We start from the raw sequence: 62470 nt of genomic DNA on the forward strand, positions 1-62470 counted from the left end.
AAATAAACAAATAAACTTAAAAAAAAAACTGATGCTGTTGCCATAGGGCAGTTGTTCTTAACTGGGGGGAGATTTTGCACAGGGTGGGGGGCATTTAGCAATGTCTGGACACAGTTCTGACTGTCACCACCGGATGGGATGTGCTACTGGCATCTAGTGTGCACAGGTCAGGATCCCGCTAAACAGCCTACAGCACATAGGCTGGCCCCCTATATTCCTTGGACTGAGGAATGATCCAGTCCAAGAAAACAATCATGCTGGGCACCTGGGTGGCTCAGTAGTGAAGCATCTGATTTCGGCTCAGGTCACGATCTCTTGGTTTGAGAGTTCGAGTCCCACTTCGGGTGAACTCGTGCCCCGCTTTGGGTAAACATGAGCCCTTCAAAGGGTGAGCATGAGCCCTGCTTCAGGTGAGCCCTGCTTCTCTCTCTCTTCTCTGCCCCTCGTGGGATTCTCTCCCTCTCTTCTCTCCATCACTTGCACCCTTCCTCTCCTCAAAAATAAAAAATAAAAAAACAACAAAAAACAACAAAACAAAAAAACCATGCTGAGGTTGAGAAATCCTTCTACAGCAGGGCCAAGACATTTAAACATGCTATTGCACTACAATGCGAAAAATAGGTGAGACAGAAAGCACAGGGTGTGACTCAAGAAGACTCCCTGGAGGAAGTGACACCCAAGCCGGATGTGAAGGATGAATAGAAATTAGGAAAGTGATGAGGAAGAAAGTTGTTCTGATTAAGAGGAATAGCAAAGGTAAAGGTCTGGAGGGTAGAAAGAGCCTGACATTTTTAAGGAAGTAAACTTTATTTTTCCTTCCGGTTTTATTGAGATACCATCAATGGACAAATGTGAGAAATAAGCCCGCTGACCCAATCAAAGGAGGGACGCGGAGACTCGGAGCACAGTGAAGCGAAGCTTTAATCAGCGTTCTCACAAGAGCTGGTGTCTGATGGACAGACACTCCAGAAGGCAACAGCAGACAATTTATCTCCTAGCATGAAGTCCCTCCCCTGGTTCCTCATTGGCTGAGTACTACAGAGGCAAGTCCCTCCCCTGGTTCCTCATTGGCTGAGTACTGCAGAGGTCACAGCCTTACCTGGGTGTCGTCTATGCCCGTGTAAGGCAAAAAGCAGTCTGACTGGAACAAATGTACATTCCTTGAGGTGACACAGGAAGAACTGAAGTCCTTTGGCGCACACTTATTGCAAAGCCCATGAAACATAAGCCCCCAAAGTGGAAAGGGGAAGAACCAGGAAGTAAAGCATCTAAGGGTTTGGGATTCCATTGTGCAGCAGGGAGGGGTTCGTACATATTTCCAATATGTTGTAATCCTATTGTTAACCAGACAGCACAGCTTTTCTTTGGTATTTCTAACAATGAATCGCTTACTTCTCACAATAAGGAAGTAAACTTTCACGGTGGCTGGAATGAAGTACAAGATGGGAGGCAGCATCAGACCATGAAAGGCCCCTGTAGGTCACATGCAGGAGCTTATACTTCAGCCTGAGAGTTAAGGGAAGTCCTTGAAAGAATAGAACAGGGAGTGGCCTGGTTTGATTTGCTTCTGAAGACTCTGGAAGGGTGTGGAAGCAGGGAGGCTGCTGTGGGTAACTCAGGTGAGAGAGAGACAGGTGGATAGACTTGAGGGTTAGAAGCAGCCTTAACCACTGGAGGATGTGAGGGGCAAGGCCACGGGAGGAAACAAGGATGTCACCTGGGCTTCTAGCTCGGGCAGCTGGGGAGTAAGGGTGCCATTCTCAGAGCTGGGCTAAAGCCAGGAACAAAGTGGACAAGGCTGCTGAAACCGAGTGGCTCCCAGTGAGGGGACTGTTGGAAAACAAGAGAGTCCATGTGGACTAGAGTTAGGGAGAATGGTGTGGGGAGCCATGGGGGTGCACAGCAGTGGGGGAGCCTACCCAGGAAGTGATATCCAGGCTGAGCCCCAAGGGCCACCCAGGAGTTGGCCAAGGAAGAGGTGGGGCACAGAAGGTTGATGGCCCAGATTTGACAGAGAACCAACACATTCCAGCCATGCCAACTTCAGCTCATCTTCTATTTATTTATTTATTCATTCATTCAGACAGACAGAGAGGTGGGGGGAGAGGCAGAGAGAGAAGGGGACAGAGGATGCAAAGCGGGCTCTGTGCTGACAGCAGAGAGCCGGATACGGGGCTCAAACCCAGAGCCGTGAGATATGAACGGAAGTCAGGTGCCTAACCGACTGAGCCACCCAGGCTCCCCTCATCTTCTCTAATTAAAAGAGTGGGTTTGTCTCTGCCTGTTCCTCTCCGTAAGCACCTTGCCACTCTCTCCAGCCCTGACCAATTGTCTGGAATTTCCCCAGGGGTCAGGAAGTCTTTTTCAGGGAGATCTCCGAGCAGGTCTGCACAGATAGGCCCCTTTCTAATGTGCAAAGACTTCCACAGTAGAAGGAGCCAAAGTACACCCTCCCCACCCCCGCCCCGCCGCACTGCCACCTGCCAAGGGTTTTTGCTTCTAATCTCTTGGCTCAAAGCTACAGGAAATTGAAAATAGGTTCAATAGGGTGTCTTTCAAAATCTGGGGAGCTCTCTTCCCTCCTGACTGGTAGAATGCTGGAATGTGGAGGAGAGGCTGTCTTTCCTGGGTCAGGAGTCCTGACCCCCATTTGTAATAAAAGCAGCAAGTTAGCTTGATTCCAGAGATGGCCTCCATCCGTTCCTCCCCTCCCCGTCTGCGAGAGCCACAGCTCCATCAAGAGGCGGAGTCTCTTCCTTCATCCCCTTGAATCTGGGCTACCAGGTGACTGCACGACCAAGAGAAAAAGTGAAGTGTTGCTGTGCCAGATGGAAACCTAATCTTTCAGAGGACAGGCAGCTTCCGGTTCTCGTTTTTGGAACCCCAGCCACCATGCTGTGAGGGAGCCCAAGCAGCCACGTGGAGAAGCCCATGGAGAGGATGGAGTTCCCAGCCCACGTCCATCATTAACTTGTGAGACATGTGCGTGAGCTCTCTTGGAAGTGGAGGGTGCCCCAGCAGACACTGAGAGAGACAAGCTGTTCCCTCTGAGCCCTGCTCATACTGCAAAATCACAAACAAATAAATGCTTGTTGTTTTACGCTCAAACCACTTTTGACAAAGCTCCCATTGTGATCTCAAGACTCACTAGCTACCCCTTTGGAGTATCAAGTCACTGCAATAATGATGACAGCAGCCAGTATTTATTGAGCACACGTCACGTCCTAGGCACACGCTAAGTGTTATGTACCTGATCTCATGAGATGGGTTAATACTTACAGTGCTTAGGACAGTGTCTGCACATGGTAAGTGCTCAATAAACAGTAGCTATTTGGGGCACCTGGTGGCTCAGTCGGTTAAGTGTCCAACTCTTGATTTCAGTTCAGGTCATGATCTCACGGTGCTGACAGCGGGGAGCCTGCTTGGGATTCTGTGTCCCCCTCTCTCTCTGCCCTTCCCCCGCTTATGCTAGCTCTCTCAAAAATAAGTAAATAAAGAAATAAACTTAAAAATTTCAACAGAAAATAAATAGTAGCCATTTCCATTGAATAACACTGCATAATAGCCCCAGCACGTGGGGACTGTAATTCATCATCCCCGCTTTAGAACTGAGAAAACTGAGGTCCGGCAAAGTTAAGAGACACAGTGAGTAAATAGTGGAACCCAGCTCAAGCCCAAACCTGCCTGAGCCCAGGGGCTTTTTTCTGGCCCCTTGGTCCTGCTGGGCAAACTACAGTTCACAAAGGACACCTTTCTGAAAGACTGCCATCAAAATGGTTTAAAACGCAAAAGGTCTCCACCCCTTGAACCAGTAAGTTTCAGTGGGTTGGATGATCTCCCACATTTCAGGAAGGACTCCAAAACAGTCACCCCCAATGTAAGTGACAGTTCTCCAGTAGCAGCATCAAGGTGAGGTGGGTTTAATTCTGTTAAACCACCCCTTTCCCTCTTAATATGAACGTCCAAAGCCTGCAGAGAATTAGAGAGGTCACTGTGTTTCTCTTTGAAGTGCCAAGAACAATTTAGCACATCGTGCCTCCTAGGCCTCCTCATTTGACCTAGAGACTTCTCAAGGTTAGGCTCAAATGGTCTCTAGGTGATTTCACATCTGACTGGCAGCAAGATTAGCATGGTTAAGAACAAGAGTTAAGAGCATAGGCCACCCCAGAGAATCAGGTAGCTGTGTGATTTTAAGCAAATGGCTTAACCTCTCTGATCTTCAGTGTCCTCATCTGCGAACTGAGAACAGTATTATTACCTAATTCGTGGGGCTATTGCAAGGAGCCAATGAGGTAATGCCTAGACAGAGCAGGGGCTTGGTTAATTCTGTTTTTATTATTACTAACTACGGGAGAGAGTGATAACTACATCCAAGAAGGCTGGGCTCCCTCCAGAATTAAGGCCACTCTTAAGTGAGAATATGTGCTAGGCAGGACTTCTCAACTGTCAGCAGCAACTCCTGAGAACCACCCTCACTGAAGCGTGCTCCATGATTCCATGATCTGTGATTCCAGCTGAGATTAAGTCTTCTAGCAAAGTTCATCTGTAACCTTCAGGAAATACCAGAATCACCCAGAGAGCTTGTTTACAAAGCAGATTCTTAGAGCTCTCCTTCCAGGAGTCTCTTTTAGGTTTTACGTGGGGTCAGGTTTGGGATATGTTTACCCAAGTAATTCTCATCCAGAGTCTGAAACATTGACCTAAACCAAGGATAGGCAGACTTTTCCATAAAGGAGAGTAAATACTTTTGGCTTTGTGGGCCAGATGTCTCTGTCACAACTGCTCGGCTCTGCTATTGTAGCACAAAACCTGCCACAGACATTAAGTAAATGAAGAGTTGTGGCTGTGTCCAATAAAACTTTATTTACAAAGACAGGTGGTGGGCCAGATATGACCTCTGGGCCATACTGTGCCAGCCCCTGCTCTCTGCCAGCCCATATCTCTTCCACCTATAACCAATAAAGACACGGATATGTGTAAAAAAAAAAAGTGATACATATATATTTTTTTTTAATTTAAAATTATGACCTGAAAAGAAGCAGTCAGTTTAAGTGATCCAGGATTCCTCCTTATACCCAATTGGAACAGATCCAATACTGGCTCAGGTTGCCAACCCCAGAGAAAAACCAAACCAAGTGGCAAGTCCTCAGGAAGTCTCCACAGCTTCCCGGCCAGGGCTGTCGGGCTCCACGGAGGGAGCGTGCCCGGGCTGCCAGGGGCTGCTGCTTTCCAGCCCGCGGAGCTTTCTTTCCGCCATTCACCCCCTCACCAGCCTGATTCCTCTCCATTGCTCTGTAGCCGACGCTGCACCCGTGCTCCACAGGGGGGGTGGACCGTACTGTACTGCGGTCACCTCCCGACCATCTCTGGGAGCATCTTCCGGTGATTGCAACTGCAGAGCAAGCAATTCCAAACGTACATGCCCAGAAGCGCAGCACCTCCATGGTTTAGCTGAGATCCGGAGCCTCGAGTTGCAACCGTTGGTCACGCGTGGCCAAGGCACCGGCAGCAAAATGGCAATCCCGGGGAATGATCTGGGGAGATGCGAGCGTCTCGGTGATCGATGGCGATTCTGAAAATGAAACAGACAAATGCCATCTGGGTAAACTCCCTACAGAAGGTGACAGAGCGTCAAGACGGAACAGGGAACACACTACCTCCTTCCGCACTCCGAGGTCGGTCTGCTCTTCCCCGAGCACAGAAGTCAAAGGTCCCGCGTCTTAGGTCAGCTCTTGCTCTCCCCCTCAGACACTCGGGGCCAATCAGGCCTTCAGATTCGCCCAGCCAGGCAGTGGGAGTCCCGCAGGAACACGAGGCGCTGAATAATGGGACAGGGAGTCCGGGGCGTGATGCTGAGGAGGCTTTTTCCCACAATGAGTTTCGGAATCGTGGAGTCAGTAGAGAGGAAAGGATGAAGGGTGTGGCCAGAAGGGGGGTGTGCCCCCCGCCCTTTCCCAGAAGGGGTCCGTGGTACAGAATAAAGACAGCTGGCTTGAAGCAAGCCTTCTGGAAGAAGCCAACCGGTCACCTCAGATTCACTGCAGGGGCGGGGCGGGTGGGGGGAGGGGGGGAACAATACGATTCCAAGCGGGTCTGTTTTCTCTCGAATTTACAGCACCTAAAGCCTGATGCCCAACCTGAGTCAAGAGCTGTCAGGACAAACCACTAAAGGGCTGCCCAGGGATGCAGTGGAGGACAAGACGGTGGCCAAGCTGTCCCCACCGCACCCAGCATCCCTGAGCCCAGCGGGCCCCATCCTGGGTGTAATGCAGAGGCAGCTCAGGGTATATACCAAGGGGGCCCCTGTCAGGCCCGGGCTGGGGTGGGGTTGGGGAGAGCACAGATTGACTAGAATCCCCTGAGAACTGAGGCACAGTGCAAAGGAGAAAAGGGTGGAGTTTCCTCTTCAGGCCTAGTCACTTTGCCTCCCTAGGGAGGAAGAAGGTATTGTGTCACTGCCAGCACCACTGACATCTTATTCCAAACGATGACACTGGGTTGGGTTGGGAGGGGTGGGGGGAAGGGGGAGAATTTCAGCACAGACCCCGGCTGGGAGACGGCCCCCAGTGAGAACCTCCCTTACAGTTGTCCTAGACAGGGTCTGGGTCGTGTCCCAAGCCCTGGCTCATGACAAGGTGTGGAGCCTCACCAGCGCCCACCGCCCACCTAGCCAATCTTCAGGCTGTCAGCCAGGCAGATCAAGTGGTGAGGGTAAGAGAGTGCGGGTCCCAGGAGCCCAACAAGTTCTTCTCGGTCTCCCTCACTCCTCCGAAACTGCGGACCCCTAACAGTCTATCAAAGAGAGAGCTGTCCACGTGGCCAGTCACAGAACCCACGTACAAGACCACAGTGACGTCATCCAAACAGAGCAGAAGGCTGGCGCCACCCCCGTCCTCATTGGATGATGCTGTCGGGCTGCCCGTTCTGGGCCACCTGTCCGGGGTCAGAGGCGGGAGCGGGGTTGGGCGTGTTGCTCTGCAGGTAGCGGCGGAAATCTTTGATCATGGGCCGGAGGACCTGGATGAGGACACTCAGCGCTGCCTGGGTGCCCTCCATGGCCTGGGCCTGGCGCTCCTGGGCGCAGGCCTGGACCTCCTGGGAGCGGCGGATCATCTGCAGTAGGTCGTTCTGCTGCTCCAGGTGCTGGGCGATCTCCTTCACGTGCAGATTGGTAACTCGCTGCTCCTGGATCAGCTTGGCGGAGTTGAGGGCAATGCGGCTCTTGAGCGCCTGGGGTTTGACCGAGGTATCAGCGTGCTGAGCCATCATCTCCACGGGGGCCTCGGCGGGCAGGGGTGGGGGCGCCTCAGCGGTACAGTACTCCACCACTCCCTCCTCCAGCGTGTGATAGGTGGTCTCCGTGGGGACTGTGGGGGAAGAAAGAGCAAAGGCAGTGGCAGGTCACCTGCTGAAAAGAATGAAGCTGGCCACACAGGGCAGGGAGGAGGCCGTTAAGCCGTATTCTGGGGGAATTCAGGTCCTTTGGCTTTAGAGCTCTTCTTGCATAAATCTAGAATCTAAAGCGTTTAGAATCTACTTGGTAACCATAGGACCAGTCCCAGATCAGGCAAAAGCAAAGATGCTGATAACAATGCTGGTGCACAGAGCGCCTACTATGTGCCAGGCACCGTGCTAAGCCCTTTGCACGCGTTAGCTCGACGAATCCTCAGAATGACACAGAGAGGCAGGCACTGTCGTGTTCCGTTTTGGAGATGGGGAAACAGACTCAAAAACGTGGAGTACTCGCCCAAGGTTACACAGTTTATTCAACAGGCCCAGGAAGCAAGCTCAGGTCTCCCTAACACCGGAGTCCAACTTGCTCAGAACCACCGCACTGGGATGCTTCCAGCCGATAAAGGCAGGGCCACATGCTCTCCAGTGCCAGCACTCAGCAGCCATCTTGGGTGGGACTCTGCTTGAAGCGTTTGCAGCCACACTTGCCTTATCTCCCTCCTTCTTTTATGGCCAAGCAGTTGCTGAAGTGCCCAATAAATGCCTCCTGTCTCCTTGGCCAAAGGAATACCTAGAGGTCCTTCCTGTTCTAGAGCAGCAACTGCTTTAGACTAGTGTTCGATCCTCTTTCCCACCTGCTATCCTTAGAAAATATGGCTGCAGGGGGGGATGGCACTCACACACACACCCAATTCCCCAGAGCTCCACTGAGGATCACTGACTGATACAGGCCAATAGCCCAGCACAAACAAGCAGTTCACGGTCACTGGTACAAACCCTTATCTGAACTGAAAAATCCAACCAAACCATCGTCATTCATAGCTGAGAACCTTTGAAGGAATTCTGGGTGGGCTGTTTGGGCCTCCACGCCTGTGGGAAAGGTCAATTTTCTCTATCCTTCAGTGCCAACATCAGCTCTGGGTCCCCACCCCGATCAGGAAGCCCCTTCCTTCTGAGTCCTTAGGTTCTCCTGACTGACACTACGGTTATTCATGTGTGTCTTATCTGTCCTACTAGAATATAGCTGGCCTATATTTTAAACACCTTGGGAATCCAAATCCCGGTGCCAAGCACAATGTTTGAATGGAGTAAGTGCTGGTGTTTGAGGAGTGAACGAACAGATTAACGCTAGGAACCATGAGGTTTCTGAGCAATGCCTGATGAACGTTTGCCGCACTGAAAACCCAGAACGTCTTTGTCCAGAATCGATGCCTTACTTGGGTATTATTATTCCCATCTATCTGTCCATTCGACAAATATGTCCTGACTGCCTACTATGTGCCAGTCCCTGTGATAAGTCCCGTGGGGATACAGACATGGTCTCTGTCTTCAAGGACCACAGAGTTCAGTCAGTCATGGACACGAATGATGGCAAAACAGTTGAGAGCAATCCAGCCCATCAGAAGTCCAGACTGTGTGCTGAGGAAGTCCCAAAGAGAGTGAGATCACTTCTGTCTGCGGAGCTCTTGGAAGGCCGGGTGGTCTTCCAAGACTCCCATCTGACCTTTGACCCTTGGCAGCCAACCTTCCCCGGGCTGCCCCAGCTCTGGCTGGCCCTTCCCATTTATGCACGACGGACTGGGCGGGAGAGGTCACTCACTCTGTGTCAGGGTGACCGTGGCTGCGGCTGCAGTGGCTGTGGGTCCAAGGGCCACGGGGTGGATCTCTGTGGTACTGGGCAAGCTGATGATGGTAGCCTCGCCCAGCAGGTTGCAGATGCGCTGTTGCATGGGGGTGAGCAGGACGGGGGCTACAGCTGGGCCACCGCCGCCACTGCCACCACCTGTCCCAGGCCCACCGGCTCCATCCTCCTCTGTGGGCCCTGGGGCCTCGCCACCCTCCACCGCTGCCCGGACCTGGGCAACCTTGCGACGGACCTCGGTCTTGAGGTCAGACCACTTCTTCTTGACCTCAGGCAGCTCCCTGCGGCAGGTGGCCACCGCGTTGACCCTTCTTAAGATGCCGTGCCAGGCCGCACTCTTGGCAGCCAGAGGGACCCCGGCGTTGAAGTGGTTCACCAGCAGGTGCTTCTTCAGTTCCAGCTCCTCTACGATGATTTCCACCTCTCGCTCAGAGAAGTTCATCTTCCTCTTCTTGGCTGGGACGGCCATGGCCTCTCCCCACCCTCCCTTTTTAAAGAAATTATAATCCCCCCAGCCGCCCCAATTCCCCTTCTCTTCTTCCTCAACCTCGCCTCTCACCCACCCCCCTACAGGGGATAGGCCGGGCTTGCCCAAGGCCAAGCACCAGGCCTTTGGTAACCCCCCTCGCTACGCAAAGTGCGTAGGGCCCAGCCCCGACCGGCCCGGCCGCTGCCAGCCAGCTGCGTAATGGCTTCCTGAATCTGCCTCTTCCGCCGGGGCGTGCGGAGATCCGCCCACTTCCCCTTTTCCCGCCTCCCACACCTTCTCCCGGGGAACGTGCCCTCCTGGTTGGCCGCGGCTCAGGCATCACGTCGATCACTGGTTCTTGTGATGTGTCGCTCAGCTAAAGGACACGCCTATTTGCTGGAATTGGCCTGATCATTGGTCTGTCGCTACAGAGCGCTCCGCCCACCTGCCTTTATTCACTTCCATTGGAAAATCGTTCTGTCCTTCAATCGTCAGTATTACGACTATTAAACGCCGTTAAATTCAGCTATTTTATTGGTGGTTTAGGGAGTTCGATTACCGAAACCCGGCCTCCTGAGGATACCTAGTGCTTTTGGCCTTGAGCCACTGGCCAATTAATTTTTAATTCTACTCACGGGGGCCAACTCTGCCTTGCAGCCTCAGCTCACAAGTGCTCTTCACACAAATCCTACTTCCCACCCGAGACTACGATATCTCCGTACATGACCGCTCCTCCCAGCCTTACGATTCCTCAGCCTAAACAGCGTTTCTCAATGGAAATTGGACACGGGGCCTTCCGCCTGCTAGTCACATAACTTCTGCCTATCACGGCGTGACTTCCTCTCTCTGGCCCAGTTCAGCCAATCCCCACCTCTTTCAATTTGAATCGGCCGCAGGCTGAGCAGGGATCGCCCCGCCTTCTCCATTGATCCGCGCAGTGCCCGCGGCGTGCGCGGTCCTCGGGGAGGCTCCGCCCCGCCCAGGTGGCCGTCGGGGCCTGTGACTGGCCCACGGCGCGCCTGGGGGCGTGGCCAACAAGGCGGCGCGCGGCGGGGCGGGGCTCCCGGAAGCGGCCCCTCCCGCCCCCTTGCCGGCTTCTTCCATCCCGCGCTCGCCGTCTGGGGACTCCAGCGTGTCTTCCGCGTTCTCCCCGCCGGCCAGCCGCCCCCGCCTCGCGCCCGGCGCCCCTGTCTCGCGCCCGATGGTGAGCAGTGTGTTGTGCCGCTGCGTGGCTTCCCCGCCGCCGGACGCCGCCACCGCCGCCTCGTCGTCCGCCTCGTCGCCGGCGTCCGTGGACCCGTGCGGCGGCGCCGTCTGCGGGGGCCCGGACCACCGGCTGCGCCTGTGGAGCCTCTTCCAGACCCTCGACGTCAACCGTGACGGCGGCCTGTGTGTCAACGACTTGGCCGTGGGACTGCGGCGCCTGGGACTGCACCGCACCGAGGGCGAGCTTCGGGTAGGCGGCGCGCACAGTCCGCGCGGTCTGGGAGGGGGCTTCTTCGCGCCGCAGCTCCGGGGGCTCGGGGTGACAGGTCTGGCTGCTTGGTGACAGGTCTGAACAGCCCGGCTTTTTGAGCAGCCCCTGGGAGCGTGGCAGGTCTGGTGGACCGCCTGTTGGGCTGGGTAGAACACCCAATTTGTGCCTTGGTGGGAGTGGAGCTGCTTCTTGACCTCTGTGGGTGCTAGGGCCAGGGGGAAAGGCTCTCCGTGGGCACAGGTGGGCACCGTCTGGGGCTGTCTGGTGGGCAATAGCCCTTTTTGCTTAGGCTTTCCCCAGAGTAGAAGGCCAAGTCTCGGGAGTCGCCTTTTGTCACCCACTGACCTTCCAAGCTAAGCTTGATGCTCTCCCCTACCCCCCATGGACTATTTCATCCATCCTCCAGTGGCACCCCTCCCTTCCCTTCTCGTTTCCATGCCAGCCGTGGGCCCTGATCTGGTTCCTCTCAGAAGCATGTGGGAGTTAGAAAAAATGGGAACTGGGGTTTGAGGCAGCTCTGTGAGGATGTGGGTGAAGACTGACAGTTCTCATCGTTTAGGCTCATCCCCATTGACGTGCTTATCCAGAAGATGGGATCGTGATCTAGAGTGAAAGAATCTGGGGGGAAAGTCTTCCTAAAAGTGAAAGTGTTGCAAACCTAGGATGTTGTTATTCCTGTTCTGGAGTGGGCTTTGGCCAAGGAGGATGGGGGGACAGAAGATGGATGGGGGGCCATAAAGAAAAGTGCTGTCCTTTCTTTATAAGAACCTCAAGCAGAGGCTGTCCCTTCCCCTTCTGTCTCTCATGGTGTTTTCCTGGCCCAGCCTGACTTGGTAGTCTCAGGCACTCTTCCCAAGTGTTTGATTCAGTGTGGCTTAACCTGATTTCCAGCCTGGACTAGAACTTCCGAGTGCTTTACCTAGTAACCTGTTTCTCTTGTGAGTTTAGTTTGTTTGGACCATTTGCACGTAAAACATTTGGAGAATCTCTCATCAAGTATGAAAAAAAAAGTCTGATAATACACCAGTGAATTAAATCCATTTGTTGGTTGGGTGGGTATCTGTAAGGTGTTTTTAACTCCTGCCCACAGTATATTGGATCAACATCTAAGGTATTTAACCCACTTAGGATCAGCCTAGGAAGACCAAAAGTAACACTGTGCAAGATAGAATCTTTGGGTAAGTCCAAGAGGCTTAGAGACCAGTTTAAGTTTTTTTTCTTCTTCTGAGTTTTACACAAAATGGCATTGTGAGCTAGATATTTTCCCATACACATCTGATGAATAAGTCACTTGGAAAGACAGGATGGCTAAACTCAGAGGGTCTGGGCTCAGTGAAGTGTGAGCCTATGTGAACCTTTCTGCTTTCGTGGACCTACCCACCTGATGTATGTTGCCAGGCACATCGAGGGCATCTGGCTGCAGGAGTTACTCAATATTTTTATGCCATGCTTTGTGCCACAACTGTAATTCATGATACATCTGATATTGATGCTCATCTTTTTTTTTTTTTTTTCTTTTTTTTGGTAGTAAATTTGTAATGGCATATAAGGAGAAAGTGACCATTTTTCTTTCAGGTGTTAAAAGAAAACTTTTTCAATTAACCAAAGGGAGCTTTGCCCCTTGGGGTCACATTGGCTCTAAAATCTTGGGCTCTGACTTATCTCAGTTCTGTGACATGAAAACAATTCCTTATTACTCTTTTGGTGTGTAGATTTAGTGTGAACTCGATTTCTACACCTCTTTCAGCTTGAGACACACAGAATGAACCAATTTACATCCAAGTTACCGCTTACATCCAAGAGCCACTTACATCCAAGTTCATCCTGTGGCAAATGGTTGAAGTATTAGAGAACCTCCTTTTTTTGTAAATAAGTGGGCCACAGGAAGACATACTCCCTCATGAACCCCCCCCATACCACTTCCTGTCGAAATTCTATCAGCTAATGCTACATACAGAAAAAGCGGTGTTGCAGTTTTGCAGAGCTAGCAAAACCAAAAGAGAATTTGGGGGCCCTTCTGTCCGAAATGGGGCATTGGAAAACACCATATCAAATTTTGGTAGCTTCTTCACGTGACCCAGAGGGTCAGTCTGAGATGCAAGGGTTTGTGCAGGAATCCACTGTGAGTGCTTATCAGTGGGTGGTGGTGAACCCAGGCCATGTGACTACACAAAGCCTCTTGCTGGCTTACAACAGGTCAAGCCAAGTTTTCTTTAGACACGAACCAGCCGTTTTTTGGCACCTGCCTTTATTTCAGAAGAAATTGGGACAGCTGAGGGAAAATAACTTAAAATGGAAGTGGGCAGAGAAACCCATGGCAGCCAGCCAGGGAAATCTTCTTTGTAAAGGGCATGTGAGCCAGAAGCCCGTCCTAGGACAAAAGAGGGGCAGGGCTTGTTAAAGAAAGAAAAGGGATGACGACAACAGTAGTGACTTTGGGAGATGAGGCTTCAGCTGGAGCTAATTATAGATTGCCTATTTCGGCAGTTGCATGTGACCAAACACCATCTTTGTTTTAAAACAAATTTGAAACCTCGGTTAGAGCTCAGGCAGCCAATTAGAGAACGCAATCTGGGTGACATGGAAACAGTTGTCCCTTCAGCTGAGGCTTGTGGGCCCTCTTAAGGGACTGGTGTTTCATGCAGGTGAGGATTCCAGAAGACCTGTTGAGTTTGCTCACTCAAAAGACTGGCATATGCGCCATGGAGTTTGAGCTCCACAATGACGTGGTGAAGGAAGCAAGACCGTGTTTTCACCCCATTTTACAGAGCAAGGAATAGAGGGCCGAAAAGACCATTTGGCCACTGAGGAATTACGCCAGAGAAGCAACTGGAACTGTCTTCTGATTCCTGCTCCACTCCTCTCTAACTCTACCTGTTTCTGAGGGACACACAGAGAGTTCCATCCCGGGCCCACAAAAGATGAGGAGAGATCCATTTAGAACCACGTCTGTTATTCCCCAAATAGATTTCAAGATTATCCAGAGATTATCCTATCCAAAACTGAGAATCCACCCTGCCCTAATTCTCCCCCTGACCTGAGCGGCATATAGTGAGGCAATATCTGTTGACTTGAAATAATTGAATAGAAGATTACCAATGTCAAGTTGGTATTGCTTAATCCCAGAAGGTACTGTTGAACTCTATACCTTTTACTTTATTCTCTTTCAAAGGTTTTATTTTTAAGTAATCTCTACACACAATGTGGGGCTTGAATTTATAGCCCTGAGTTCAAGAGTCACACGCTCTTCTCCCTGAGCCAGCCAGGTGCCCCGAACTCTATACCTTTTAAATGTTTGGCCTTTTGTGAGGAAGGTATTTACCTAGATAGCCAGACTTAGGTGAGATCATCTGCAGAAGAAAGAGCCTTATCATAGAAAGGGGATGGACAACATATAATATAATATAATATAATATAATATAATATAATATAATATAATATAATACAATATGATATAATGGCCCATTAGAAAAAGAAAAATGCTATTTGCAGATTGGATTGAATTCGTATATTAAACTGATTGTGTTTTATTGTTGCAAAATTGGTTCCTGGCTTGCAGTAATTATCAAGTCAACTAGAAGGTTTTTTTTTTTTTTTTTTTTAAATTCATTACCATTTGGAAAGGTGGAATGAGGTACCCCCGATCCTAAGACCAAATGATAAAACAGGAATATACCAGAGTGGGCCTCATCTGGATCTGCAGCTGGATTCCTTTGATGTTCAAAGAGTCATTAATTGTTGGAGCCTCACAGAAACCACAGGGGTTGAGAGAAACAATAACTTTGCTGGTATTCATTTCCAGTCCTGCTGAGTACAGCCTCAAGGTGAATCTGGTGAACACAACCCTACTTATCCATTTGGACTAGTCTCATTAACCTAAATCTGGGCAGACTTTTCATTTTTAACCATTTCTTCTTATACTAATGTGAATTTGGCAGAATCAAAGAATTTAGTCTTGGGAGGGTCACTGGCCATCAGAGGCCAGCCTCCCCGCCTAGTGTGGGGAGCTTTCCTCCTATGGCATCCTTCATAGACGGCCGTCCAGCTCATTCCATTGTGGACCTCGTCTGGGTCATTGTGAGTTCTTTCTTATGTCAGACAGTCTGCTCGCGTCTGCAAATGGTACCCATTCGCCCCAAGTGATCCAAGGACTCTGTGAGTATCTGAAAACAGCTGTCTTATCTTTCTATAATCTCTGCTGCTGCTTAAGGCAGGTTTTATCATGCATTTCTTTTTTTTTTTTTTTTTTTTTATTTTTTTGGGACAGAGAGAGACAGAGCATGAACGGGGGAGGGTCAGAGAGAGAGGGAGACACAGAATCGGAAACAGGCTCCAGGCTCCGAGCCATCAGCCCAGAGCCTGACGCGGGGCTCGAACTCCCGGACCGCGAGATCGTGACCTGGCTGAAGTCGGACGCTTAACCGACTGCGCCACCCAGGCGCCCCATCATGCATTTCTTGATATGCTGTCTGTACCTTTCGGGGTCCCTCATCTGAGGCAGGATACCGTGGGAGTACAGACTCCTCTCGGAAACATTGCACCAAGTCGAAGAAGCCAGTCACAGAGACCGTGTATTATGTGATCCATTTATATGAAAGTCCAGAATAGGGAAAGCTATAAAGACAGAAAGTAGACTAGTGGTTGCCTAGGCCTGGGAGGGGTAGGGAACGGAGAGATAAGAAGATGATAACTAAAGGTCTTGGGGGCTCTTTTTGAGGTGAGAAAATGTTCTACAGTTGACCATGGTGATGGTTGCACCTATCTGTGAATACACTAAAAACCACTGAATTGTATAAATGGGTGATTTGTATGCTGTGCAGATTTTATCTCAATAAAACTGTTTTCAAAAACTCAGTACAGGGGCGCCTGGCTGGCTCAGTTGGAAGAGCATGAAACTCTTGATCTTGGGGTTGGGAGTTCAAGCCCCACGTGGGGTGTAGAGATTAGTTACATAAATAAATAAACTTAAAAACAACAACAACAAAAAGCCCAGCACAGGATTTGTGGTACAAAACCTGGGTGCAAAACTTGTTTCTGCTGCCTGCTAGCCATGTGACCTTGAACACATCCCTCAACCTCTCCGCTCCTCAGTTTCCGTATCAGAAACATGGCGGTATGAATACCTATTTCCTAAGGTTGTTGTGCGATTGAATTAGATAAAGTACATAAAGAGCCTAGCAGAGTGTCTGATACCTAGGTGTTCAACACAAAGTAACTTTCTCGTCCACTGAGTCTTTGAAAATAAGATGCCCAGCGTTGGTTGTAGTCAGCTACAGTGTCTCCCAGATTGCCTAGGTGAAGAGCGGAACAGAAGGAAAGAGAATGTCTGGGGACATCGGTAATTAAGGTTGTATAGCACCCAGGTCTCCTTCCTCTCAGCTGAGAGGGCCTTCTGTTTTCGAGAAGGAATGTGGGTTGCTGGGCCCGGCAGACTTGAGGAAGATGGAAACAAAGAAACCCTGCTGGCAGGAAATCTCTTAAGAAGTTACTGAAACGGTAGACTCACTCTACACCTAAGGAAGTCTTTTTAGCCCAGATGTTCCCCTGGATGGCACTGGGCCCTTATGGGCTCTCACAAGCCTTTTGCCCGCCTGGTGAGCCATGGATGGCCTTCTCTGACGTCTGAAGTTCACTTTGAAGTTGTGAAAATGGAAGCTCAAGTGGAGCTGACTTCAAACCTTTGGAGATAAGCTCGCCAACCTCGTTATTTTGCAAAAGCGGGACTGAGACTCAGAGGTCAGGCTGGCTTAAGGCAAAGGCAGTAGCAGAGTGCAGGATTTTGACTCCGCCTAATTTAGCTTAGCACGCGCTGCCTCCTTGCTTCCAGTGGCTGTGGATACTTCACTAGACCTCAAGGCTTTGCAACTTTTATTTTCCCAGTTCATGACATTGACGCATCTGCCTATAACACCCGCTCAGCATTTTAGGACCCCTGATGGTGCCCAGGAAGGAGTGACTAAAATGATAGGTAAACTCTTCCTAAGTATGAGATATAAAAGACTCAACACAATACCTTAAGGAAAAAAAAAAAAGGAGACATTTTTGTCTTAAAGGTGTACATTCCAAGTTGGGGTGCCTGGATGGCTCAGTCGGGTAAGTGTCTAACTTCGGCTCAGGTCATGATCTCGCAGTCTATGGGTTCAAGCCCCGGGTCGGGCTCTGTGCTGACAGCTCAGAGCCTGGAGCCTGCTTTGAATTCTGTGTCTCCCTCTCTCTCTCTGCCCCTCCCCTGCTCCCGCTCTGTCTCCCTCTCTCAGGACTGAATAACTTTAAAAAAAAATTTCATAAAAAAAAAATAAAGTAAATAAATGAATACAAAGGTAGAGCTTAAGGAGATTCTTATCTGCTTTAAACTCTAGGCCAGGAAGCTTGAAAAGGAGGTGAGTCATGACTCATTTTCTAGGGCCAAAGGGGAAACTGGAGATGGTGGCTGTCCCTGTTCCTGCTGTTGCTTTGTGAAGCCTTCCACGTTGTTCCCAACAACCCCTGGCCTCATGCCTTCTTTCCTCCAGCCCTCCCTCCTCGGCTGGAGTCTGAGGAGTCTGACGTGCGACTCTTCTTACCAAAACACAAAGAAAACCACCTATATTGTGTTGGAAAACTCTCAAAGGCCATTGAAATGCCAATGGTGAAAAGAGGCGGGCAGAGGATAGTTTAGAACGAGCACAAACTGTGAAATCTTGGCTGTGGGTGACAAAGTTGAATAGTCCTGTTGGTTAAAACCAGCCGGCTACAGCCCCCACCTTCATTAATCTGTTGGCCTTCCCCCCGCCCCCCCCCCCCGCCCCCCCCCCCCCCGGTCCCGCGTGTGCAAAACCTGCTTCTCCTTTTGGTTAATGCCTTTAGGCTGAGTCTGAATCCATGCGATGTTGGAACTGGAAAGGTTTTCAAGGTTTGTCCAGTTCGGTCTCCCCTCTCGGCAGCCCAGAGAGGCTAATACAACTTGTCCAGGGTCAACAGATGCACTAGAGGGGGGAAGGTAAGGTCCCTGGAGCACCCCTTAGTGACAATGCATTTATGGATGCAGTTAACTCCTTATTTCATTCATTCACATGGGAGATGCTATTACTTTTGCTAGAGTTTCTTTAACCAATATAAGAGGTAGCATCTAATAAATCTATAGCTAAAATATGCCTTTTCTGAATTGTTTCCTAAGAACTGGTTTGGTATAAACCAGTTAGGCTTACACAGAATTCCCAAGGCTGCCCTTCGCACCTCAAGCAGTGTCTTTGCTGAAGGCAGCGGGTGGCTGGGTTTCACACCCCTGTCCTGGCTCTTCTCTGCAGTTCTCACTCCGTACGGAGCAAGCAGCTGGGGAGAGCTATTTTTGCACCGTTCATCCAATCTCAGTTTGAGTCTGTGATCCTGAAATCAGTTTTAAGAAACTGAAAACATTTTTTTTTTTTTAATTTTTTTTTTCAACGTTTATTTATTTTTGGGACAGAGAGAGACAGAGCATGAACGGGGGAGGGGCAGAGAGAGAGAGGGAGACACAGAATCGGAAATAGGCTCCAGGCTCTGAGCCATCAGCCCAGAGCCCGACGCGGGGCTCGAACTCACGGACCGCGAGATCGTGACCTGGCTGAAGTCGGACGCTTAACCGACTGCGCCACCCAGGCGCCCCGAAACTGAAAACATTTAATGTTGCTTTAATAATAAATCCGCTGGTTTGCCTTTTTGAGTGGGAGAAGAGAAGGTGTGGATAAAGATAAAGTGGGTGCAGAAATTTGACTCAGCATGTGCCCATGGGTTTGGCTCCCACTGATCAAGTTTGGATTGGTTGAGAAATTTCTGATCATTTTGGGTGATTGGGTTTTCACTGGCTGGCCTCAGTACCGCATCCTGCCCCTCCCCCTTAACGCTTGCCGCAAGGAGAATCCTGCCCTTCTAAAAGGACACCCCAGAAATATTATGCCATGTTTCCACGTGATCTCTTGCTTCCATAGACCTTTAATTTACGTATCACATCTCAAAATCCTATGCTTGAAAATCGGGTTAATCTTGTACGCCTCTAACTTTCTTTTAGAGAAGAGAAAAAGACATCTTCGTAGGCATTGACCTTGAACTTGGGGCCTCAGTGGGGACTGGCTGTTCACCAGGAGTAGACAGAAGCCCTCCCAGGAGTTTTCTCCAGAAGTGCACTTCGCTTTCCCACAGTCAAAGGAGTGTCCTTCGGGGACTTTTTTTTTTTTTTTTTCTCGCCAAAGCTAGCGTTTTTGGTTTTACTTCCTAAAATGGAAATAAACTGGGGGATTTCACCTTTGTCATCACTGCAGAACTGTCATCTTCGATGCCTTGGTTTCACGGATGCCAAAGGAGGCAAGTGCCTGGCTCCGCCTCGTTGTCTCCATATAACCCACTTGGCCAAGCCAGTCCTCATTTTCAAGGCAAATCGGTCTGGCTTTCTGTCAAATAAAATCTGGCTTCATTTTTCAGTTAAAAAAAAAGTGTTAATAGGCTTCCCTTTGGCAACAGCTGTTCTGAATGGTAAATAATGCTAAGATAGGTAGTAGGTAGTTAAACTGGTAGACACAGACGTGGAACGTGGCTCTGGAGCCAGTCGTAGGAAATCCCTCTCTGCCTTGTTACAAGACTCCTCAGGAATCTCTAGCTGTTCTTCTGTGCCCTGCTCTAGGGGCCTTTTGCACCCTGGGCAGTTCCTTAGGATAATGTGGAATGGGCTCCCACGGGGGCGTCGATTCCATTGGAATCTGTTTTCTTTGAAAAGTATGGGAGAGGGGCGCCTGGGTGGCTCAGTCGGTTGAGCGTCCGACTTTGGCTCAGGTCATGATCTCACGGTCCGTGAGTTCGAGCCCCACGTCGGGCTCTGTGCTGACAGCTTGGAGCCTGGAGCCTGCTTCCGATTCTGTGTCTCCCTCTCTCTCTGACCCTCCCCCGTTCATGCTCTGTCTCTCTCTGTCTCAAAAATAAATAAACATTAAAAAAAATTTTAAAAAAAAGTATGGGAGATCCTGTTTTTATTCAGCAAAATCGGTTTTCTGGATTCTTGGAAGAGTGGGTAACCTGCTGGTGATTAGCTCCCTCTTCACTAGGTTCTGTTGATGTGTATAAGCAATAATCATGGGAGGGTTATACTTGCTTGCCCGGTCTCTGGATATGGGTGAGCTCTCTTACCCAAGAAAGCTAAGTGTGGAAGAATTGTATTATAGGAATTGCATGTAACCCAAAAGAAACTACTGGCCCACCAGGTACCCCTGGTTTCGGTGATGATGTGTGATATAAGGAGAGCAATGTACCACATTAACCCACAAGGAAACCAAAGATACAAGAGAAAGTGCTTTAAAATAAAAATACTGGCGGGGCGCCTGGGTGGCGCAGTCGGTTAAGCGTCCGACTTCAGCCAGGTCACGATCTCGCGGTCCGTGAGTTCGAGCCCCGCGTCGGGCTCTGGGCTGATGGCTCAGAGCCTGGAGCCTGTTTCCGATTCTGTGTCTCCCTCTCTCTCTCTGCCCCTCCCCCGTTCATGCTCTGTCTCTCTCTGTCCCAAAAATAAATAAACGTTGAAAAAAAAAAAATTTTAAATAAAAATACTGGCAAAGGATGCAATTGAACAAATTTTCATTGATCTGTCTTAGGTGCAGATTTTAAGATAAAGAAGGCATTGTCTCTCCCTTGCCTAGTTTTTTGTTTTTTGTGGTTTTTTTTTTTTTTTTGGTGGTGGTTATTGATTTTAGAGAGAGACAGGGTGCAAGCAGGGGAGGAGCAGAGAGAGGGAGACACAGAATTCGAAGCAGGCTCTAGGCTGAGCTGTCAGCACAGAGCGCGACACGGGGCTCGAACTCCCTGGATTGTGAGATCATGACCTGAGCTGAAGTCAGATGCCCAATTGACTGAGCCACCCAGGTGCCCCTCCCTTGCCTAGTTTTATTATTTCCTTCTGCTTAGTCTGGGTTTATTTTGTTCTTTTCTGCTTTCTTGAGAGGGAAGTTGACGTCACTGATTTGAGGGCTTTCTTTTCTAGTATGGGCTTTCCCATCTAAGTACTGCTTTGGCAACATCCTACAGATTTTTATGTGTTCTGCTTTCACACCATTTGAAATACTTTCTCATTTCTTTCTTTTTTTTTTTTAAGTTTTAAAAATTTTTTTTATTTTGAGAGAGAGAATCCCAAGCAAGCTCTGCACTGTCAGCGCGGAGCCCAACGCAGGGCTCAAATTCACAAACTGTGAGATCATGACCTGAATCAAAATCAAGAGTCAGACACCTAACCGACTGAGCCACCCAGGTGCCCCAATACTTTCTCATTTCTCTTTTGAGCTCTCCTTTGACGCATGGATTATTTAGAGTTGTGTTACGTTGTTTCCAAATATTTAGGTATTTTCCAGGTATCTTTCTGCCATTGATTTCTAATTTGATTCCACTATGGTCAAAAAACATATTTGGTACAAGCTGAACCCTTTTATTTTATTTTATTTTTTATTTTTTTCAACATTTATTTATTTTTGGGACAGAGAGAGACAGAGCATGAACGGGGGAGGGGCAGAGAGAGAGGGAGACACAGAATCGGAAACAGGCTCCAGGCTCTGAGCCATCAGCCCAGAGCCTGACGCGGGGCTCGAACTTGCAGACTGCGAGATCGTGACCTGGCTGAAGTCGGACGCTCAACCGACTGCGCCACCCAGGCGCCCCGTGCTGAACCCTTTTAAATCTAGTGAGACTTGTTTTGTGAGCCAGAATCTGTTCTGTGGATACTTTGAAAGAATGTGTATTCCAGTCTTGATGGGTAGAGTGTTTTATAAATGCCAGTTAGGTCAAGGTGGTGGATAATGTTGCCCAACCAGGCCTTCTGTGCCCTTGCTGATTTTCTGTCTACTTGTTCTATGAGTTACTGAAAGAATGGTGTTAAGATCTCTGATTATGATGGTGCATTTGTCTCCTTTTCCTTACGCTTTTGTTGGTTTTGCTTCATGTATTTTGAGGCTCTACAATGTGATTCAGAAACATTTAGGCTTCTTATGTCCTCTTGATGCATTGACCCTTTTGTTATTATGAAATGCCCACCATAACATCCTTTGCTCTGAAATCTACTTTGTCTAATGTAATATGGCCATTCCAGTTTTCTTTGGATTAATATGAACATGGTACAGTATATCTTTGTCCATTCTTTTATTCTTAACCTATTTTTAGGTCTATATATATGTTTTTATTTTTTTAACGTTTATTTATTTTTGAGAGAGAAAGAGAGACAGAGCACGAGTGGGGGAGAGGCAGAGAGAGAGGGAGACAGAATCTGAAGCAGGCTCCAGGTTCCGAGCTGTCAGCACAGAGCCTGATAACGGGGTTCGAACTCATGAACTGTGAGATCATGACCTGGACCAAAGTTGGACGCTTAACTGACTGAGCCACCCAGGCGCCCCGTATCTCTGTATTTAAAAAAATGTTTCTTGTAGGCAACGTATAGCTAGATCTTGCTTTTTTAATCCCAACTGACCATCTCTACCTTTTTTTTTTTTTTTTTAATTTTTTTTTTCAACGTTTTTTATTTATTTTGGGACAGAGAGAAACAGAGCATGAACGGGGGAGGGGCAGAGGGAGAGGGAGACACAGAATCGGAAACAGGCTCCAGGCTCCGAGCCATCAGCCCAGAGCCCGACGCGGGGCTCGAACTCACGGACCGCGAGATCGTGACCTGGCTGAAGTTGGATGCTTAACCGACTGCGCCACCCAGGCGCCCCCATCTCTACCTTTTAACTGGGATGTTTAAACCACTTGTATCCACTGTTGTTATTGATATGATTGGGTTTGAATCTACCACCTTTTTTTTTTAATTTTTTTTTTTACATTTATTTATTTTTGAGAGACAGAGTGAGACAAAGTGAGAGTGGGGGTGGGGAAGAGAGGGGGGAGACACAGAATCCGAAGCAGGCTCCAGGCTCTGAGCTGTCAGCACAGAGCCCGACGCGGGGCTCGAACCCACAAACTGAGATCATGACCTGAGCCGAAGTCGGCCGCTTCACGGACTGAGCCACCCAGGCGCCCCTGAATCTACCACCTTTTTATTTGCTATTTGTTTTCTGTGTGTGCCATCTACTCTTCTCTTTCTTTCTGCCTTCTTTTGGGTCAGTTGAGTATTATTTATGATTCCATTTGGTCTCTTTTGTTGCCTTACTAGCTGTAACTCTCTTTCTAATGGTAGCTTTAGGGATTATAATATACATACATTTTTAACCTACCACGGCCTAACTTAACCGATATTATATTAAATAGTTGAAGAGGGGCACCTGGGTGGTTCAGTAGGTTACCCACCGGACTTCAGCTCAGGTCATGATCTCACGGTTCGTGAGTTCGAGCCCCGCGTCAGGCTCTGTGCTGACAGCTCAGAGCCTGGAGCCTGCTTCAGATTCTGTGTCTCCCTCTCTCTCTGCCCCTCTGCCACTCCCATTCTGTCTGTCTCTCTCTCTCAGGAATAAATAAACGTGAAAAAAAATTCTTTAAATACTTTAAGAATCTTTGGGGCCTGGGTGGCTCAGTTGGGTAAGCATCCAGTTCTTGATTTCAGCTCAGATCATGATCTCACTGTCCATGAGATGGAGCCCCACACTGCGCTCAGTGCTAACAGCATGGAGCCTGCTTGGGATTCTCTCTCCCTCTCTCTCTGCCCCACCCCTGCTTGTGCCCGTGCTTCCTCTCTCTTTCTCTCTCGAAATAAATAAATGAACTTAAAAGGGGTGGGAGGGGAATCTTAGTATACAGCTGACCCTTGAACAACATGAATTTGAACTGCGGTGGTCTACTTCTACATGAATTTTTAAAAAATAAATACAGTACAGTACTGTAAATATATTTTCTCTTCCTTATGATTTTCTTAATACATTTGCTTTTTCTAGCTTTATTAACACTACAGTATATAATACATATACAAAATATGTGTTAATCAACTGTTGATGTTATCGGTAAGGCTTTTGGTCAACAGTAGACTTACTATGTTTTTAGGGAATCGAAAGTGGATTTTTGAAAAATTTATTGTACTTATTTTGAGAGAGAGAGTATGGGAGGGGCAGAGAGACAAGGGGAGGAAGAGAGGGAATCTCAAGCAGGCTCTCCGCACCATCAGCACAGAGCCAGATGTGGGACTTAAACTCACAAACCATGAGATCAAGACCTGAGCCGAAATCAAGAGTCGGTTGCTTAACCGACTGAGCCACCCCGGTGCCCTAAAAGTGGATTTTTCTTTTAAGTTTATTTATTTATTTTGAGAGAGGGTGTGGAGGGTCAGAGAGAGAGAATCTTAAGCAGGCTCCACACTGCCAGCACAGAACTGGACCCCAGACTTGAAATCATGAACTGCGAGATCCTGACCTGAGCCGAAGTCGAATACTTAACCAACTGAGCCACCCAGGCACCCCAAAAGTGGATCTTTAACTGCTCAGGGCTGGAGCCCCAACCTTCTGCATTGTTCAAGGGCCAACCATACTTTTATTTCTATTCTCCTAGCTTTTGGGCTGTTGTTCTCATATATTTTTACTTCTACATGTGTCATCAGCCCGCGATACATTGTTTTGTTTTTGCTTTAAATTTATCTTTTACAGAGATTTAAATAATAAGAACAAAGTCCTTTATATTTACCTATACAATTACTATTTTGGTCTTCTTCATTCCTTTGCATAAATCTAGATCTTCCTTCTACCTAAAGGACTCCTTTAATATTTCTTGTAACGCAAATCTGCTGGTGAGAAAATCTTTCAGCTTTCATAAGTCTGAAAAGTTTTTATTTTGCCTTCCTTTCAGTAGGTGTTTTTTTGGGTTAACAGTTTCTGATGGGAAAGTCCCCAGATATTCTTATCTTTGTTCCTCTGTATGTATTGGATCTTTTTTTCTGTATCTGCTTTTAAGATATTCCTCTTTATCACTGGTTTTCAGAAATTTAATTTGATGTGCCTGAATGTAGTTTGTTTGTTTGTTTGTTTTATATTTCTTATCTGTGGGGTTTGTTGAGTTTCTTCGATCTGTGGATTTGTAGTTTTCAATGAATTTGGGAAAAATGTAGCCATTATTTCTTTAAATGTTTTTTCTGTCCCTGCCTTCGTGAACTCTGGTTCATACTAACCTGTTAGCGGTTGTCCCACAGCTCGCTGATGCTCTGTTCATTTTTGGTTTTGCCTTTTTTCTCTCTTTCGTTTTGGAAAGTTTCGATTGCTCTGTCTTCAAGCTCATTAATTCTTTTATTTTGCATCGTCTAATCTGCTGCTAAAACCATCCAGTGTGTTTTTCTTTTTTCTTTTATTTTTCCTTTTTTTTAAATGTTTATTTAATTTTGAGAGAGAGACAGAGTGTGAGTAGGGGAGGGGCAGAGAGAGGGAGACACAGAATCCGAAGCAGGCTCCAGGCTCTGAGCTATTAGCACAGAGCCTGACGCGGGCCTCAAACTCAGGGACCACAAGATCATGACCCCAGACGAAGCTGGACACCCAACCGACTGAGCCACCCAGCCCCTATGAGTATTCTTGTGTACTGGTTCTATCATACATGTCATTTCTGAGTCACTTTCAACTGATTGATTTCAATCCTCCATATGGGTCATTTTTTCCTGTTTCTTTTCATTCCTGTTAATTTTTCATTGGATTTTATTTTACTAGGTGCTGGATAGTCTCATATTACTGTGAATATTTTTGAGCTTCATTCTGGGGCTCCCTTCCCATACCTCCCTATATTGTGAGGTTTTCTATTCTGTCCTGTGGGAACAGGATGCCTTTGGATGGTTCTTTTCCCACCCTCAGGCAGTGTCCTCACAGGCAGGCTGCATGACTCTAGGAGGGCCCTCAGCAGCTCCCCAGAGCTCACTGTCTGTGCAGTTCCTTCCTCCCCGGTCCTTGGTCCTGCTGTAGCTGCCCTGACCTTCCTGGCCCCCCAGCGGCTTGCCTTCCGCATGGGGAGATTGCTGGGCTCTACCTGGGTGCCTTCTCCCTGCATCACAGCCTGGTAACTCCAGCCATGAAGCTGGGGCAGGTTGTAGGGCTTGCCTCATTTGTGTGGATCTCTCAGGAGTCACTGTCTCGTTGCCTGTTGGCAGAAAGATGAATCAGTCCCTGTTATTCCATCTGGGCTGGAAAGCCCTAGAGTTTTTGCTCAGTTCTGTGGGATGGAAGAGCCCATAAAATGAAACGCCAATAATCTATTACATAAGCGATTTCTCTTGTGTTTGCACATGGGGGCCCAAAACACTGCTATGTCCAATTCGACAGACCCCTTGTGCCTAAAAACAAGATTCATCTTCATTAAAGGATTACTAATTTGTTGAGGGTTTGGGGCTCTGGACTGATTCTTCTTCAGTATTAAAACAATTAATTTCATGAACTCGCAATCACTTTCTGTCAATAAAATAGCTAGTGTGAGGGCGCCTGGCTGGCTTACGCAGTGGAGTGCACAACTCTTGATCTCGAGGTTGTGAGTTCGAGCCCCACAGTAGGTGTAGAGATTACTTAAAAATAATATCTTTTAAAAAATAAAATAGCATGTACTGTTTATACATGCTTTATAGATACATTTTTTAAACGTTGATTTACTTGTTTTGACAGAGGGAGAGCACGTGAGCAGGGGAGGGGCAGAGAGAAAGGAAGAGAGAGAATCTCAAGCAGGATATGCACTCAGCACAGAGCTGGATGCAGGGCTCAATCTCACGAACCTTGAGATCATAGCCTGGGCTGAAATCGAGTCAGACACTTGACCGACTGAGCCACCCAGATGTCCCGAGAGCTAATTATCTAATTTCATGGTTAACAAATTCTGTGAAGTAATAATACAGTTCTTTTACCATCTCCATTTTGCGCAGATATTAAAGCACAGAGAGCTAAAGTAGCTTGACCAACATTATTCACGCGACTAGTAAGGGGTGGCCTGGATTCACATGTAGGGTCTGGCTCCAAAGACTATACATCTAGTCAACACACAAAACTGCTTCAAAATAAGGTTGGTCCGTGTTTCCAGTGAGAAGGCAACTGATGCAGGCCCCTCAGCTTTCAGAGCAAGCTTGGCCATCTTGCTTTCGCTTCTCGTGTTTTCTTTTTAAACAATTGTAGTTACGTACATATGCACGCGTGTGTGGTCATAACATGCACATGATTCAGTTTCACAAGCTCTAAGGATATTTAGTGAAAATAAACCACCTGCCTTTCTCCTCTTGAGCCCCCGAGTGCCCCAGACCATACTTCAATTTTTTTTAATGTTTATTCGTTTTTGAGAGAACACGCATTTAATTTTTATTAATATGTGTTAATATTTAAAAAGAGCGCCCCTCTTTAATTTTTAATGTGTCTTTCCAGAGATAATTTGTCACATATACACACTGAGAAATCAATGGCAGCGTATTACCCCCTTTCTTCTGCACCTTGCTTTTCTCATTTAAAAAGATATGTTCAAGCCATTCCATAACAGTAGGTAGAAATGTCTTAATAACAGTTGGATAGGTGTGGGTGTGCCTGAATCTTACGTAACTGCTCCTCTTGTCAAGGACCTGGAAGTTGTTTCCAAACTTGTACTATTAGAAACACAGCTGCAAAATATATATATATATATATCCTCATATTTTATCCTTACATGTATATGTATCACACATATATCATATATGGGTACGTGATTTCCCGTAGGTGCAAACGTATCCGCAGGATAAATGGCTAAAAGCGGAATTGTTTAAAATTTTTTTTTAATGTTTATTTATTTTTGAGACAGACAGCGCATGAATGGGGGAGGGCCAGAGAGAGGGAGACACAGAATCCGAAACAGGCTCCAGGCTCTGAGCTGCCAGCACAGAGCCCGACGCGGGACTCGAACTCACAGACCGTGAGATCATGACCTGAGCCGAAGTCAGCCGCTCAACCGACTGAGCCACCCAGGCGCCCCTTAAACAGAATTGTTATATCAAAGGATTTGTGCTTTTGACATGTTGGAAGCCATGACTAACTTCCTCGTGGGAGAGGTGGTACTGATTTACACGCTCACGGCAGCGTGTGAGGGTGCGTGTTTCCGTACACTCTCCCCAACACAGTTCATGAAAATTTTTTCACGCTTGTGTTTTTAAAAGAATGGTTGTGAACACCATTATCAAAGCGTCGCTTTGCAGGGGGCGGGGGGGACTGGTCACTGCTTATGTTGGCTAGTAAATTGAGAAACATTTAAGCAAATGTAACTTCACTTTTATTCATGATCATCCACTCCCTCCAGTCTACAGACTTCATCTGTGCCTGGTTCTGGGTACTAGAGGGAGAAAGATGTGTGACTTGGCCCCCGTCCTTAAGCAGCTCGTGGTGTAGAGGAAGACATGGGAGAGTGAGTAGCCGGTATGGCGTGCGTTGTGCTTGGCAGTTGGAGAGAACGGGCTAATGGGGCAACGAAGAGCGTTGCTAGATGTGTCAGGAGGTGTTGCCAAGGTGTATTGATCGTGTTAACCTTGATGGTGAAAAGTCATCCCGGAAACAAGCAGGCGGAGAGGAGGAAGTTGGGCTCCCGCGGGGGTTGGGGGGGGGTGGCTGCAGCACCGGGAGGGTCCTGCGAGATGGGAGGCTCATCTGGCGGTTGCCATCAGCACCTCCCTGCAGAACTGCCGGCCGCATGCAGGGAATCGGCCGCCTGTGATTGGAGGGCCGTTGCTGGTTGGGATAATGAACTCGGTAGTGTCGGCAGAGGTGATTGGCCGCGCCCTGCTGCAGTGAGATTGCAGACGCAGACGGGGTGCTCGGGTCCGGGTCCTGGCTCGTGGTGATGATCATTAGTTGAGCGAGGACTGCTGAATAATTGGGACCTCCGAGTTGCTTCTGCCTCCAGGAGAGATCTGTTGGGCTATTGCTTTTAGCTTTTTGAAAAAAGCCAATCATTCGATCACCATCCATCTGCAAGAGTGAGTTTTTATTGAAGTAGCTCCGTCTGCTTGCTCTCTCTCAACGCCAGCAGCTCGGCGGCAGGGCTCTTCCTAGAGGGAGCCCCTTCTCAGGCCAGGCAGGACAGCAGTGCTAGGAAATTTGAAAAAGCAGGAAACAGCCACTGCATGCCGAGCTTTCAGCCTCACAGCCCCCCCCCCAGGCTAGTCTTCCGAGCAGCCGCGTAGCCAGAGATCTTTGGTATTGTGGTCACATCCCTCCTCACAAGTGGAACAGTCAACCGCCGGCGACGCTGGGAGGAAGCCGTGATGTTGCAGATGCTGTGGCCTTTTCTGTCCAGCTTTCTCCCTAGGGCTGGGTGCCAAGGCTCCAGAGAGGGGAATGATAATGAAGTCAGAGGCACCCCGGCTCCAGCTCGGGGAGACCAGATGTCAAGCTTTTTGGGGAAACAGGACGGAAGGGCTGAGGCCACGGAAAAGAGACCCACCATTTTGCTGGTGGTCGGACCTGCAGAGCAATTTCCTAAGGTAATGGCAACCTCAAGAGGACCTCCTACTTTAGGGGCTGTTCTAGGATCGGTTCCCTGGAGAAAACTGGAGTGTGGGGAGGAAGAGAGGACTTAGAAATCAATCACTTTGGTATTGGGGCCTGGGGAGAAGTGTTAGACAATGAAGAAACCCAAGTCTCCAGTCTAGAATCTTCCTGTGGCCACGGTAAAAGCTTTATCACCCTATCATGACCGGCTCAGTGTGGCCATTTGGGGAAGGAAGGTTGAAGGCCATAGAGGATTTACCTTAGGATTTGTCATTTTGGTCCCAGAAAGCCGTTTGAAAGGAAGAGACAAACGATCACACAAACGATCACGCTATGTCTTGTGTCTTAGCTTGTCTGAACAATGCAGGGAGGACCTTTAAAGTTGAACCAGACTGCTTGGAGCTGGGGAGGGCCAGCCTGTCCTGCATCCCTAAGGTCAGACCTTTGGGTCTGTAAGGAAGGGAGGAGAAGGAGGAGTCAGGAGAGGCTGGAGTCCCAAGGTGCAGAGGCCGGTCCCCTCGCGGGTCTGCGGGTCTCCCAGGGCCATCTGTTCATCTGGTGCTGTGAGTGTGGGTCACCTCGCCTCATGTTCACAAGAGCCAAGGTAAGTTGTAGCACCCCCATTTCATGGATAAGGAAACGGAGATGCAGAAAGGCTGAATAATTTACCCAGGATTCAACAGTTCCAGAGGGGTAGAGGTGAGATTTCACCCCGAAATCTGTATGGAACTTTGCCTTGTACTTGGCCTCGCTTTCCCTGAAGAAAGCAGTTTTAACAGGACCAAGGTGCATTCTTGGGATTAGAATGGAAAGTGCAGCTTGCCTGGGATTTCTCCTGCCTGCGTTAGGAGCAGCCTTGCTGACCTCCTGAGTTGTGGTTGTTTTGAATCTGTTCTCCTTTCTCAGGATAAAAATCAACCAGAAGAGAGGAGATTCTGCCCTGTGTCTGGCACATTGTAGATTCCCCAAAAATGTTGTTTGAATTGAACTGCTGTATCAGAGAATTAAATGTTGGGTTTTTCTCTGCCAAGTGGGAGGGACAACAGCTCCTGCTGGCATTTAGGTGCAAGCTTTGAGCAGAAGCCTCTGTAGGCCACGGGCTTGTCCTGGTGGGCAGGGGCCTCAGAATCCGTGTTCCGCCTGCGGCGTGCTTCGAGCCCCGTCTCTTTCTACCTTTCTGTCATCCTGGACGAGCTCAGAAATGGCAGTGGCGCTCTCCTTTGTGAGAACCTTTTTTGTTTTTTTAACGTTTATTTGTTTTTGAGAGAGACAGAGACAGAATGCGAGTGGGTTAGGGGCAGAGAGAGAGGGAGACACAGAATCCGAAGCAGGCTCCAGCCTCCGAGCTGTCAGCACAGAGCCCCATGCGGGGCTTGAACTCAGGAGCTGTGAGATCATGCCCTCAGCTGAAGTCAGACGCTCAACCGGCTGAGCCACCCAGGCGCCCCAAACCTTTTTTTTTTTTTTTTTTAAATCTACAGACCTGCTTGCCTGATGGCCAAGGGATTAAGAGACTAGCTGGCTCCCTTTTAAATTCACCTACTTTGGACTTTAATAATTAACTGCTCCATTTCCCAAACTCATCCTGGCACCTATTGCCAGCCCTGCCCCTGGGTGGCCTCATGTCAGGACTTTCTGTTCTGAACAGCTTAATTCCTGGCCTGCCAGTGGGGCCAGGGGGTGGGGTCACAGGGCCCAGCCAGAGACCCACACCTTTCCCTTTCTCCAAGAGGGAGACAGATCAGCTGGCCGGGGGTGGGGGCAGCCCCAGGGGGGAGACAGAGCAGCCAGTTTGGTGTGAAGCAAGAAAGCAAGCACATCTGGGCAGTGTGGACTCTTGAGAAGCAGGTAAACTGAGAACTGGGAATAGCAGGAGCATTTCTGCAGATAAACGGACAGAATAGTGTTTCTGCAGCATGTGTCCTTGGCCAGTGCAGCGACTCCTGAAGGTGGGGTTTGGGGTTCGCGATGCCTGGCCGATGGGACCTCAGCTTCTCACTTCCCCAGCTTCTCAGTTCCCACTACTTTGTGCTGTCACTTCCCCCTGTCTGCTAGGGAGTCAGGTTCCTGCAGGCTTTTCTTCTAGGAGCTGTTCCAGTTTGCCCCTTTATCTTTGTCTTAACAGTTAATCTGCAGTTGGAGAAGAAAGCCATTTAGTGTGGCGCGAGAGAGGCGCCCTCAGGGCCGTTCAAGCTCGCAAATCCTGAGGGGCCGGCTCCTCAGAAGCTCAGAGAATTTTGCCCATTGTGTGTCTAATTGCCAAGTGCAGGCAGGTTTCATTGGAAACCCAGCTACGCTGGGCTGTCATGGCAACCTGATCATCAAATGACACTCCCAGCCACAGCGGCAAATGAGGTTCGAGAACCTTACGGGTGGGTGGGGCTAGAGCAGGCTGGATGCTGGCGGGGCTCCTTTGCACATTAATATTTTTGGCCAGGTCTGAGTCATTGCAGAAGAGGGAGAGATACTTTATGACCTAATGCTCCACTCCCAGAGGCACTCTACCTGCCCTGCTCTTCTCCTACTCACGGTATTCAGCGCTTACAAGAAGCACCTGTTCTGGGGGCATGAACCAGAGCAGTAGAACAGGGACAGACAGCCTCTAGTGGCGTTGGCAGACTCCAGGAGAACAGGATGCTGGGGAGAGGAACTTCTACTTTACAGATGAAATGGAACCTGAGACTGCTAGATCCTAAGGGATCCAGAGTTGCTGTCATTGGCTTTGCATGCCACTTGTTACAGGAACGGACATCAGAAGAGGCCCGCAAAAGTAGATCTGGGCCACAAAACTCAAATAAGTCCAAAGAGCAAAGAATGGTAGATGGCAGGACGGGGAGAGGGATGGCACGTGACGCTGTGAGCCGGTGTGACTCAGGAGGATCGGAACACGAGCCCTGCTTCAGTCTTGCGTATTTGTATTTCCCTGGTATGCGTTCAGAAGCTTTCACACAGATCGGTTTTGGGTTTGCTTTTTTTTTTTTTTTAAAGCTAAGCCTAAGCCTGAACTCGCTCAGGTCACACACCTTTCCCACACACCTGCCACCTTCCAGTATGAAGCATTGCGTACTGTAATTCTCCATGTCAAGCGTGTACAGGCTTTCTTTGGAAACTGAGTTCTAAAATTCTTCCTGGCAGCGTCAGGTTTGGGCGCTGTTTTCCGTGGATGTAACAAGAGCTGGGTCCTGGGTGAGGCCCAGCCCTACCGCCAACAGGCTCTGGGCCCCGGGAGAACCAGGGCGCCTCTCCAGGTCTGTTTGCTCATCTCAGAGATTAAGGGGGTGACCCCAGAGCCCCTCTGGGCCCCGCCGTCTGTAACCCCAGGGGTAGGGCACTTACCTTGCATCCCAGGTGCTTCGAGATTGGCTCACTTGGGTGGGATTTCCAGTTTCTGTGCGACAGTGGAATTCTGCCTGACCTGTGGGACTCAAGAGGAGGGCTGGTTTAAATAAGTAAGCAAACACCCAATTCCAGTTTGTCTAATGAAAACATTCTGTTGGACTCCTTCACAGTTGCACAATAAAAATACGTTGGAACCCTTTTTTAAAATCAGCGTTGGAATAGAATTAACGTTAGCATTGGAAAATAACATTTTGATAAGCACATGCAGAGCTTTTCAGAGAACATTTCTTGACCCCCATGATACCATTGGGCTGTGGAGTAACAAGCTCTGTTATAACCAAGGAGATTTTGTCCTGTTGTTGTTTTTTCCCTAGAAAACAGTTGCTGTTATCTGGTAATGCTTTAATCAGTTTTTCCCTAAAATATACAATATGGGTTTCCTTTTATTTGGTATTGTTTTTGAACATTTTCGCATGTTCTGTAAATACATGATGAAACTCGATAGTACACAAAGAAAAATTCCGTAGTACAGTTATATTTACTTGTTAGAAAATGAACATCTCCCAAGTTGAACAACTTATTTTTTCAACCAAAATATTTGCCATATTAGAGGCGCTTGGGTGGCTCCGTTGGTTGAGCGTCCCACCTCTTGATTTTGGCTCAGCTCATGATCCCAGGGTCATAGGGTTGAGCCCCTTGTCGGGCTCTGTGCTGAGCATAGAACCTGCTTAAGATTCTCTCTCTCTCCTTCTGCCCCTCTCCCCTGCTCGTGTGCCCTCTCAAAAAAAAAAAAAAGCCATATTGGAATGACTGCAGTCATCAAGAAATGAGATATTTCAACATATGTCTGTAACTTATTTTTATTTCAGAGGCGAACATGAATAATTTAACAAAGGAAGATCAGCATTTCAAAATTTAGCTCCTGTATTTATAAATGTGAATCTCCTTTATTATTATTATTTTTTTAGTTTTTGTTTTTAAGTAATCTCTATACCCAACACGGCACTCAAACCCACAACCCTGAGATCAAGAGTCACATGCCCTACTAATTGAGCCAGCCAGGCACCCCTATAAGTGTGAGCCTCCTTTAAAATAAAAATAATAATACACGACCTTGTTGAGGTGGATGAAATACCCCAACGACTATGTTTGCAGACACTCAGAAAAACACACTTGAGGTCTTCATCACGAGTGATCATGCTATTTATATCAGCACCCTCCGTGACCAAGTCGAGGTACAAAGGTTCAAAACAATAGTCTGCCTTCAGGGACCCCAGTAGCAGAGATAAGTTGTATGTGAAAATAGCCCAAACCAGAAATTCTAGAGGTAGCTGAGTGCCATGGATTTAGGTGGAGGCTGAACGGAAATCTTCTGGATAATCCAAGCTGCCTCTGGAGTCCTCATCAGATCCTCTCCAGTGTAGTCCAAGACCTGTCATTACAGACTCATCATCAGGTCTCTTTTAGAGGGGCTGAGATGTCATATAAGTTATTAAAATGTTTCATAATGCTACATGTAAGCATTAACATCTTATTTTTTTCTTAAGCCTTATTTATTTAATCTCTACACCCATCGTGGGGCTCAAACTCATGACCCTGAGACCAAGAGTCACATGCTCTTCTGACTGAGCCAGCCAGGCACCCCATCTTATCTTAAAATTCTTTTTTCTAGTTCTTAACAAAAAGCTTTCTAGTGAGTTGATAAATTCCTTTTACTTTTGTGATTTCCAAATAATAACCATCCATTTTTATCCATCCTGGTAGTGAGATTTAGTCTATATTAGGAAATAGCGCACTATAGAAGGGACATCTCTGTGATGTGGTCTGCCTCCGCAGCACGAGTCTCTGACACTTCTCCTTGGGGAAGGGGATGATGTGGAGGTGGTAGGCCGGCCTCGAGAGGATGGATCGCCCTTAACTGATGACCCAAACCTGACTTTCCAGGACCTGAGATTTTCCCCTTATCCTCGCCTAAAAGGGATCTTCTGGAACTGTGTGCCCAACAGAACTTTCTGTGGGATGGAAATGCTCAGTGAGTCCACGTGGCTGTGGAGTACTTGAAATGTGGTCACACAACTTGAGGAACTGAATTTTTTTTTAATTTCATTTTAATTAATTTAAAAATTAAAACTTCCCTCTTGAATAGGACAGACCTAGGCCAGAAAGCTAGGACTATACCGAACTTTGAAGTATTCTGAGGGTGGGCCCTGAAGGCCATCTGGAGTCTTCGAAGAGTGAGGGTCTGGCTGACCCCAGGTTGATGCTCCTGGGAAGTCCCTCAGCACAACGATCTTTAGCGGGGATCCCCTCTGCCCCCATCATGTCAGCTCCCCGGTGCTTGTAGGACCCCCAGGAGGAAACCTGCAGGGGAATGGGTTGGTTCTGAGGTGCTCCCATTGCAGAGTGGCCTGGAAAAGGTCACTGGAGCCAGCTGGAAGGTGGCGCGACTAAGGCACTCTGAGTCCAGGGCACAGCCTGCCCAGGGGCAGCCCCCTTGCGGATGAGTGAGCCCGCGATGGGGCCGCTTCCAGGATGGCTGCGCACCCGGCTCTCGGGCAGCTCCTGCCAACTGCTATCCTCACAGCTGAACTAGACCCATTGCCAGTTAGCATCGACCCAGTCTGTACACCCGCTTCTTTTTCTGTCGGGAATGATTTACTAAAGGGGAGAAAACCATTGTATTGTGTGACGCGTTTGGGGACCTTGTGGAAAAACATGCTGAAGGCTGTTTGTTCATCTGGCGGGCTTGGCAGCGCAGGGTGAAGGTTCGCTCCGACCGACAGCTCTCGCGGCCCGCTGGCGAAGAGTTAAGTCGGGGCGCAGGTGACGTCAGTCCTGATCTTTACACGCCTCCGCTTGAGCAATCGCCGCCTCCTCGCGGGGGCCGGTGCTCATTGGCTGTGGGCAGGGCTTCCTGTGGGCAGGCTTTTCTCAATTAAGTAAAAGGGCAGGGCCTGAGCAGCCAATGACAGCTGCGCCCCGGCAGATCTGGTGCGTGTGTGCCCGGCCTGCAAGCATTCCCTGGCTCGCAGGCGGCGGCGCGCCCGGCTCCCCGTCAGCATGCTCTGCCTGTGCCTCTACGTGCCGCTCATCGGGGAGACCCAGACCGAATTCCAGTACTTCGAGTCCAAGGGGCTTCCCGCCGAGCTGAAGTCCATCTTCAAACTCAGCGTCTTTATCCCCTCCCAGGAGTTCTCCACCTACCGCCAGTGGAAGCAGGTCTGTCTGTGCGGCCTTGGGGCCGGCGGAGTGAATGAATGCGCGAGTGGTGGTAGACGGTGCGCGTGCGCTAACTGCCCGGTCTCCCCGCCGCCGTGGGGGAAAGAATGTGTGAAATGTGCAAGTTCTTGCGGCTGCAGCCGGGAAAGGGCTATGTCACGTCACGGGAATGACTGGCTTTCATATGACTTCCAAGGAAGGCCGGAATTACCGGGAAGATACTTGTGGGAGACGGAAAGGAATTCTCTTGCCGGGGGTGGGGGGGTGGGGGGGTGGGGGGGGTAGTTCCGGAGAAGTACAGGGTAGGCGGGGATGGGGGCACAGCCCACATGCTGTGGGGCTGTTTCTCCGAGCTGGGGGAACGGAGGGACGGATAGGCAGAGAAGCTCCTGTTGGAGGCCCAGGGTTGGAAGTCGTGTTACAGAGGTCGGAGCCGGGGGTGCTGTGCCCTGGGAAGGGGGAGAGTTCCCTTGGGAGCAGGGAGGCAGCAGAAATCGTTACATTTTAAAGACGGGGAGATGGCTACGCGGCCTGTGGGGGTTGCTTGCCTCCTGAAGGGGCACCCTGACTTCTCTGTTAGGTCTCATGCTGTGCCTTCAGTGCTCCTGATGGCAGTGGAGGTCGGATGGTGTGCCAGGGGTGGTGGTGATTAGCATATCCTAGGAAGGAGCCAGAAAGTAGGCCCAGTAGTTCTGAGGTAGAACCAATGACTTTGAAGATATCTTGAAATCAGCTGCCATGAACACAACCTTGGGTTTTCTGTATCACAAGGCACCCCCCACACCAAGGCACATGGATTGCGTTGGTGGCAGAACAGCCCAGATGCCAAAGCCTCCTAGAGTCTATTTCCATTTGTCATAAATCTAGACTGATAACCCTATATGTAATTCGTACCATTCTTGGCTGAGAGCGCAAATGTCCGCAGGAAGTTAACTCCAGATAACAGATAAAATATGTACCAGCATCTGTCTCACATTCCAGCCACACCCCCAGAGTTGTTCTTTGGATCATGTTAGGTGACATGGTATCTGTCCAGGCCTCCTCCTAGCACCCTTAGTGGCTGAGCGGTCGCAAAGAGCCATCAGCTAGTTTGGAGAGTAACCCTGATTGTAATCGTTGGAGGGCACCAGCTCGCCCAATGGTCCATCCATTTCCTAACCCGTTGGCTCAGAGACTTTTAAAGCCATATTGGTTTGTGAATGGTGAATGTGTTTCTCACTGAGAGAATTGGGCAACACAGGAAGATTATAACCATTTTCCTTAGGGGATTCTCGGTCTAGATTTTGGGGTGTTGCTGGGTTGCAGTGACTCATGTGTGTCCCCCACCTTTTTGAGATTAACTTTTAGGGCGGCAGCAGGATCTCTAGGGAGGTGGCTCTGCAGTCCAGCAGGCCCAGCTTGAATCCCACCCACCACTTCCCTAACTGTGTGACCTTGGATAAATTACTTAACCTCCCTGAGCTTCTGTTTCCTTTTTTTGTAAAATGGGGGAAATGACAGTACCTGCCTCCTAGAGCTGCTTGAGAGGGTTCAGCAGGTTACTAGAAGTAAAGCATTTAGCAGGTCCTATGGCACAGGCCAAGTGCTCACTCGTCTGGGGAGAATTTCCAGGTGCTGGGCATCCAAAACCCAATGGCAGCTGCTGAGCAAGGCTCACCTCTAAGGGCAGGCACAGAGTGCTGTTAAGGAACGGGGTCTCTTCAAGCCTTGTTGGGTCAGTAAACTACTAAGAAGAGCTGGCCTGCCTTTTGGTACCTCGTTGAGGGAGCTGAGGTCAGTTATGTCACCTGGGATCAGAGGCCGGCGGTGCCATTAAGCCCAAGCCCCAGAATAGCCCCCCCTTGGCTCATACCAGGGTTCTCTGGCAGTGTTTCCGGCAAGCAGGCATTGGCAGGGACCAGCTCTGCCCCATTCCTTTACCGTGGTCACCCATTTGTTCTTGGGCCAGTGCCACTTGTAGGGATAAAGAGCAGGCTACAGCATTGCTGGGGGAATCTGGAGCGCCCAGGGCCGTCCCCACATTTGGGCAGAGAGCATGCAGGCCGAGGCCTGGTGCCAGGGACAGTGCTGCCGGGGAGCCACGCAGCTGACCCTGGGGTACAACAAGTTAGTCTTCAGGACACTCAGGATGAGAAAGTGCCAAGCCCGCCACTGTTAGCCTCTTGCGGAAGGGCTTCTCCTGGGTGTACTTTTCCCTCTTTGCTTGTGAGGGAAGCAGGATGCGCTCTTGCTTGGATTCTGGCCAGCCCCCAGGAGTCTGAATGGTGGCTCTGGGAGTAGAGCGAGGGAAGCATCTCAGGTCCTTGGGGCCACCTCTGTTCTGTTCGTGGGCTGGCACAGTTGTTTCCTGGGGACGGGGCACCGTGAGGGACAAGGGAGAGCTAGTGCGCGAGCTAATGGACCAAACCTTCCTTTTGTTCTGTAGAAAATCGTGCAAGCTGGAGATAAAGACCTCGACGGGCAACTCGACTTTGAAGAATTTGTCCATTATCTGCAAGATCATGAGAAGAAGCTGAGGCTGGTGTTCAAGAGTTTGGACAAGAAGAATGATGGTGAGCGTTGCCTCCAGAGCCAGTGGCTGCCCCGGGTCTCAGGCCTCTCGCGGGGCCCGGCCCCCGGCTGAAGCCTTTGTTGTTGTTGCAGGACGGATCGACGCTCAGGAGATCATGCAGTCCCTGCGGGACCTGGGAGTCAAGATCTCCGAACAGCAGGCAGAAAAAATTCTCAAGAGGTGAGCGCTTCGTCAGCCTCCGCGTTTGGTTTAACAAGCGTGTGACGAAAGAAAGGCGTTCTCTGACCAACTCTGTGGTGCCCTTCACTGTACTGACCCTGTTTCTCTGAACTTTGGCTTCTGATGGTTTGGCGCGAGCCCCAGGTAGCCTCTCCCCGAGAGCCGCTGCTCCCCGGGTTCCAGGCCAGGGTCACAAATCACTTGGAAGCGTGCCCGCTCACCGGTGGCCCGTGAAGACCAAAGACTAGTTGGGGGCGTTTCAAGTGGGTGAAAGGCGAGCACTGCCTGGCGGGGAAGGGGCTCGGGCAGCCTGTTTACGGTGGACTTCTTCCTGAGAAGGCCGACTTTTCTCCCCCCTGTCCTCAGACGTGCTGCCCCGAGACGGCTCACGGGGGAGCCTGGTCCTGGGGGGTTAGCGTAGTGACTCTGCCAGGAAGTCATGCAGGTTTGCGTTAGGAGCGGCTTCCCGTCCTGCCTGCGCCTTTTCCAGATCCCCAGGGCCGGAAGGGGCTGGTCAGGGCCAGCTGCCTCTCGTACCGCTCCCCGGGCGTTTGTGCCGTGGCGTGTGTCTGCTTCACTAACATCTGCTCCGAGCACTTATCTGTGTTTCTCCTCTCTCCTCTGCATCCTCCTTTGTCTGTCTGTCAGAATACGAACGGGCCACTTCTGGGGCCCTGTCACCTAGTAAGTATCCGTGTCACCCTGGTGACTGCCTCCCTCCTTGACCTCTGTGCCTGATCGGAACGGGGTTCTTGTGGGCCACGATAATTCCCGTTTTTGTGCAAAGTGGGGCGTGGAGCCACCCCGCCTCTTCACTGGGGCAGAGGCACCTCCTGTGGGTTCGTCAGTGGCCCCGCGCCTGCCCCTGGCTCGCCTGGAGGGGGGATGTGCAGCTGGCACGCGGGCCTGTTTACCGGGGGAAACCGACCGTGCGTTTGTCTTGCAGCATGGATAAAAACGGCACGATGACCATCGACTGGAACGAGTGGAGAGACTACCACCTTCTGCATCCCGTGGAAAACATCCCCGAGATCATCCTGTACTGGAAGCATTCCACGGTGAGTCCCTTGTCCCCCGAGGCGTTTTCCGCCTCTTCCGTTCAAGGGTCCCCTCGTGTGGCGTCAGCCCCCACCCCGGCGTGGGGGTGAGGGCGGGGTTTTTGGCTTGCCTCCTGCTCACTCCGCCGGCGGCCCCCCAGAGCCCTCCACGTGCACCCTCCGTTCCCACATACCGGCCAACGCAGCCGTTCCCCAGACATGGGTTCCCTCTGCCAGGGGTGCCCTCCTGCCCCACACACCGCCTGTTCTTCAGGGTCCACTCCAAACACCCCTTCCCCGATCCAGCTTATTCTCCCAAAGCCGGGGTGTGCCTTGGGTGGCGGGGGACACTGTACAGAGAACAAATACAGAGCCATTAAGTTTCTTCCCCCCCCCCCCCCCCACTTTTTGTGTCCTTTCTCTCTGTCAAAAGAAAACATCCCCACGGTCCTGTTCATAGTGTTCCTTCACGCCTGTCAGCGCCGCTGTTCAGAAAGACCCACACCTCCCTGGTCGTGGCCATGTTGGTGCCCCGCCTGCAAGCCCCTTCGCTTGGGGTTCACCTCCAATCTGTCTCCCACTGTGTCCAGGTCAGGGCCTCGCCCTCAGGGCGCGCCTGGCTCTCAATGGGGGAAGTTAGGTGCCCTGCTCCAGGCGTCAGAGCAGAGCTGGTGCGGACTCGGCAGGATGCCGCCCAGGAGAGAGGCCATTACGTAGGCATCGCAACCCCTCTGATATTTGCTGAGGCCCTTGCACAATGTTCTGCCAGCGTGATCTGGTTACACATCGGGTTTCAGAAGAATTTTTACCCCTGACTTGACCCTTTCAGTACAGGCAGTCTGGTGATCCTCAGCTGAAATGCCTCTGTAAGCCATTCTTACAGGAGCCAGGGGCAGTATCTGAAAAGCCGTCCAAGTGGTTTTATAACTGCTTTCTTCCAGCTGCGCTCTCAGATCCTATCCCTGGGCCTCTGCACGGCTCCGACAGGGATCAGAGCTGTGCCACCTTCACACGGTGAAGGGGGAGGGGCACACCCGTCTCCGACCCTGGGCCCTTGGCATTCTCACTCTCTGTGTGGCCCCTCGGGCTCGGCCCTTCTAGACGGTGGAACGTTATGGACCTAGCTGTCTGCCAGCAGCTTGGCCACGAGAGTCGGGAGCCTGCTTATTTTATCTTTGTTGGTCTTCCTCGCAGATCTTCGATGTGGGTGAGAATCTGACGGTCCCCGACGAATTCACAGTGGAGGAGAGGCAGACGGGGATGTGGTGGAGACACCTCGTGGCTGGAGGCGGGGCAGGGGCCGTGTCCAGAACTTGCACGGCACCCCTGGACAGACTCAAGGTGCTTATGCAGGTATGTGGGGAAGCGGGCCTCAGACTGCCTGGGTTCTATCCCCTGGTTCCTCAGCGGGTTGGTTTTCCCCTCCTTTGTATAACCCTGTTTGGCTTACGGTTTTCTAACCCATTAAATTAGATCGGAATTACTGCTCAGACAGGGTAGCATAAGATCCAGATCTAGGGCCCTTTTGCACATAGTTTATCTCATTTTATCTGGGTCAAGCAAGCCAGGGGTCACGTTACAGGGCCGTGATGGGGGCAAGTGAGGCCACCGAGAACCGGGTGTGACAGGAACCTGTTTCCTTGGGTGCATCTTGCATAGACATCACACGGGGTCGGAGTAAGTGGACCCCCACCTGGCCCGGAGACCTTTACCTTGGCCGGGTGCCTGACTCCACGTCCACAGGGCAGAGATAAGCTAGGCCCGTGTCAGGGACAGGGTTGTGAAATCGACCTGCACGAAGACGCCCTGTTGGACTTCAGTGTCACCTGAATATGGCCAGTCACCTGCTTGTCCCCTTGCTTGTGTGCTGACATTTGTGTTTCTGAGCCTGCTCAGAAAAGGTGCCATCCTTTCCTCCCCCACCCCCCCCCTTGCCCTCCTGAGCCTGCATTGGTTTGAAGCTTGTTAAATGTGAATTCCCTTCTTGTGCCCAAGTTGGGAGGTGGAATGGTGTGGGGAGAAGAGCTTTAGGGGGTCCCCCATCCTCACAGCCGTGGAACTTTGGGCAAGTCACTTTAGTGCCGGGACATCCAGGTCCTCTGTAAAAAAAAAAAAAAAAAAACCAAGGGGTTCCAGCAAATTGCCTCATCGATTTGTGTTTCTTAACTGAATTCCCAGGAACGCGGTAGGGATGAAAAGCGGTGCGTGGGTGGAATGATCGTGCCTGGGATGTGCCTTAAAGCGATCCAACAGGTGGGGGTGGGGAGCGCACGCAGATGTAGAGTGGCCGTGGTTTCATGCTTGTCGAAGCTGATTATGGGCTCACGAAAGCCCATGATATCTCTGTGCATTTTTGTATGTGTTTGAAATTTTGCGATAAGAAAAAGCTCAGTTTAAGAAACTTTTTTTTTTAATTGTTTTTTAAAGTTTATTTATTTTTGACAGAGACAGAGTGCAAGCATGAGCTGGGGAGGGGCAGAGAGAGGGGGAGACACAGAATCCAAAGCAGGCTCCAGGCTCCAAGCTGTCAGCACAGAGCCTGACGCGGGGCTTGAAATCACGAACTGTGAGATCATGACCTGAGCCGATGTCGGACGCTTAGCTGACTGAGCCACCCAGGCGCCCCAAGAAACGTTTTAAGGTAGTCATTGTGAAGGTGTTTAGCACAATGTTGGCACACAGTGGGTGTACCGTGAGGAGCTGGGGTAGCCGTGTTTGATTGTCACGGTGTTGCGTTACCCTTCTGAAAACCGAGAAACAGAGAGCTGCCCGCTGACCTCGGTGTGTTGGCCTGTGATAGAGCCTCTTTGTCCATCAATGGCAGCCCTCTGGCCGCAGGGTTCTTTCTGACCGCTTGTCCTTCCCTCCTCAGGTTCACGCTTCCCGAAGCAACAACATGTGCATCGTGGGCGGGTTCACCCAGATGATTCGAGAAGGTGGGGCCAAATCCCTCTGGCGGGGCAACGGCATCAATGTCCTCAAAATTGCCCCTGAGTCGGCCATCAAATTCATGGCCTATGAACAGGTGAGGACCCAGCTTCCCTGGGCTGAGGTCCCTGCCCTGCTGATGCCCTGGAACTTGGAGCCAGTCACTGGGGACAGCAGGGCGGGGCAGGCGGCTGGGTCCGGCCCCCACCCTGCTGCCAGCTCCACTGTGGGTCAGTTCCTTCTATTTTGGGGCGGTGTCACAGGTGCCAGGGACACCGGGTCTTGGTTAAACTTGACTGGCTCTGGGAGGAACGGTGGGGCAGGTGCCAGTGTGCTGATCTCTGGGGTGCATCGGTCCGTTTGCTCTCTGTTCTAGATCAAGCGTCTTGTGGGGAGTGACCAGGAGACTCTGAGGATTCACGAGAGACTTGTGGCAGGGTCCTTGGCTGGGGCCATCGCGCAGAGTAGCATCTATCCAATGGAGGTGAGGGCCACGTTGGTCTGTGGTAGAGCCTCTTAGAACAAGCAGTGTGCGTGGGGTTGAGGGCGAGGAGGGGGCCATGCTCACCCTCCCGTCGTTCCTTTTGGGTTCTCCAGGTTCTGAAGACCCGGATGGCCCTGCGCAAGACAGGCCAGTACTCGGGCATGCTGGACTGTGCCAGGAAGATCCTGGCCAGAGAAGGGATGGCCGCCTTCTACAAAGGCTATGTTCCCAACATGCTGGGGATCATCCCCTACGCTGGGATAGACCTAGCCGTCTACGAGGTGAGGAACCCCTAGTAGCCAGGACCCCCCCCCGTCTGTTGTCACACTTCCTGAAAGACACTGGGGATGACTGCGACAAGGAACACCAGTGTCTCTTCCCAGAGTCATGAAGTCATTGCAAGGGTCTCCTGTCACACTGCAGCCCCCAAGTCCTACGCCCTCAGGGATTCAGTGGGCAGGTGGTCAGAGCACAACTCTGTGGGGGTCCACCGTGCCCCCGGAAGACTTCAGACCCTGGGAGTCAGGCTCTCTGTGTAGGGAAGGTGCTGCTGCCCCTGCGTCATCCCTGCTCCCGGTCTTATCCAGGAGCCCCCGGTGAGGGCAGAAACAAAGGTCAGGCAGGCCAAGCGAATCAGGTTACAGTAGCCTCGAGGATCCCATGTGACAAGGAAGTGCCTCCTGTGTGGATCCAATAACTGTGTCCCCACCCCCAGCGCCCCTGTCTCTTGTGGCCTCACAAGGTCTCTGTGAGGCTCGGAGGCACTTGGGCTCATCCCTGCTCCCCCTTCCCCTTTCAGACGCTCAAGAATGCCTGGCTGCAGCGCTATGCGGTAAACAGCGCCGACCCTGGCGTATTTGTGCTCCTGGCCTGTGGCACCATGTCCAGCACCTGCGGTCAGCTGGCCAGCTACCCACTGGCCCTGGTCAGGACCCGGATGCAGGCCCAAGGTAATGCTGGTCCTGGGCCAGTGCCCAGGGGCCCATCTCCCGGGGCAGGTCAGGCTCTCGGGAGGAGCTGGCAAGCCTCTGATGGGTGCCTCTCTCGCTACAGCCTCCATCGAGGGCGCCCCGGAGGTGACCATGAGCAGCCTCTTCAGACAGATCCTGCGGACCGAGGGCGCCTTTGGCCTGTACCGGGGGCTGGCCCCCAACTTCATGAAGGTGATCCCAGCCGTGAGCATCAGCTACGTGGTTTACGAGAACCTGAAGATCACCCTGGGTGTGCAGTCGCGGTGATGGGACGGGGGTGCGACCCCGCCTCGCTCGGCAGACTCACGGATCCTGGGCCTGCAGCCCCGGGACGTTTAGCCATCTCATTCTGTGAATGTGCCAACACTAAGCTGACTGAAGCCAAGCTGTGAAAAGCCTGGGGTGCGCCCGCAAGGGAGTAGGGGAAGGCCTGGCAGGCTCACCGGCTGTGTCCCGCTGACCCTGGTCGACTCTCACGTCCGCTCCGGCGGGGGCGGGTAGCAGGACACAGGCACACGCACACAGGGACAGGACGCTTCCTGCGGTGCCTGCCGAGATAGCAGGGCTCGGAACCGGCTTGGTTCTTCCATCTTGCAGCCAGACCACCAGCCGCGGGCCTTGCCCCCTGGCCTGCCGGGCGTCTACCCTGCGCCCACCTTCCTTCCTCCCTCGCTGCTGTGTTAATATGGTAGGAGGAGGGCTACCAGCCCACTCCCCATGTTACTGCTTGCTCCTCTCGCCTCAGTCCGTGGGGACCTCACACCTGGCTTCCTGGCCCACGGTGTCCCCTCTGGCCAGGTTGTGCCGGGAAGAGGGAGGAGTCTGGCTTTTGTGCGCACCCTCATCTGAGCCCTGCTGTTGGCTTCTGAGCTTACCAACAGACGGGCCCCTGGGTGTGTGTGTGCATGCAGGGGGCAAGGCCACGCCCCACCATTGGCCGCCTGGCATCCTGGTGCATGGCTTCACCGAAGGCACGTGCTGGGTCCCGCAACGCAGAAAGCCTCTGCTCCTGCTGCCGGGGTGTCTTGGTGCTCTGAGCTGGCCCCAGACTCCGTCGGGACTGGCACCAACTCAGAACCAACCCCCGTCCCCTGCTCTGGAGTGAGAGCGGTGAGGCGTCATGTAGCTGCGGGAAGGGGAGCCGCTGCCGGGGGTCCGCGCGTCCTGGGGAGAGAAGGAAAAGGTTTTTAAAGGCCTTAATTATGTATCGCTGGGAAAAGGGTTTTGTTCAGAAGGGCACACTGGACAAATGCGCAAGTTCTGTGCTTCCAGAGGGAAGACAAAGGGGGTAGAAAGCCTGGCCGACTGCATTAAAGTCTGTTTCTGACGCCCCCTGGGGATTCGTGTCCAATCCCAATCTGGGCAAAGTGGGACCAGCCTCACATTCCACCGATGCAGGGCGTCACAGTGCTTGGAGCCTATTTATTTCATATTTATTTGAACAGAGTTCTGTCCTAACTATTTTTATAGATTTGTTTAATTAATAGCCTGTCATTTTCAAGTTCATTTTGTATTCATATTTATGTTCATGGTTGATTGTACCTTCCCAGCACCCTCCAGGTGGGGTGGGGAGAGGAAGGAGGGGCCGTGGGAGTGACCTTTCCCGCCGCTGGCCGCACTGTCGTCAGGTCTGTCCAAAGAAATGCCTCGGAACTGGCGACAGAAGAAAGGTCAGGGCAGGAGGGCCCTGGTCATGGGGAGGTGGCTCCTGGCAGGTTGGAGCAGGGCTTGCACCCAGGAAGAGCCTTAGGGTCTGAGGGTCTGACCGGGGGCAGGAAGAGTGGCAGAAATCTCCACTCCATTGAGCGTGGAAGTCCAGATCATTTCTTGGGCTGGGAGGATCTCTTGTTTCAGCCTTTAGACTGACTAGGCGCTGAGGGGCCTATCACTGTGAGTTTGGGGTGGGGGTTCCAGGAGAGGGCGGCCAGCTCCCCGCCCCCGCCTGTGAAGTGGGCTCCCTCCCCCCCAGGCCCCCCCTCCCCCCCACCACTCCTGCTCAGCAATGCTGGTCAACTTGGCGACTTCACGGTCGCGCTTCTGTTCCACCAGAATGGCCTGGTGAGGACAATTCAAATAGGATGCAAAGATCAATGCAAAAATTACTGTTTTATCTAAATCTAGGGATAACTGGAATTTGTGAAAAAGCAAATTAAGACAGAATTGGAAGTTGTCCTTTAAAACAGCCTTCTAATAAAGTTGTTTCAAAGCTGATGACGGAGCCATGTGATTTTTTTCTGATAGGGGCTCGAGGGGTGGGGGGGTGGGGGGGCAACTGCACGTCAGAGAAAGAATCCACCTTTCTCATCAGAGGAAATGAGAAAGCTACCCTCTCCGGGCTTCTCGGAGGCACTCTTTAAAATGGGATTGGGGGTGCTCTGCACAGGTCACCAGAGCCCCCTGAGCCTGATGTTTCTTCCTCAGGCCTCCTCTGAGTCTCGGGCAGAGCTGGTCACTCCCTGCCCCTGAAGCCCCTCCAGGTGCTGCAGTGCCATCATCCACTGCCCTGGGTGCCCCTCCCCAGCCTCACCGCTCATTCCCACCCAGCTGGCACACAGAGACGTTGTGGGGCCCTGCCTGATGTTCTCGATTTGCTTTCTGCCTGTCTCCCCGGGAGAGGGTGAGGCCCTCTGGGGCACGGAATGCGTTTGTAGCATTATCTCCAGCACTTAAGACCGCGCCGGGTACCATTTTCATTAAATAACAATCCACACTCTGTCCCTGATGGCCCCAGGTATGTCAGGGCAGCAGGGGACAGTATGAAGCAGCTTGGGGACTCCATCAGGGGGCTGTGGCATTCAGAGGCTGTAGGGAGGCACGGAAGTGTGCCCATTTTTGAAACTGGTATATACCACTTGTACTGGGTTGAATAGCATCCCCCCCAAATTCATGTCCCCTGGGAACCTCAGGATGTCACTTTATTTGGAAATAGGACTTTTGCAGATGTAATCAAGTGGGTTACAGCGGGGGCGTCTGGGTGGCTCAGTCGTTAAGCATCCGACTTCGGCTCGGGTCATGATCTCACAGTTGGTGGGTTCGAGCCCCGTGTGGGGGATCTGTGCTGACAGCTCAGAGCCTGGAGTCTGCTTCGAATTCTGTGTCCCTCTCTCTCTGCCCCTCCCCCGCTCACACTCTGTCTCTCTCTCAAAAATAAACAGTAAAAAATTTTTATTAAAGAACAAAACCTGGATTATGGTGAGCCCCAGGCCCAATGAGTAGTGTCCTTATAGAACAGGAGGATTTGGACAGACATGCCCAGAAAGAGGTAAAAGGCCATGTGACCACAGGGCATGCATCTACAAGCCAAGAAATACCACGGATTGCAGGGGGCCACCCAAGGCAAAGAGAGTGGCAGGCAGTTTCTCCCTCAGACTGTCCAGAAGGACCCAACCCTGCCAACAGCTGGATCCCAAACTCTGGGCCTCCTGAACTATGAGAGAATGAATTTTTGTTGTTCGGGGTCATCCAAGTTTGTGGTGATTTGTTAGCAGCTGGGAAACTAATATGGTACCTGCTTCAGCTGTTCATTGCCAGGGTAACGGGCATAAACCATTTCCTGACCAGTAGGCCTTGGCAAGTGGGTCCCCTCACCCGGAACCTGCTCTCCCAACCAAATGTTCCCGAGTGCCGTAGGCAGAATTATGCCCCCTCCCAAAGAGGTCCCTGTCCTAATTCCCACAACCTGTGAATTAGGTTACATTGCACCGGGCAATCAAGGTTGCTAATCAGCTGACTTTAAAATAGAGAGATTATCCTGGATTATCCAGGTGGGCCCCATGTAATCACACGGGTCCTTCAATGGGGGATCAGGGAGAGTCAGGGAGACGGCACAGGAAGGACTCGGCCCAAGGTCGTTGTCAAGGCCACGAGTCAAGGAAGTGGGTGGTCCCTGGGAGTTGGAAGAGGCAAGGAATGGATTCGCCACCAAGAGTCTCCAGGAGGAACACGGCCCTGCTTGATTTTAGCCTAGTGAGACGCATTTCAGACTTCTGACCTCCAGAACTGCAAGGTAATACTTTTATATTGGTTAAGTCACTATGTCTGTGCTAATTTGTTACAGCAGCAATAGGGAACAAATATAGAAAGCCTGTCTGACTTTTCATGGGTTGACAGCGGGACAGTGGAAATCCCTGCCCCAGTGTGGCCCAGGTTGGCCTTGGGAGAGTCACAGCACCTGTCTGAGCCTGTCTGTCCGTTAGATAAAAAGAATTAAGACTTGCCTGGAAGGGCTGTTAGAAAGCTGGAAAGGGACGGGGGGGGGGGGGGGGGGGGCGGGCCTGGCTGGCTCAGTCAATGGAGTGTGCGATTCTGGAGCTCAGGGTTGTGGGTTTGAGCCCCAGGCTGGGTGTAGAGATTACTTAAGAATCAAATCTTGGGCGCCTGGGTGGTTCAGTTGCTTCAGCATCTGACTTCGGTTTGGGTCATGATCTCACCGTCCGTGAGCTTGAGTCCCGCTTTCGGGTGAACACGAGCCCTGCTTCTCTCTCTCTCTCTCTCTCTCTCTCTCTCTCTCTCTCTCTCTCTCTCTCTCTCTGACTCCCTTGGGATTCTCTCTCTCCACCCTTGCTCATTGGTGCCCTCTCTCTCGAAAAAAAAAGAAAAGAAAAAAAAAGAAAGCAAATTGTTTAAAAAAATGTGAGACATCAATTATAAAAATAAAATTGGGATGAAATTTAACATTGTGTCAACTATACTCAAATTTTAAAAATACTCATTTAAAAAATTTTTTGAGAGTGGGTGTATGTGCACTAGCAGGGGGAGGGCCAGAGAGGGAGAGAGAATCTCAAGCAGGTTCTGGGCTCAGCTCAGAGCCTGATTCAGGCCTTGATCCCAATGACCCTGGAATCATGACCTGAGCCAAAATCAAGTCAGATGCTAAACTGACTGAGCCACCCAGGTGCCCCTCAATGATAATCGTTTTAAATATTTATTTATTTATTTACTTGAGAGAGAGAGAGAGAGCAAGCAAGGGGCAGAGAGAGAATCCCAAGCAGGCTCCGCACTGTCAATGCAGAGCCCAATTTGGGGCTCAAACTCATGAACCGTGAGATCATGACCTGAGCTGAAACCAAGAGTTGGATGCTTAACCGACTGAGCCACTCAGGTGCCCCAATGATAATTCTTTTAAAAAGGAAGTTGAAATTAGGGGCGCCTGGGCGGCTCAGTCGGTTAAGCGTCCAACTTTGGCTCAGGTCATGATCTCATGGTTGTTGAGTTTGAACCCTGTGTGGGGTTCTGTGCTGACAGCTTGGAGCCTGGAGCCTGCTTCGGAGTCTGTGTCTCCTTTTCTCTCTCTCCCTCTCCCTCTCTCTCTTAAAAATAAACATTAAAAAATAATAATAATAACAAAAAGAAGTTGAAATGAGATCAGGAAAAGACAAGACTGGTCCTTAAAAAACAGCTCCCTTTCCCCAGCCAAACACACGGTAAGTAACCCCCTCAACGCTTGTCATTCTAGCCTCCAGTGTTGGGAGGCTCGTGCAGGCCTGGGGTCTCTGGCATCTGAAGAAACCCAACCTGGGGGTGGGGTGGGGGTTGCAATTTGTGCTGCAGGGCCTGGTGATTCCTCTACCTGTCTCCCTCCTGAGGCTAGATAGACCCTTCCATCTCTAATCCTGAGGGCACCAGCTGGAGCACTGCACACACAGGACTTAGCCCTCAGTGGTTTTAGGAGGTGTTTCTGCCACCATGGCCCCATTCTACAGATGAGGAAACTAAGGCTGGAGGAAAAATGACTTGCCCAAGGCCTCACTGTGAGTAGCTGACAGGGCCTCAAATGCACGTCAGCTGACCCCTGGGCTCTGCTGAGGCTGCCCGCCAGGAGGCCCATGGGACAGGGACCATGCTGCGACCCACCCGTGGGGACTTTCACCCAGGAGCACTCTGTCTGGACTCCAGACAGGTGGCACCCGGTCCCTGGTTATTCTCCTGAGCCTGGAGGCCACAGAGAATCTGGAACTCGTTGGGCAAGCCTGTGCTTAAATACTAGCACCTGGCAATATGATCTTGGGCAAATCTCATGCCTCCCTGAATCTCAGTTTCCTCACAAGCAAGATGGACACAGAACCTTCCTGACGGCTTAGAGTGAGAAGGAACTTGTCCGGGTTCATACAAAGGGTAAGTATATGTTGAAGTGAGATTCAAACCAGCTCATTCACTCTGAAGCCATGTTCTCAACCTTGGCTCCTGGCCGGGCCGCCCCCCATCCAGATCTCACTGGTCTGAGCAGGTTGGAATGTAGGGGAAGGCAGAGGGGAGCACCTGTGTGCTGGGCCCAGCTGCCCAGGTGTGAACCTTGGTCCCTGCCCTCCAGGGCTGATGAGGAGGCCGGAGCAGACCAGCCAGGTCTGGTCACACTGGCTGGCCAGGGCTGGCTAGGAAGGGCCAGCAGGAGGGACACAATGGGCTAGGCCAGGTGAGAACGAAGAATGAGGAAATTGAGGCCGGGGGAGGGCCAGAGGCCTGTCGCAGTTTCCCCAGGGGGGCAAGACTGAGCTGGGCCTCCTGCTCAGAGCTTCCTGGAACCGAAGCTGACTGGGGCGGCCACCCAGGAGCCATCTCTTTTGACCATTTGCCCATCAACACGACCTGTTATCTCCCCACAGCAGATGTAGATGCTGAAGACCGAGGGGGCTGGCTCCACCCCTCAGTGGCTCCGCCCCTCCGCACCACACAGCCCAGCCCCACCTCTCAGTTCACAGAGTTGACGGGACAAGGGACTTGCCCGAGGTCACTAGGCTCCTCCCAGTAGCCGATTCTCTTCCCAGGCCACACTGGCTTCTATCCTATGTATTAGTATCCCATAGCTGCTGTTACAAAGTGCCACAAGCGTGGTGTGTTATGACAGATTCATTTCATCTGTTCTCTCACGGTTCTAGAGGCTTGGAAGTCCGATCTCTATTTCACTGTGCTGCAATCAAGGTGCCCGCAGGGCTGCTTCCTTCTGGAGGCTCCCGAGGAGAGTCCGCCTCTTGGCTCCTTCCGGTTCTGGAGGCTTCAGCATCCCTTGGCTGGTCGAGCTTTCTTGAATGTCCCCCCGCCCCCGCTGGCCTCTGCTTCCTTCTCCTCTCTTCTGGAGTCACACCTCCCTCTTACAAGGACATTTGTGATCATGTTACCTTTAGGGCCGAATCCTGAGACCCCATCCAGGAAAATCCCTTCATCTCAAAATCACTAATTTAATCACATCTACAAATTCCCCTGAGCACAACGAGGTAACAGCCACAGGTTCCCGGGACAAAGACCTGGACACATTTGGGGGCCATTACTCAATCCACCACGCCACTCCCCCACCGCAAACCCTGTTCCCCGTTACACCCTTCTGCCCCTCAGCCCTCAAAATCCTTCCCGTTCGACTGGTGAAGTAAATTAGGGAACAGTCATCCCACGGAAGGTGGCTACCGTGGAGGACTACACAGCCATCAGACTTGTAGAGCAATTACTGATCCGGAATATGTTCACGATCTGAATTTTTACTTTAAAAAAGGGAAAAACTTGGGGCACCTGGGTGGCCCAGTCGGTTAAGCGTCCCACTTCACCTCAGGTCATGATCTCACAGTCAGTGAGTTCAAGCCCACATCGGGCTCTGTGCTGACAGCTCAGAGCCTGCAGCCTGCTTTGGATTCTGTGTCTCCCTCTCTCTCGGCCCCCCCACCCCCCCACCACCACCCAGCCCAGTAGTGCTCTCTCTCTGGCTCTCAAAGATGAATAAACGTTAAAAACTGGAAAAAAAAAAAAAAAAAAAAAAAGGAAAAACTTACCTAGAGAGAGAGGAGCAGTAAGGCACTGTGTTAAGATCACAGATTCTGGGGCGCCTGGGTGGCTCAGTTGGTTAAGCATCTGACTGGCTCAGGTCATGATCTCACGGTTTGTGAGTCTGAGTTCCCCATTGGGTGTGCACAATCCCCACTTCAGGTGAGCCTCGCTTCTCTCTCCCTCTGCCCCTCATGGGATTCTCCCTCTCTCTCTGCCCCTTGCTCACTTGGGCCCTCTCTCTTAAAAAAAAAAAAAAAAAAAAAAAAAAAATCGCAGATTCGGGGGGAGGCACTTGGGTGGCTCTGTCAGTGAAGTGTCTGACTAGGTTTCGGCTCAGGTCATGATCTCATAGTTCATGAGTTCAAGCCCCACATGCAGCTCTGCACTGGCAGTGAGGAGCCTGCTTGGGATGCTCTCTCCCTCTCCCTCTGCTCCTCCCCTGTTCACACTCGCTCTCTCCCCCTCAAAATAAATAAACTTAAAAAAAAAAAAGGAGGGGCATCTAGGTGGCTCAGTTGGTTAAGTGTCCAACTTCGCCTCAGGTCATGATCTCATGGTCCATGGGTTTAAGCCCCCTGTCGGGCTCTGTGCTGACAGCTCGGAGCCTGGAGCCTGCTTCGGATTCTGTGTCTCCCTCTCTCTGTGCCCCTCCCTGGCTTACACTCTGTCTCTCTCAAAAAATAAATAAACATTAACATACATACAGACGGACAGATATGCATACATACGTACCTAAAAAGATTACAGATTCTGGAGCCAGACCTGGGTTCAGATCCCACCTCTGCCACCCACTAGCTCTGTGTGACACTGGGCCAGTCACCTAACCTCTCTAATGGCTCAGTTTCCTCATTTGTAACGTGGGGTAGCAAAGCTTAAATGGGGTAAAGTATGTAAAGTGCTCAAAACAATCCTTGCCATAAAATAGGCCCCATTTAGCTGATATTTATTTATAAAATATAAATTTTATCTATACCTGTGTGTGTGACACACACACACACACACACACGCACTATATGTGGGCTACATAAAAAATAATCTAGAAGGCTGTACTCCAAAAAAATTTTGAGTGCTCGTATCTCTAGGTTGGTGGGACCATGAATAATTGGTATCAACTTTTTGCTTATCTGAAAGTTCTATTTATGTACAATAAACATCATTTGCATAATCAAAGTGAAATTTTAAAACTTAACAGTCTAACAAACAAAAAAAGCAAACCGGAATCCTCCTGACTCTTGAAGCCCCAGCTGTGGCTTGTCCTCCCCAGAGACCTCCCTGACTCCCAGGGCAGAAGGATCTCGCTGTTCTCACGACTCTTCTTATTTCCTGGAGCTCTTGACCTAAAAGCCCGGTTGGGAACAGAGAGTGTTCTGAGGCCAGCAGACCCCACCAGCTGCATAAAACGCCCATCACATGTCAACTGTGCACGCTGACTCTGTGTAGTGCTCCCATCTCCAACCACATCAACCCCACGAAGGTTAACTGACCTCCGAGGGCTTGTCCAAGGTCACAGCAGGTAGTGACAAGGTTCCCACCTCAGGCCTTCTGCTGTCATCAAGGCCACAGGGCATCTGCCCTGATCTGAGCCTGACCAAAATGGGGCAGAGGTTCTTGGCTTGGGGCCCTTTCCTCCGAGAGGTGTGGCTTTTCCTGCCTGCCCATTTTCGGACCCTTACCTGCTCAACGCATTTTATAGATGAGCCAAGAGTCGCTGGATAACAAAGACCAGCCAGACAAGAGATGCGATTCTGAAGCTGGTCACGAGGTGGCAGCATGAGGCCCTGTTTCGCATCCTCTACTGCCCTCTGGTGGTTATGGGAAAATATACCCAGGGGCTGGCCAAGGAGCATTTGGGAAAACTGAGGCAGGGTTGTCACCTGCGGTGGAGGATACTCAAGGGAAGAAGCACGCTCAGTTGGTGTCCCACGGTGGCCTTGGGTTGACTGGCCATTCCCCAGCCTCAGGGAACAGGTCTAGCTACTATCGTCCTTGGCCTTTTCATCAAGGTGACCAGTCAGTGGAGGAGGGTGTGGAGGGTGCCGGTGGCTGCCTTTCGGCCTGCAGCGGCCCCAGGGCAAAAGCCCCCAGCCAGGTCCCTGTCCCCAGCACACGGTTCTGCCACAACCATATCCTCCTCTGTGAAATGCAGAGACAGAAGAAAATATCTGAATCTGTGAAAACACGGAGAAGGTAGCTGGTAGCTGGGGCCTGGCCTGTACCTGAGCCTCCTTAGCCAGACCAGGCCTCAAGTGGGGAAGCCTGCACTGGGGGACACAATCCCTGGGCTGAGCAGGAGAGAAGGGGCAGGGAGCATAGGGTGGAGATGTGGGCAGTGAGACCGTCCCCTGGCCACGGCGTCACGGACAGCTGGGTGGCAGGAAAAGGCTGTCTGTGAAGAGATGGGAAGAGGGACAGGGATGCAGGGAAGGCCCTCCCTGGGGGACCCACAGCGCTGCTGGCCTAGTTCCTATCCTGCCTGAGGGAGGCTCTGGGATCCGCAGGCCCGGGTCCCTGGAGCAAAGGCCTTTGAGGACTTAAGGCCTGACTGATTCAGAGGAACAGTATTCTGGACACAAGGGTGGCTCTTGGAGGTGGCCTCATGCCACAGACTGATGTGGCCTCCGGCCTTGGCTTCTCTCCTTCCTCCCACAGGAGAGGCACTCCCAGGAGACAGGAAGGGGAGCTGGCCTGGCCAGCGGGCTATGGCTTATCCATGCAGCGAGCACTCTGCAGCTGTGAACAACAAGCCAGCGTCACATGTGCTGACAAGGACAGAAGCCTGTGATGGGAACGAGAACAAGCAGGTAGCAGACCAGCTCTGCAGGAGAGACTGAGGCCACTGCTTCCAAATGTTAGGCTGTTTTGCCTCCAGAATGCTCCTCAGGCCTCTTATTTCAACGTCTGCCATCACAAGGCACATGGATTCTTTTTATGTTTTTTTAAATGTTTATTTTTGAGAGAGAGAGAGAGAGAGAGAGAGAAACAGATTGCAAGTGGGGGAGGGGCAGAGAGAGAGACACACACACACACAGAATCGGAAGCAGGCTCCAGGCTCCGAGCTGTCAGCACAGAGCCCGACGCGGGGCTCGAACTCACGAACAGTGAGATCATGACCTGAGCCGAAGCTGGACGCTCAACTGACTGAGCCACCCACGTGCCCCAAATTATTTTTACGTTTAAAAAAAAAAATTAATAAAGAAAATAAAATTTTAAAACTCTCCTGAGGGGGTCTGGGGGAAGGGGTTGCCCAGTTGCCCCCGCAGGGAGAGCCCAGGGAGTAGAGTTCTGCCCACTAGCCACCTGTCTGGCCTGGGGAGGCCACTGTGCTCTTCATTTGCTGAAACCAGGGGAATGGGGACCCCCGACCAGGGTGCTCTGCTCAGAAGGGGGCACCACTCATTTACCACCCCCCCCCCCCCCGACCATTGCTCCTAGAGCTGGCTTCTCCCTCTAGACCCCTTGTTCCAGAGTCCTCTACCTGTGAAGTCGCAGGCCTGGGACTGAAGCCTGGGTGCCCACCTGCCTCAGAGGGCCCTGAAAGGGACAGTGTTCTTGGAACCTTCTCTCCTGATGTGTAGAGCAGGATGAGATCCGTCCAGCCCCTGCTCTGAGCCCGGTGTCCTTCTCCACACTTGACCTGCACCTCCCCATCAAACCCTCACCACCTCCCCTCGAGGTGGAGACTATCATTATGCTCACTCGACAGATGAGGACACTGAGGCTCAGGGAGGGGCGCCACTGCCCCAAGTCCCACAGTCAGCGAGGGGCAGAGCTGGACCCGTGCCCTGGGACACCTCAAGCCTCCCTGCTGCTTATCCTGTGGTGGCGTGCCAGGGTTTATGTGACACAAAGCCTGCTAAGTCCTTCACTCCAGGCCTGACACCTAGAAGGCACTGGACAGATAGCAGTTACCCCCAGGGCTGGACACGGCCTCCTTCTGAAGCCTCCCACGCAGCATTTCGCCACAGATCTCCACGACAGGCGCAAACCTCTTCTTTATTGCCAACATGACACAGAGTCTCGGGGGCACTTGGGAAGGGCAGGAGCCAAGAGGAGCCAGGGATGAAATCCTCTCTGAACCGGACTATTCCCACTTCTCCCGTCCAGGGCAGGAGCCCGACCCAATCCCCACCCACAAGGTGTGGACACAGCAGCCACTGAGAGCCCCCGAGAATGGCTGAAAGTAGGGAGGCCCAGGACGGGAGGCAGGGGTGGGCTGGCTCCTTGGGGCTGGGGTGCCCCTCAGGGGGACTACGAACAGAAATCAAACCTGGGTTTTGTCCCCCAGCATCCCACGGCCTCAGCAGGTGTCCAATGCTAGAACGTTGGGGCTGGGAGGGTGGGGGGGCAAGATGCAGAACGATCCTGTCCCCCAGCGCACAGCATCACCAGGTGCTGACCCCATGGTCCTGGTCCTGGCAGCTGGTGTCTTCCGCTGTCTCGCACCCCTCCTGGGACACTCAGGTCACTGGGGGACCTCAGCAATGGCTTTCTCTACCCGCAGGTACCAGGGCTGGATGTGGGTGTGACGCATCAGGTCGTCAAAAGCCTCCAGGCCCTCCATCACGCGCAGCACGCCGTATACTGCCTGGGGGTGGGTACAGAGGGGGTGTCCAGACCTGCCCTGTCCTCCACCAGTTGTGTGCCCTGGGGCCCGTCACCTCTCCTCTCTGAAAGCGCTCACTAAACAGCCAATTTTGCACTTGGGGCTTTGAGTGAAGCGTGTGGGATTTCTATAGATTTTGCCTGCCCTTCACCCACACCCCACATCTGGGCAAGAACCCTCACCTCCAGAGATTCCTTTGGGAAAATGTGCTGAGGAGAGGGGACCCCCCCCCCCCCCGCCCCCCAGCTCTAAGACCCGGACCTGGAAATCAACATATTCCACCTTGGCTTGAAGGACGGCTTCAAGGCTTGGCATTGAAGCCAGACCAACAAGACACCGTCCCGGGACTTTTGCTGGGTGCAAGCTTGGAGCGCTGGACCCAGGCCTGCCTCAAGCTAAAGCCAACCCCAAGGGGTTGAGATGAAACAGGAGAGGCTGAGACCTAATACCATTTGGGCCCCTTGATCAAGCTGGGCCTGAAGCCAATCCCTCCTCTGAACCTGTCAGTTATGTAAATCAAGACAGTTCCTTGCAGGGAGCCAGGTGCCTCCGGAGTGGGAGAGCTGTTGAGATGGAGGTATTGCCTACATCCGGGCTTTCTCTGCCCAGACAGGCCCCTCAGGTCTGGGCACCCCCTGCCACCACCAAACTCACCAGATCAGCCAGATTTGGCTGCTGGCCCCCCATGAAGGGCCGGTCTTTGCCCACGGCTGCCACCCACTTGTTGGCAGCCTCATAGAGGTCCTCACGAACGTCATCCTGGAGGTGGTGCCTGGGTGGGGAAGGGGGACGTCCATCAGGGGAATTCCAAACCTCAGCCCAGGTTGGGACAGCAGCAAGGCTCGCGGGGAGGGGGGGGCAGGGCTGCTCCCCCGAGGGGCATCACCCCTGCAAAAATCAGTCATCATCTGTCCCAGACAGGGAGGCCGTGGGCAGAGGAGGAAAGAGACCCGGCCACAGAGAAGGAAACAGAAGAAGGCAGAAGGCAGGCACCCAGCTCTGGACTCTGAGGCCAGTCCTGCTTCCCCTGGGGTGGTGGAGGCAACTGGAAGTTCTGAGTTCGAGTCCTGACTGGGTTTATACTAGGGACTGAGAGACAGCAGGCCACACACACACACACACACACACACACACACACACACCATCATCACCTGCTCTTAAGCCTCTTGCTGATGAGGTACATGGCAGCTGCACCCATGTACTTGGCCACAGCACCCTCCACTGTCCCGAACTTGCCCTCCCTGACGATGTAGTCGAAGGAAGCCAGGGCCTCAGCAGGAGTGCGGTACACGTTGGGGGAGATCAGGTGCACCAGCCAGTCATCTGCCCACTGCCGCCACTTCATCTCCTCCCTGTGGACAAAGTGGGGACAGAGGGCAGGCCAGGTGGGCTTTTAGGAAGCCTGGGGCCTGGGAGGCGCGGGAGCAGGTACACTGTCTAGACCGCGCAGCGTGCGGATGGGAAGCTGAGGCCTGAGCAGGAGGTCCTTAAGGAGACTCAGCCCTGGCCGTGGCCCCAGCCCTCCTGGTCTCCCACAGTGCTCCCCCCTTACAGTGTCTCGCTCAGCCTGTCCCCTCTGGGAAGGCCCCATCCTTGCCACCTCCTGGGACCTGTGCCGGCCTCACTTACGTCCTCGCCTCCTTCCCGCCATACATTCGCTGGGCCTCCTTCTCATCTAGCATGAGCCAATACTTGTTGCAGAATTCGGTCACCTCCTTGCCCTGGTCGTTCACGGCCTTCATGGGTGGATAGTAGGTGATGATGTCTTCCAGGGGCTGCCTTTGGGAGACGACATCCAGAGTCTCATCCCAAGTAGTTCTTCCTCCGCGGGGGCTGAGCCGTGACCTCCTCAGGGTGAGTATCTACCCCAGCCTGACCCAGCTCCGGGATGGAACCGGCACCAACCCGCAAAACTTTCCACCCTCTCGTGGGTGCCACAGGAGGTCCTGCAGCACGAGGGACTTGGGGCAAACACCAGAAGCACTTCCCTGGTGGAGGGAGACGTGCAGAGGAAAGGAAGGGGGTATCTCAGAGTAAAAAGCCCATGGCTCATTCTGGAAACCCGGGCAGCAGCCCTACCCTGCGCCCCTGTAGGAACCCAGGTGAGGCCTCCCTGGAGACGAAAGGGATGAAATGTGACCCCAGACTGGGCCTCAGAGGGGCTCCTTACCCCGACACCAGATAGGTCTTGAGAGCGCTGATGATGACCGAGGAATCGTTCAGTTGTTGCTGAAGAACGAGAGGTTGGTTTAAATTGGGGGCATGGGTAGGGGTTGTCTGGCCACCAGCAGGGTCACCAGGGTCCTCTTAAAACAAACCCCAGGCATTCGAGGAAACTGTTCGGGGGGAAGCTTGGCATTGTTTATATCCATCCCTGGGGGTTCGTCCCCCAAACTGATGTCCACTCTGAGCTTTCTCCTCCCCAAGGACCTAGTCCCCATCCTCAGGGAGGCCCATCCTAGGTAAGGGAGGCCCAAGTGTGACTGAAGGGAAGGAGGGTATGGGGAGGACCTAACATCTTGGACCTCCCCACTCGCCTGTCCGGCCTCCCAGCCAGTGGGGGGCAGGGTGGACTCTAGAAGCTACAAGCTAGGAGCCAAGCACTGTGCCAACCATTTCCTACCACCCAAGAGTATCGTCCTCCTTTGATTAATGAACAAGCAAGCCCAGAGAGACTAAGTGGCCCTTAGTCACACAACCAGGGAGTGACAAAGCCTCACCCTGAGCCCAGACCACCCTGAGTTCAGAGCTCACTGTTGAGTTCTGTGATGCTCTGCCTCCTTTGGCCCAGCTGGTTCATAATCCTCAGCAAGGTCCAAAGACCCCACATTTTTCCAGAGCTGCACAGCAGGGCCTAACTCGGGGGTACTCCAGGAAAACCCAGGACATGGGGGGGTCGCTCCCTGAGGCTCACCAAGCTCTCTCCTTCCTGGGCCAGCAGGATGGGCACCTTCCTGTAGGAGGAGAACTTGATCTCGGCCCTGCGCACGGGGTTCACTTCCACCACCTGGTAGGGCAGGGCATGGAAGTCGAGGAAGGCGCGGACCTTGCTGCAGAAGGGACACGTTTTGTACTGGTACAGGGTCAGCTGCAGGCGGCTGGACAGGGAGAGCTGGGTGGGGAGCAGAGGGAGGAGGGGCTTCTGAAGCCTGGCGCCCAGGCCCCACTCCCAAGCAAACTTTTCCCAAGGGATTCTTCTAGGATGACTTCTAGGGAACATCAGGAGGAACCGGGGTAGGTGGCAGAGAGAAAGGGAGGCACAGGGAGGTGGGGAGCAGGCTCGTGCAGTGGGCAGTCCAGCCTCAAGCGCCCATCCAGCGCCCCCACCCCCACCCCCCAGGTAGGAAGTATGGGGAGGAAGCATCTTCCGGTCTCTGTTCAACATTAGATACCTCTCCTCTCCCTCCTATCCCAAGGGGACATCAGACATTCCCAGGTGTGCCACCCGAGATGCAGAGCAATTGTTTCAACTTGGAGTACCCACCGCCACTCCCTCAGCCCAAGGGACTCTGGGTGAGGGGGCGGAGCCCAGCACTTGTCAGGGTGGGGTCTAGCTCAGATCTCCAAGTGGGGAGGGTAGTATCTGGGCTTCGGCCCTGGATCTGCATGTTCCGCAGCCCCCCGGTGAGCTTTTGCCGCTGCATATTCAGGTTGGAAAGCCACAGCGGCAGCCCACCTTCCTCACCATTCAGATGGGAAACTGCAGCTGGCCAATGGGGGTGGGCAGAGAGATACAGAGAAGGCCACTCCCCTCCCACCATCCTGCTCCCCTGGGTCCAGAAAAGGGGCATCTCTGGACGGATGGTGGGTGTCACAGCAGAGAAAGGCTGTGTTGGTGATGTGTATGGAGCACTGCGAGGGCAGCTGGGCCACCACTCGGCTATGGGACACCTCCCTGTCCCTCTCTGTCTCCGGGGGCCTGGAATCTAAGGGTCATCGGCTCCCTAAAAACAACACTAACACTAATAAATACACAGCTTTAGGATCTGAAGGCAGTGGAAGGGTTTAGGGAACGTTTATTACTTTCCAAATGACAAATGACCAACAAAGTATGGAAAATAATAAACTCCGCAAGCTTTCTTTCCCTTTCTTGTGATCTCCAAAGCTTTCCGTTAAAAAGTCTAAAAACACGTTAGAAAACGACTTTAGGGCAAAGACAACAATTCTAGTTAGCAGGCATTAGTAGCGACCCCATTTCACAGATGAGGACGCTAAGGGCTCAGAGACTTAAAACCAAGTCAGTCGCCCAAGGTCACGAACGGACGGAGGAGGCGATACCTGACCCCGCCAGAAGTCCCGAAGTTCGTTGCTGCCCCCCAGCACCCCCACCCGCGCGGCTCGATCCGGCCCGGGCTTACCTGCGCGGCAGAGCGCTCTGCGCGGAGGTCCTGGGCGCGCAGGTGCCACCGCGCGGTGTGGTACAGCCCCAGGACGCCCCCCAGGGCCAGCGCCGCCGCCCCCAGCAGCCGCGGGCTCCCCTTGCGGGCGGTAGCAGCGGGACCCGGGCCTCCTGCCGCTCCTGCGAAGCCGGCCCGGCTCTGCGCGGGGAGTGCCGACTGGAGGCGACCGCCCAGCCTCCAGGCCAGAGCGTGCGGGACCGGCCACAGCACCCGCGCAACCTGGGCCATGTTCGCTCCGCCGGCGCCGCGGGCGGGCGCGCGAAACGAAGACCGCCGGGGCTCAGGCTCCCCTTAAAGGGACGGGTCTCCGTCGCGGGAGGGTTGCTAGGGGTGACAGTGACGCCGAGCGGGGAAGGACAACTCTGGAGGGAATGGGCTTGCGTCCCGGGCGCCCAGTTTCCACGCACCCATCAGAGCCGCTCAAACACACCCTGGGATGTATGGAAGTCGCTAAAGGCCCGGCTTCTGAACATGAGATATAACTGGTCTCGGTGGTGACCCCGGGCCGAATGCAGGAACTCGCCGTGTGGCCTTCGGATCCCAGGGTCTTCCGGAATGTGTTTATTAACTTCTACCTCATGCACCCAATCGAAAGATACTGAACCCTTCAGAGTGTCAGAAAAAGGGCCACAGCATTGGGTCCAGGAGGGACGCGGAAACAGCCGGACCGGACTTGGTGCCCCAACTCTGGCTTTTTCTGCCCTCCCGCGCTGCTGCACGGTTTCTTCTGCGTCCCGAACCATAAATTCTTCCATACACGTAAGGGGCCTTAGAAACCACGTGTCTCAGATTTCGCCCTTGTGGAGGCGCCGGCTCACTGACTGACCCGTAGGTCCCCAGCGGCCGGAGGGGCTGAGTGGAGGCTGTCTCTGCCCCTCTGCGGGGCTCGCTCGCCATAGCTGAGGGCCCGGCCCCCCACCACCTAGGCTTCTCGGCGGGCAGCCCCGGATGGCCCCGCCCGGCACCCGGGGGAGGGGCGGGGCTTGGAGAATAGGCTGCCATCCGAAAGACGGGTCACGTTGTGGGAGGGGAGGGGCGGAGTCTGACGGCGGGGCGGGGACAGAGCTTGGCTCGCGGGAGAAAGCGCGAGAGCTGGGCTGCGGCGGGACAGAACGCTGGGCGTGAAGGGCGGAGTCTGGCGGGAGCAGGGCGGGGTTGGTGCTGCGCTGACATGGCGGTGCGGTGGCGTTCCTTTGCCTTATCTCGCTCTCCGCGCTCCGCGTTATGTCAGGCGCCCCCACTTTCCGCCCGCCACCGGCTGTCGGCTGGATGGTCGCCGCGGCACCGGAGCCCGCGATGTCGGGCCCCGACGGGGACCTGGGCGGGCCGGCGGAGGCGGGCGCGGAAGGCGGGAACGGTGGCTTCGGGGAAGCAGGTGACACGGACGGGCTGCTGACGCGACCTTCGCTTTCTCAGGGCTGCCTCCTTGGGAAGGGGAATCTGGGCCGCGCTGGGGGCATGGAAGGGACCGCAGAGCCTTCCCACCCCGGATTCATAATATGACCCAGAGTGCATTCGGTTTTCAAATGTCTAAGAGAAGAAGAAAATGATTCTCATAACTCGCGGATGTTTTAATAGTAGAAGACAGGTATTCAGAACTA

General features: G+C 52.0%; 3 protein-coding genes across 10 annotated transcripts; 1 reads left to right on the forward strand and 2 right to left on the reverse strand.

Moving 5' to 3' along the window:
- Window positions 1–903: 903 nt before the first annotated feature.
- NAIF1 (nuclear apoptosis inducing factor 1) lies at window positions 904–10413 on the reverse strand. Its single transcript, XM_025914576.2, has 3 exons — window positions 9053–10413; window positions 5658–7367; window positions 904–5572 (listed from the first exon to the last, which is right to left on the reverse strand). Exons 1-2 carry the CDS (start codon window positions 9561–9563, stop codon window positions 6895–6897), a joined length of 984 nt encoding a protein of 327 aa, XP_025770361.1. The 5' UTR covers window positions 9564–10413; the 3' UTR covers window positions 904–5572; window positions 5658–6894.
- Window positions 10414–10649: 236 nt separating this feature from the next.
- On the forward strand, window positions 10650–46325 carry SLC25A25 (solute carrier family 25 member 25). Of its 6 annotated transcripts, none has more exons than XM_086684124.1 (11): window positions 10650–11019; window positions 38389–38515; window positions 38607–38694; window positions 39343–39378; window positions 39641–39752; window positions 40926–41084; window positions 42604–42756; window positions 43036–43143; window positions 43257–43424; window positions 43943–44093; window positions 44197–46325. In XM_086684124.1, the coding sequence occupies exons 1-11, from the start codon at window positions 10765–10767 to the stop codon at window positions 44379–44381; spliced, it is 1542 nt and encodes a 513-aa protein (XP_086540250.1). In that variant the 5' UTR covers window positions 10650–10764; the 3' UTR covers window positions 44382–46325. The 6 variants fall into 6 exon arrangements, with proteins under 6 accessions (XP_086540250.1, XP_086540251.1, XP_086540252.1 ...); XM_086684126.1 differs by lacking the exon at window positions 10650–11019 and adding an exon at window positions 28657–29398; XM_086684128.1 differs by lacking the exon at window positions 10650–11019 and adding an exon at window positions 35695–35963.
- A 9509-nt stretch (window positions 46326–55834) lies between these two features.
- On the reverse strand, window positions 55835–61132 carry PTGES2 (prostaglandin E synthase 2). 3 transcript variants are annotated; one of them, XM_086684130.1, is made up of 7 exons: window positions 60828–61132; window positions 59384–59476; window positions 58640–58698; window positions 58099–58248; window positions 57621–57821; window positions 57124–57241; window positions 55835–56451 (listed from the first exon to the last, which is right to left on the reverse strand). In XM_086684130.1, exons 1-7 carry the CDS (start codon window positions 61095–61097, stop codon window positions 56329–56331), a joined length of 1014 nt encoding a protein of 337 aa, XP_086540256.1. In that variant the 5' UTR covers window positions 61098–61132; the 3' UTR covers window positions 55835–56328. The 3 variants fall into 3 exon arrangements, with proteins under 3 accessions (XP_086540256.1, XP_086540258.1, XP_086540257.1); XM_086684132.1 differs by having other exon boundaries at window positions 59384–59581; window positions 60828–61130; XM_086684131.1 differs by lacking the exon at window positions 59384–59476.
- Between the last annotated feature and the right edge of the window lie 1338 nt (window positions 61133–62470).

The sequence above is a fragment of the Puma concolor genome, chromosome D4 (assembly GCF_028749965.1).
Source record: "Puma concolor isolate L17-30 chromosome D4, mPumCon1.1.hap2, whole genome shotgun sequence".
NCBI classification, from domain to species: Eukaryota; Metazoa; Chordata; class Mammalia; order Carnivora; family Felidae; genus Puma; species Puma concolor.

Excerpts from the sequence above, each read along its gene's own strand:
- NAIF1 (XM_025914576.2), bottom strand. The coding sequence starts at position 9,563 with ATGGCCGTCCCAGCCAAGAAGAGGAAGATGAACTTCTCTGAGCGAGAG. Across the intron at positions 7,368-9,052 it reads CACGGTCACCCTGACACAGA|TCCCCACGGAGACCACCTAT; the intron begins GTGAGTGACCTC and ends CTTCCCCCACAG.
- PTGES2 (XM_086684132.1), bottom strand. The coding sequence starts at position 61,097 with ATGGCCCAGGTTGCGCGGGTGCTGTGGCCGGTCCCGCACGCTCTGGCC. Across the intron at positions 58,699-59,383 it reads CCCAGGAAGGAGAGAGCTTG|CAACAACTGAACGATTCCTC; the intron begins GTGAGCCTCAGG and ends CTCGTTCTTCAG. Across the intron at positions 56,452-57,123 it reads AGCCAAATCTGGCTGATCTG|GCAGTATACGGCGTGCTGCG; the intron begins GTGAGTTTGGTG and ends ACCCACCCCCAG.
- SLC25A25 (XM_086684124.1), top strand. The coding sequence starts at position 10,765 with ATGGTGAGCAGTGTGTTGTGCCGCTGCGTGGCTTCCCCGCCGCCGGAC. Across the intron at positions 41,085-42,603 it reads GACTCAAGGTGCTTATGCAG|GTTCACGCTTCCCGAAGCAA; the intron begins GTATGTGGGGAA and ends TTCCCTCCTCAG. Across the intron at positions 43,144-43,256 it reads GTAGCATCTATCCAATGGAG|GTTCTGAAGACCCGGATGGC; the intron begins GTGAGGGCCACG and ends TGGGTTCTCCAG.